Below are 66264 nucleotides of genomic sequence, written 5' to 3'. Positions count from 1 at the left end.
GCACCCTTTAATGCCTTTCATGTTGCACTTAAGAGTGTTTAGCCTTATTTAACCTGTTAAAAAATTTACAAACATGATGTGGGGTCCCCCTATTTTTCATAACCAGCCAAGGTAAAGCACCCTTTCGTGATACATGAAAGGCACTAAAGGGTGCAAGTTTATTACAGTATATGTAGGGGGCTTGTGGCATATATTTACAGGACATGTAGCTATTCTATCTATTTATATATCTATCTATGTATCTATCTACGGTATGTATCTAGCTATATAAGATTTCTTTATTAGTTTTGTAAACTAGCTTTAAATTACATAGAGAATTACAGTTTGTTAAAGATGATGTTAAAAACGCATGTCATACGAATGGTAGGTGAGAAAAAAAAAAAAAAAAAAAAAAAAAAATCGCACACTCGCATGACACTCATCCTAATTTTCTGGATCAACATCGGAGCAATATTTCGGAAAATCACCAAGCTCTAGGTACCAGCATAAAAATATATGTGAAAAAGTTTGTACTCTTAGAATATTCAAATGATAAGTATAAGGATTTTTGAATGGACGCAGACCACTACATTTTGTAGATTATACAATTGAAATGTTTTATCAACCTTTTATTGGTAGTGCGTATTTTTGTACATACAAACTAAACTAATAAACTACAGATTATTATTATGTAATTTGGTGATTTTTCCTAATAGTGGAATATTTTTGAGGCCCTGTAGGATTGCATATTTGTGAAGTTCATCTATATTGCAAGTGTTTAAAGCAGTAACATATGAGTGGTATTAAAGAAACCTTTCCTTTCTATAAATCTGTGTATGTAGTGTGGCGTGTGTGTTAATATATTTATCTACCGACACCTTTTTCGGGATCCAGCGCAGTTCTGCTCCTCTACTCAGTGACATCACCGCTCTGCAGACTGGGTCATGCTGCACTCTGCTTACCCGAAAGTGGCTTTTACAATGTCAGCCTGTTACGGATCCGGGTGGTGGAACCTCTGTGCCTCAGTGCAAGGAGGGACCCAGAGGGGCGTGACTAAGTATCAACTCAGACCGACCCTGGTTGTACGGCGGCTAACGACTCCGTGACCAGGGAGGGACTGAGCAGAGGGACCAGGTGCTACTCTGGGGACGACCTTGTAAGAGAGCAGGTGGCTCCCACGGGTCAGCAGACTAGGACTGACCGCGGATGGACACAACAGGTAGGCAGAAGTCTCTGGATAGTTGACGGGTGGTCACGGCAAGTGACGGCAGAGCAGGTTGAAGTCTCTAGGTAACAGACAGGTGGTCACGGCAAGTGACAGCAGGAGCCTCCAGGTAGGCTACGGCAAGTGACGGCCAAGCAGGCCGAAGTCTCTAGGTTAGCAGGCGGGTGGTCACGGCAAGTGACCGCAGGAGCCTCCAGGTAATAGGCAGGTAACAAGCGAGTGCTCCCAGGTGAGCGGGCTAGCAGGCACAGCAGGTAGCAGGCAGGTAACGGGCAGGAACAGGCAGGTAACAGACGAGTGCTCCCAGGTGAGCGGGCTAGCAGGCACGGCAGGTAGCTGGCAGGTAAACGGCAGGTGCCTCCTGGTAAGCAGACGGACTTGCCCATAGACAGACTGGCGGGTAGAATGGAAGGCACATTGTGGGGCTGGAGAGTAGTCAGGCTGGCAACTGGACCTGAGGGCTGAAGCAGAGGTAAGTATACTGTGCAACAACTTTTGCTCGGGCGCCTCCATTTTGGAGGAGGTGCCTTATATATGGGAGGTCCTCCGGCTATTGGCCGGGGACTCCTTAGGACGGCGCGCGCGGCCCCTTTAAGAGAGAGGGAGCGTGCGCGCTCGCGCCCTAAGCACAGTGCCCGGGAAGCGGCGCGCACCGGCAGCAGCAGGAAGAGAAGCGCAGGAGGACGCCGCGCGGGGAGCAGGGAGGTGAGAGGGACAGCATCTCTGCCCCCTGCCAGGCAGATGCTACAGTACCCCACCCCTTTACGCCCTCTCTTTTTTAAGCCAGAAAGAAATTTTTCAAGGAGAAGCGGGGCATGGATGTTCTCCCTGGGTTCCCAAGTTCTCTCCTCTGGGCCAAACCCCTTCCAATCCACCAGAAAAAAGGTTTTTCCTCTTACCCTTTTGGTGGCCAGAATATTCTCTACCTCAAAAACGTCCTCAGCGGAAACCGGAGCAGGGGAAGAACCTGGATTGTTGGAAAAAGAATTAAGCACAACTGGTTTGAGGAGAGATACGTGGAAGGAGTTGGGAATCCGTAAGGTGGCTGGGAGTTTTAACTTGTAGACCACTGGATTGATTTGTTTAAGAACTTCGAATGGACCGATGAACCGAGGGCCCAACTTGTAGGAGGGTATTTTGAGCCGAACTTGTTTGGAGGAGAGCCAAACCTTGTCTCCCGGACGGAATTGAGGCGGATCCAGACGTCTCTTGTCAGCATATCTCTTCATCCGCTCGGAGGACTGAAGAAGCGCGGACCTAGTGTTCTCCCAAATGGTGGAAAATTCGCTGACCAGAGACTCCGCGGCAGGGTTGTCCACAGAAGCGGAGACCGGAAACGGAATCCGGGGATGTTGACCATAGACTATAAAGAACGGAGACTTGGAAGACGATTCGCTCTCATGGTTGTTGTAGGAGAATTCGGCCCATGGCAGGAGATCCGCCCAATCAGAATGGTGAGCGTTAACAAAGTGCCGGAGGTAGCTGGCAAGGATCTGGTTGATCGGCTCCACTTGACCATTGGACTGTGGATGGTAAGCGGAGGAGAAATCCAGGGTGACATCCAGCAGCTTACACGTAGCTCTCCAGAAACGTGAGGTGAACTAAACCCCTCGATCCGACACAATGTGGAGGGGTAGGCCATGGAGACGGAAGATGTGAAGGAAGAAGTCCTTAGCTAGCTCTGATGCAGACGGGAGACCAGGCAGAGGGATGAAGTGAGCCATTTTAGAGAAGCGGACGGCGACCACCCAAATGACTGTACAACCGGCAGAGACAGGGAGGTCTGTGATAAAGTCCATAGCAATGTGTTGCCACGGGGCATCAGGTACGGGAAGAGGCAGGAGATGACCGGCTGGTAGATGTCTGGGAACTTTGTTGCGGGCACAGGACGAACAGGCTGAGACGAAGTCTACCACATCCTTGCGCAGGGTAGGCCACCAGTAATTCCGGGTGATGAGCAGGAAGGTCTTCTTTTGGCCAGCATGGCCGGCTAGTTTAGATGAATGACCCCAGCGAAGAACCTTCTCATGATCTGGTACTGCTACAAACGTCTTACCGGGTGGAAGACGAGTCAGATCCAAGGGGGCCACCTTCATCACCTTGGAGGGGTCGATGATGTGCATAGGCTCCCCCTCTTGATCGGAGGACAGGAAGGATCGGGACAAGGCGTCGGCTTTGACATTCTTGTCCGAAGGGCGGAAATGTAGGACGAAGTCGAAGCGGGCGAAGAACAAAGACCACCGGGCCTGACGCGGATTGAGTCTTTGGGCATTTTGGAGATATGCCAGATTTTTGTGATCCGTATAGATGATCATCGGGTATAGAGCCCCTTCAAGCAAGTAGCGCCACTCCTCCAGCGCCAATTTAACGGCTAACAATTCTCGGTCTCCAATGGAGTAGTTGCGCTCAGACGAGGAAAAGAGTTTGGAGAAGAAGCCGCAGGTTACCATTCTCTCGGAAGAAGACTTTTGGGTGAGCACCGCTCCGGCTCCGGAGGAGGAAGCATCAACCTCCAGGTAGAATTGTTTGTTGCAGTCCGGACGGTGCAGTACCGGGGCAGAGGAGAAGGCTTGCTTTAAGGAGAGGAAGGCCTCCTCAGCTTCGGGCGGCCATACCTTAGGATTTGCTCCCTTACGGGTGAGCGCAGATATGGGAGAAGTCCGGGAAAAGAAGTGCGGAATGAAGAGACGATAGTAGTTGGCGAAGCCCAGGAATCGCTGAATCGCCTTCAACCCCTCCGGACGGGGCCACTTTAGGACAGCAGAGAGCTTCTCGGGATCCATTCGTAAGCCTGTCTGGGAGATAACGTAGCCCAGGAATGGAAGAGAGGTCTGCTCGAAGAGGCACTTCTTGTATTTTGCATAGAGGTGGTTCCGCCTGAGCCTAAGCAGTACCTGACGAACATCCCTCCGGTGTGTAGGAAGATCCGGTGAGAAGACCAAGATATCGTCCAGGTATACCACCTCGCAGGAGTAAAGAACATCACGGAAGATGTCGTTGACCAATTCTTGGAAGACAATGGGAGCATTGCAGAGACCGAAGGGCATCACACGGTATTCATAGTGACCGTCCCGGGTATTGAATGCAGTCTTCCACTCATCTCCTTGACGGATTCGGACCAGGTTATACGCTCCACGTAGATCCAGCTTGGAGAAGATCCTGGCGCCCTTAAGGCGATCAAACAACTCGGAGGTGAGCGGCAGGGGATATTTTTTTTTTACCGTGATCTGACTGATCCTCTATAATCAATACAGGGGCGTAGCGAGCCATCCTTCTTCTTGACAAAGAACAATCCGGCTCCAGCCGGGGAGGTAGATTTCCGGATGAATCCCCTAGCCAGATTCTCCTCAATGTACTCAGACATGGCCCGGGTTTCGGCCGCCGACAACGGGTAAATAAGGCCACGGGGTGGAGTGGCGCCAGGTACCAGGTCGATCGGGCAATCATATGGCCTATGAGGTGGCAGTGTCTCTGCTTCCTTTTTACCGAAGACATCCGCGTAGGACCAGTAAGGAGCCGGTAGACCGGGTAAATTAGCTGGAGTAGGTGGTGGACGAGTCGGGCGAACAGGAACCAGGCAGGTCCTATGGCAGTTCTGCCCCCACCGGAGTACTTCACCGGATTGCCAGTTCAGCACGGGTTCATGTATCTGGAGCCAGGGTAGACCTAGAAATAGGGAGTGAGAGAATCCGGACAGCACATGGAAGGAGATTTTCTCCGAGTGCAGCATTCCCACCTGCAGAGTTAGGGGCTCAGTGACGAGCAGGATGGTCACCGGAAGGAGTCTTCCATCCACGGAGGCGACGGACAATGGTTCAGCCAGAGGTTTGGTGGGAATTCGGTATCTCTCTACCAGGGACTGGGAGATGAGGTTTCCAGCAGCTCCAGAATCCAGATGAGCAATTTCAAAGAGAAGGTTCTCTCCCCAGGAGATCGAGACAGACAAAGTCAGGGATGGAGAGGGCTTACTTTTGCCTAGGACGACCTCTCCGAGCGGTCGTAGACACTGAAGTTTCCCGGCCTCTCCGGGCAGGAACGGATCAGGTGCTCTTTTCTGCCACAATAGAAACAGCTCCCCTCGGCTCGACGTGACTCTTGGCGAGATTTGACCATCTAGGTCTGGTCGATCTGCATGGGTTCGGGCGAGTGCGCTCGTGGAGTGACTGGTTGAGAGGCAGGTCTCTGGGAAGTATGAGCAAGGCGGAGGAACTTTCTCTCCCGGGTGGTCTCTTTGGTGCGTTCTTGGAATCGGATGTCAATCCAGGTAGCGAGTGACACCAGGTCATCCAGGGTGGTAGGAATGTTCCGGCCGGCTAACTCGTCCTTAATCTGACCGGAAAGACCCTCCCAGAAGGTGGACATGAGGGCCTCGTTGTCCCAAGCAAAGTTCAAAGTACAGGGTGCACTGGTTTATGAAACCTCGAGCTAAGGCGGGGTTGCCAGCAAAACGTGGAGGTGCCGAGAGCCGGGGTCCATAGCCGGACGTCATAATAGGACTCGGTTGTGGTGCCGCGGAAGCAGGTGCTGCCTGACCAGAGATGGACACAGACAGATCGGATAAAGCCCATAGGCAAGAGTTAACATACCGCAGGAAGGACAGGACCGACTCCTGTTGAACCCTCTGATGTAAGACCTCCTGGTTCAGGTCGAAGATTGCGGGGCTCTGGGGGCCACCGGTTTCCTCGGCCCGAGCAAACTGTTACGGATCCGGGTGGTGGAACCTCTGTGCCGGGGTGCAAGGAGGGACCCAGAGGGACATGACTAAGTATAAACTCAGACCGACCCTGGTCGTACGGCGGCAAACGACTCCGTGACCAGGACGCCTACTTTCTGGTAGAGTATATGGCTTCACGCGAGGCACAATTACAGAAGAAACAGAACTATTAAACTTTATAAAAAATATACAAAAGATTTTACAAAGGGGACAAAACAATACAGCATATACAGTCACGGAAAATAAAAGGGATTAACAGAACAACTTACTACACCGACTGCAGAGAGGACTTATTTTAGCTATTTTGTTAATAGGGTTCCTGCTGGTCTCAGCCCTTTATGATTTTATGAAATCCCGAACTAATGAAAAAACCCTCTACGGATGGACTTAGGAAGTTGGAGACTGACGCCATATATTCCATTGCGATTTTATCTTTCCTTAAAGATCAAACATGACCCAGCTGCCATCAGTTATCTTTGCACTATTGATTTACGGCTCATCGGCAGGGCTCACAGATATGAAACAATATGCATGATGTTCATTGTTAAACAATTGAATGTGGTTTTGAGCACCATGAGGGTTGCAGTTTTTAGAATGGTGTCACTTTTGGGTATGTTATGTCTATAGACCCCCTCAAAGTCACTCCAAACGTGATGTTCATTCTGCCTCCTAAAAATCATAATAGAAAGCGATCAAAAAATGTCATGTGATCGAAAATGATACCAATAAAAATGTCAACTAGTCCCGCCATAAGCAAACCCTCATATGACTCCGTCGGCCGAAATATGGAAAAATTATAGCTATCAAAATATGGGTTTACCAAGTTTTTCTAATAAAAAGCATCTTTTAGTGTGTGACAGCAGCCAAACATAAAAAAAGCTATAAATTTGGTGTTGCTGTAATTGCACCGACCCAAAGAATAAAGTAGTCTAATCACTTAAACCTCACGAGGAAAGGAGTAAAAAATAAATAAAACAATTTTTTCACCTGATGTTGATTTGTTCATTCTGCATCCCAAAGATCATAGTATGGTTTGGCTCACATTCATCCTGCGCTCTGCGCTGAGCGCTTACACCAAGGTTTCCGTGTAAATCACTGAAATACGTGATTCAGACAGAACCCCTGGCGGAAGATTCCCTATGAGGCTGATGGAGACACTGTGGACACCATCTGGCAGCCTATTATCCGGCGGTGTCCGTCTTTTTAGGTGTGCATAAAAGTGGGGTCTGCCATAGTTTTGTGCACTCCAAAACATGACTCCTTCCTTTTTGAGCCCTGCCGTGCGCTGAAACAATAGCTTTCCCCCACATATGGGGTATCTGCGTACTCAGGATAAATTTCACCATTTTCTCCTGTTACCCTTGTGAAAATAAAAAAATTAGGGCTAAAGTAACATTTTTGTGGGAAAAATTTGATTTGATTTTTTTTTTATTTTCACGGCTCTACATTATAAACTTCTTTGAAGCACCTTGGGATTCAATGTGCTCACCACACATTTAGATACATTCCTTGAGGGGTCTAGTTTCCAAAATGGGGTCACTTTTGGGGGGATTCCACTGTTTAGGCACATCAGGGGCTCTCCAAATGCGACATGGCATCCACTAATTATTCCAGCCAATTTTGTGGCCCCAAAGTCCATTTGCGCTCCTTCCCTTCAAGTCTTGCCGTGCACCCAAACAGTAGTTTTCCCCCACATATGGGGTACCTGCATACTGAGGAGAAATCGCACAACAAATTTTGGGTTCCATTTTTGCCTGCTATCCTTGTGAAAATGCAAGATTTGGGGTAAAAGAACATTTTTGTGGGAAAAATGATAAAAATAAAAAATTATGGCTCAACGTTATAAACTTCTGTGAAACACCTGGGAGTTCAAAGGTGCTCCCAACACATTTAGATAAGTTCCCTGAGTGGTCTAGTTTCCAAAATGGTATATGTAGATATATCTTCGACACAATGAAAAAAGAAATTTATGATGGGAAAGATAAGTTTATTGAGAGTGACCCAAAGAAACAAAGTTGCCAACTTTCGGCTAATGCCTTTATCAAGGTTATCTGAATATAAGAAACATATAAATGTCAGGGTCGTGATGATACATATAAACAAAATGCATATCAATATATACAAGGCTCATTGAAAAAATGATAAACAAATACATAATTTAGAGGAAGCACATTGAGAAACGTTGAAACTCCTATGAGGCAATAAATGTAAGGTACAGTACAGACCAAAAGTTTGGACACACCTTCTCATTTAAAGATTTTTCTGTATTTTCATGATTTTGAAAATTGTACATTCACACTGAAGGCATCAAAACTATGAATTAACACATGTAGAATTATATACTTAACAAAAAAGTGTGAAACAACTGAAAATATGTCTTATATTCTAGGTTCTTCAAAGTAGCCACCTTTTGCTTTGATGACTGCTTTGCACACCTTTGGCATTCTCTTGATGAGCTTCAAGAGGTAGTCACCGGAAATGGTTTTCACTTCACAGGTGTGCCCTGTCAGGTTTAATAAGTGGGATTTCTTGCCTTATAAATGGGGTTGGGACCATCAGTTGTGTTGTGCAGAAGTCAGGTGGATACACAGCTGATAGTCCTACTGAATAGACTGCTAGAATTTGTATTATTGCAAGAAAAAAGCCGCTAAGTAAAGAAAAACGAGTGGCTTACTTTAAGAAATGAAGGTCAGTCAGTCCAAAAAATTGGGAAAACTTTGAAAGTGTCCCCAAGTGCAGTTGCAAAAACCATCAAGCGCTACAAAGAAACTGGCTCACATGAGGACCGCCCCAGGAAAGGAAGACCAAGAGTCACCTCTGCTTCTGAGGATAAGTTTATCCGAGTCACCAGCCTCAGAAATCGCAGGTTAACAGCAGCTCAGATTAGAGACCAGGTCAATGCCACACAGAGTTCTAGCAGCAGACACATCTCTACAACAACTGTTAAGAGGAGACTTTGTGCAGCAGGCCTTCAAGGTAAAATAGCTGCTAGGAAACCACTGCTAAGGACAGGCAACAAGAAGAAGAGACTTGTTTGGGCTAAAGAACACAAGGAATGGATATTAGACCAGTGGAAATCTGTGCTTTGGTCTGATGAGTCTAAATTTGAGATCTTTGGTTCCAACCACCGTGTCTTTGTGCGACGCAGAAAAGGTGAACGGATGGACTCTACATGCCTGGTTCCCACCGTGAAGCATGGAGGAGGAGGTGTGATGGTGTGGGGGTGCTTTGCTGGTGAGACTGTTGGGGATTTATTCAAAATTGAAGGCATACTGAACCCGCATGGCTACCACAGCATCTTGCAGCGGCAAGCTATTCCATCCGGTTTGCGTGTAGTTGGACCATCATTTATTTTTCAACAGGACAATGACCTCAAACACACCTCCAGGCTGTGTAAGGGCTATTTGACCAAGAAGGAGAGTGATGGGGTGCTACGCCAGATGACCTGGCCTCCACAGTCACAAGACCTGAACCCAATCGAGATGGTTTGGGGTGAGCTGGACCGCAGAGTGAAGGCAAAAGGGCCAACAAGTGCTAAGCATCTCTGGGAACTCCTTCAAGATTGTTGGAAGACCATTTCCGGTGACTACCTCTTGAAGCTCATCAAGAGAATGCCAAGAGTGTGCAAAGCAGTCATCAAAGCAAAAGGTGGCTACTTTGAAGAACCTAGAATATAAGACATATTTTCAGTTGTTTCACACTTTTTTGTTAAGTATATAATTCCACATGTGTTAATTCATAGTTTTGATGTCTTCAGTGTGAATGTACAATTATCATAGTCATGAAAATACAGAAACATCTTTAAATGAGAAGGTGTGTCCAAACTTTTGGTCTGTACTGTACATGGGAAATTATAACCATCAGGCAACCTGAGACCATAGGTAAAGTCTCTACCATCATAAGAAAACAGATATCCCAGGTGAATAGAAAAATGTATAAGGCTTTGTGCACATATAGATTCTACACAAAGAACAAGCTATTTAAGGGAGAAAGAACTGAGTATACAAGTAACTGGAAAATAATTATCTTGTCTGGTGCTCGGTGCTCATGATCCATGTGGTACCGATAATGCATGCGGTGCGTGCCTGCTGTGAGGAAGGAAGTGCTTCTGTCGTCGCTAAATGCACCTGTATAGAGGGGGGCGGGCGTAAGTGTTTGTTGAACCCGGATGCAGAGAGTGCGTTCCATGTAAGGGAAGTGACGGCGCACTGAAGTGAAAAGGAGGCTTGAATCCTAAACGGCAGAGTGCATGAGCGTTTTGAGTTCCAGCTGTACCACGGAGACAGAGGTTGACATAGATGGCCCAGAGAATAAAATAGAAAAAATAGGAAAGGTATATGTGCATGATGTGTGCATTTTGTATATAAAACATATAATGTAAAAGAGGCAGAGAAATGAATCACTGTAAGTGAAGTGAAAAGAGATGACTATGACTATGTGGAGAATCTAAAATGAGTATAACTGTAAAGGCTGGGGAAGACCGGGGAAAGAAAAAAGAAAAGAGAAACAAGGGAAAAAAAAGAGAAATGAATATCCAAAAAAGACCAAAAGGAAGGTAGGGAACAGATACCTCATGGATCCCTCTGGTGTCTGCAATGGGAAAAAAAGAGAAAAAATAAATAATGAAAATACACTAAGTCACTGGTATGAAGTATAGTATGATAATAAGACATTGGTAAAGCAATGTGTCTAACCCATTTTTGATAAATCATGTAATATGTCCCGGATGCAAAAAACATACAGGCGCTCAATATAAAATTTCATATTCACGGTTAAGGCCATTTGGTTCAAGTGTGTTGAGACGAAATATCCAAAAAGGCTTCTCTTTCTTTCAATTTTAATATTCTATTTCCACCCTGTCTGGGATTTGGTATTGTCTCTATTACCTGAAATCGAAGCTGTGAGTAGAGATGAGCGGTGTTCGACTAGAACTGTTCGCCAATCTCAAATTCGAGCTGTTTTGGGCGGTGTTCGAGTTGTTCGACGAACCCGAACGATTTGCAAAAAATTCGGCTGTTCGAGGTTATGTTCGATAACTGTTCGTGCACCAAAAGCGTGTCCTGCATGTCTGGTGCTATTTAGAGCACCAATCATGCAGGGATTGTCTGCCACTCACTGTAATGCCACAGCCATGGTGGTTGTGGCATTACAGTGATTGCCCAAATCGATGGGAACAGTGCCAACAGTGAAACATGAAAAGCCGGCAATTCAGCAGCGGCAAACACCGGTACCCGACAATTTAGAACCGAAAGAATAGAGCTTCACACATAGATTAGATAGATAGAAACATGTCAGCCACATATATATGAAGTACAGTGACAGTGTTGCTTACTGTACTTGTCATTTAGCGTAAAGGATTTATCAAAAAAAATAATAGTGTTTTCATGCACCGTCTCTTTAAGAAAGCCGGCCGGCAATTCAGCATCTGTACCCGACAATTTATAACAGACAGAATAGAGCTTCACACATAGATTAGATAGATAGAAACATGTCAGTCACATATATATTAAGTACAGTGATAGTGTTGGTTACTGTTCTTGTCATTTAGTATTAAAATAAAGGATTTATTATTAAAAAAATTGGCGTGGGGTTCCCCTTAATTTTAGGCTCTAGCGGAGGTTAAGCAGACGGCTGGGGCAGATGTTTGAAGCCTGGGAAGGGGGTAATACCCACGGAGCTTCCCAGGCTACTAATATCAGCCCCCAGCTGAATACATAGCCTTTACTAGCTATTAAAATGGGGGACCCCCCCAAAAAAATGACGTGGGGTCCCCCCTAATTTAATAGCTAGCAAAGGCTAGGCAGACAGCTCGGGGCTGATATTAATAGCCCAGGAAGGGAGCCATGAATATTGGCCCCCTCCCAGGCTAGAAACACCAGCCGTCAGCCGCCCCAGAAATGGCGCATTCATAGGATGCGCCAATTCTGGCACTTAGCCTCGCTCTTCCACGCTGCCCTGGTGCGGTGGCAGGGGTTAATAGGGCTGGGGTTGATGTCAGCTTATAATGCCAGCTGACATCAAGCCCAGGTTAGTAATGGAGAGGCGTCTATAAGACACCCCCATTACTAACCCCATAGTCAAAGTTAAAAAAAACACAACACCCAGAATAAAGTCCTTTAATTGAAATAAAGACACAATTCTTTATTGTTCTAAATTAAACCATACTTACCATCACGCCCATTCCAGCTGAAGCCAACGATCCCCTGCAATAAAAGAAAAATAATAAAGCAACCTCATCCTTACCTTTCCATGGTTCCCACGACAGCTTCAGCTCTGCTACATCGAGATGACAGGCTGGACCGCAGCAGAACGCTGCCATCCAGCCTGTCATGCCGCAGACACTGAGAAGAGCAGGCATGCTTGCGCTCCTCAGTGTCTCGCTGTGACGGCATCCAGATGAGCCGAGGTCATGTCCAATGAACTCGGCTCACCTCATGCACGTCACTGACAGCGTGGGAAAATTCTCACGCTGAAGTGCTGAGTGCAGGAGAATTCTCCCACGCTGTCAGTGACGTGCATGAGGTGAGCTCATGTCCAATGAACTCAGCTCACCTCATGCACCTCACTGACAGCGTGGGAAAATTCTCCTGCACTCAGCGCTTCAGCGTGGGAGAATTCTCACACTGAAGCGCTGAGTGCAGGAGAATTCTCCCACGCTGTCAGTGACGTCCAGGAGGTGAGCTGAGTTCATTGGACATGAGCTCACCTTATGCACGTCACTGACAGCGTGGGAAAATTCTCCTGCACTCAGCGCTTCAGCGTGGGAGAATTCTCACGCTGAAGCGCTGAGTGCAGGAGAATTCTCCCACGCTGTCAGTGACGTGCAGGAGGTGAGCTGAGTTCATTGGACATGAGCTCACCTTATGCACGTCACTGACAGCGTGGGAGAATTCTCCTGCACTCAGCGCTTCAGCGTGAGAATTTTCCCACGCTGTCAGTGACGTGCATGAGGTGCGCCGAGTTCATTGGACGTGAACTCGTCTCATCTTTATGCCGTCACAGCAAGACACTGCAGAGCGCAAGCATGCCTGCGCTTCTCAGTGTCTGCGGGATGACAGGCTGGATGGCAGCGTTCTGCTGCGGTCCAGCCTGTCATCTCGATGTAGCAGAGCTGAAGCTGTCGTTGGAACCATGGAAAGGTAAGGATGATGTTGCTTTATTATTTTTCTTTTATTGCAGGAGATCGTTGGCTTCAGCTGGAATGGGCGTGATGGTAAGTATGGTTTAATTTAGAACAATAAAGGATTGTGTCTTTATTTCAATTAAAGGACTTTATTCTGGGTGTTGTGTTTTCTTTTAACTTTGACTATGGGGTTAGTAATGGGGGTGTCTTATAGACGCCTCTCCATTACTAACCTGGGCTTGATGTCAGCTGGCATTATAAGCTGACATCAACCCCAGCCCTATTACCCCCTGCCACTGCTACAGGGCAGCGTGGAAGAGCGAGGCTAAGTGCCAGAATTGGCGCATCCTATGAATGCGCCATTTCTGGGGCGGCTGACGGCTGGTGTTTCTAGCCTGGGAGGGGGCCAATATTCATGGCTCCCTTCCTGGGCTATTAATATCAGCCCCCAGCTGTCTGCCTAGCCTTTGCTAGCTATTAAATTAGGGGGGACCCCACGTCATTTTTTTGGGGGGGTCCCCCATTTTAATAGCTAGTAAAGGCTATGTATTCAGCTGGGGGCTCATATTAGTAGCCTGGGAAGCTCCGTGGGTATTACCCCCTTCCCAGGCTTCAAACATCTGCCCCAGCTGTCTGCTTAACCTCCGCTAGAGACTAAAATTAAGGGGAACCCCACGCCAATTTTTTTTAATAATAAATCCTTTATTTTAATACTAAATGACAAGTACAGTAACCAACACTATCACTGTACTTCATATATATGTGACTGACATGTTTCTATCTATCTAATCTATGTGTGAAGCTCTATTCTGTCTGTTATAAATTGTTGGGTACAGATGCTGAATTGCCGGCCGGCTTTTTTAAAGAGACGGTGCATGAAAACACTATTATTTTTTTTAATAAATCCTTTACACTAAATGACAAGTACAGTAAGCAACACTGTCACTGTACTTCATATATATGTGACTGACATGTTTCTATCTATCTAATCTATGTGTGAGGCTCTATTCCTTCTTGTCTAAATTGTCGGGTACCGGTGTATGCCGCTGCTGAATTGCCGGCCGGCTTTTTTAAAGAAAGCGTCTTCTGAGCAGTTTGTCAGCTTTTGGACACCTTTGAAGGTGTTTTCTATGTGTTTCTATGTGTTTTTGTTTGCCTGCCATTGGTTTTAACGGTGTTCGACGGTGTTCTAAGGTGTTCGACGAACAGTTCGACGAACAGTTCCTCGAACATCCCGGTGTTCGACGAACCGAACCCGAACACTACGGGGGTGGCTCAACACTAGCTGTGAGACATTATCTAAAATGGTGTCACTTGTGGGAGGGTTTCCAATGTTTAGACCAATTGCGCAACAAATTTTTGGGTCCATTTGCTCCTGTTATCCTTGTGAAAATAAAAAAAATTGTGTCTAAAGTAAAAAAAAATTTTTGAAAAAAAAGTTACATTCATTTTTTCCTTCCACATTCGATTAATTCCTGTGAAGCACCTGAAGGATTAATAAACTTCTTGAATAAGGTTTTGAGTACCATGAGTGCTGCAGTTTTTAGAATGGTGTATTGGGTATTTTAAGTCATACAGACCCCCTCAAAGTTACTCCAAATGTGATGTGGTCCCTAAAGAAAAAGGTTATGTAAATTTTGTTGGAAAAATTAGAAATCGCTGGTCAACTTTTAACCCATATAACTGTCAAACAAAAACATATTATGTTTCAAAAATTGTGCTGATGTAAAGTAGACATGTGGGAAATGTTATTTGTTAACTGTTTTGTGTGACATATCTCTCTGATTTAAGGGAATAAAAATTAAATATTTGAAAATTGCAAAATTTTTGCCAAATTTCCATTTTTTTCACAAATAAACGAGTCACATTGAATAAATTTTACCACTATCATGAAGTACAATATGTCACAAAAAAACAGTCTCAGAATCAGTTGAAGCGTTCGAGTCATTAGGACCAGTTGAAGCGCAGGAGGTGCGAAACGGCCGTTGTCCGACTTTGATCCACTTCACCCCCCAGCCTGCATGTTTTTAGCTGCAAAGCAACAAAGTACTTTTAAAGGGACAGTGAATGCGACCTATTCTTTTTTTTTTTACATGGACTAATTAAGAATAACACCGAGGACATCTAATGGCAACATTAGAATTACAACTTTTGAACAACTTGAGAATATCTAGTGACCACAGAAATTATAACATCCAAAGGAGTAAATTAATAGATGTCATGCTGAGGACCTCTACAGGCAGCCTGAATAGAACTAAAATGTAAAGTGCTGCGGAATATGTTGGCGCTATAGAAATAAAAATTATTATTTTATGCACTTGAAATTGCATTATCAGTCTGCAGTTTTGACCCCTTTTGGCCTCTTTGGCTCAGTTACTGAACCTTTTCTTCTTTCTTTCTAATTTCAGTTGAAATCCACCATAGCCATGTGCTTTTTACCTGATGAAGAGTTTGGTTCAAAGTCAAAAACGCATTCATTATACCACTTTTTATACCTTGTATTTTATTGGATGCTTTTGTTTTACTTTTTGTAATTCATAAATAAGTCAATTTGAGAAAAGAATTAAGCTCTACGCATTCTGGTAATACCAGCGCCTGATACCACCTCATTCTCCTACTATTGCAATTCAACACTTAACCCCTCAGCCTGTTTTCACCTTCGTAACCAGGCCAATTTTTACAATTCTGACTGCTGTCACTTTATGAGGCAATAACTCTGAAACTCTTCAACGGATCCCCCTGATTCTGTTTTTTCGCGACACATTGTACTTAATGATAGTGGTAAAATTTGATCAATATGATTTTTTACGTTTATATGAAAATAACTTCAATTCAAACTTTGAATTTCATGCCCTGAAACCAGATAGTTATACCACACAAAATATTTAATAAACAACATTTACCACACGTCTAGTTCACATCAGCATCATTTTTTAAATATAAGGGTTTTTTTTGTTAGGAAGTTCGAAGGGTTAAAAGTTTATCAGCGATTTCTCATTTTTCGAACAAAATTTACAAAATTTTTAGGGACCACATCACATTTGAAGAGACTTTGAGGGGCCTATAAGACAGAAAATACTCAAAAGTGACCCCATTCTAAAAACTACCCCCTTCAAAGTCCTCAAAACCACATTCAAGAAGTTTATTAACTCTTTAGGAACTTCCTCAGAATTAATGCAATGTGGAAGGAAAAAATTAAAATTTTACTTTTTCGAACACAAATATTTCTTTAACCACAAATTTTGCATTTCAAAAAGAGTAACAGGAGAAAATTAACTATACAATTGGTTTTGCAATGTCTCCTGAGTACGCTGATACGCCATATGTGGTGGAAAACTACTGTTTTGGCGCACGGCAGGTGTCACACATGCAGGTGGGGCATGTGGTTCGTGGACCCACTGTGCCACGGGGCCGGGCTTACCTAGGAAGGGCGTAGATAAGCGGCTACCTGGTGTTCCCTGAAGCTCCTGATGGTGGAGTCAGACTTGAGCTGCAGGTAGCTGCCAGGTACCACTCCTAGGCAGTCCCCAGTACTGCAACTGCTGACCCCAAAGGTCAAATATGCTGACACGGACTGGGCTCGGAGTAACCTGGCAACACAGGATATGAACTCTGTCCAGACTGCACAGGTTCTGGATCCTTGGGTAGAATGGATACTAACATGGAGTCACAGACAAGGCTAGATTCAGATCCTGGAACAGGCTCCGACAGTATTGACTCTGGAACTCTACCAGGACCGACGCAGGTTCAGGTTTTTAGCACTGATGGAACGGTTACAGGTTCGGATACCACCGGTGTGGTTACAGGATTCAGGTACCACCAGATGCTCTTTCAGGTTCAGACCCTGGCCACACAAGGTACAGGTTTAGGCTCTGATCACACAGGGACAAGAGAATTCAGATACAAGAACTGGGACCTGGCAACTCACTAGTTGCGCAAACACTAATAGAAGAACGTTGCTCAGGCACCTCCCTATTGGGGAGTGTGCCCTTTATACAAGATGCCTCCCTATAATAATAATAATAATAATAATAATAATAATAATTTTATTTATATAGCGCCAACATATTCTTCAGCACTTTACAATTCAGACAATTTACAACATTATTGGCACTGTCTCCATTGGGGCTCACAATCTAGATTCCCTATCGGTATGTCTTAGGAGTGTGGGAGGAAACCGGAGAACCTGGAGGAAACCCACGCAAACACAGGGAGAACATACAAACTTCTTGCAGATGTTGTCCTTGGTGGGATTTGAACCCAGGACCTCAGCGCTGTAAGGCTGCAGTGCTAACAACTGAGCCACCGTGCTACCCCTATTGGCTGGGGGCATTTTCAAACCATGTGCACTGCCCCTTTAGGAGTAGCAGAGCGCAATAGGCGCGCTGTCGGGAATTCTGTGCGGTATGCACAGACAACAGAAAAGCAGGGAGACGTGCCGAGAGACAAGGAGGTGACCTCGCAGTTGCAGCAGTGAGTATGTTGGCATCCATACATGGAGGGGTAAAGGGAACCATGCAAGGGAGTCGACATTAGCGCTAAAGCAGGGTTCAGAAGTGAAGGAGCACCATTCAACTTTTGAGTGCAAAAGTGGTTGGAATAGATAGCGAAAGCCATGTCGCATTTGCAGAACCCCTGATGGGCTTAAACAGTGGAAACCACCCACAAGTGACCCCATTAGAGGATTAGTGAGCATTTTGAACCCACAGGTGCTTCAACGAATTTTATAATGTTGAGCAGTGAAAATGAAAAAATACATTAATTTTACTTTTTCCCACAAAAATGTTGCTGCAGCCCCAAGTTTTTCCTTTTCACGAGGGTAATGGTAGAAAATAGACCCCAAAATCTGTTGGGCAATTTCTCCTGAGCAGGGCCGGCGTCAGAACCCGTGCAAGTGCCGTGGCCCTGGACTATCAGGGGGGCCCACTCGCTGTCGGGGCCCGGGCCGCTTCCCCAACATGTGTGCAGCCAGGACTGCCGGCGCTGCTTGATTGCTGGCACTTCACCAGACATGGCCGCGCGCAGTGCACTGTGTGGCTATGTCTGATACTAATGATACAGCAGGGGCGACACTGCACCTTTAATTTTGCTTGTGTCGCCCCTGCCGCGTCATTGCTAGCAGACACAGCTGCACAGCGCGCGGCTATGTCTGAAGTTCCGGCAATCAAACACCGCTAGAGGGCCTGCACAGATAAGGGATAGCGGCTCGGGCCCCGACGGCGAAATGGCCCTTCTGATGGTCCAGGGCCCCAAGTCTGTGACATGCCAGTGGCCCTACACCGCCACATGGCAGAGGAGCTGGACTGGAGACAGGACCGGGGGCAGGTGAGCGAGCTTCCCAATTTCCATATTAAAAATATTTCTAATGTGTGTGTGCCTGTGTGATGTGAATATCTGTGTATGTCAGTGTGTATTACTGTGCATATATATTTATGTCCGTTTTATGTGTTTTTAAGAATTTGTGTTCAAATATGTATGCCTGTATGTGTACGTGTTTGTGTATGTGCATGTCTGCATATTGTATGTGTGCATATCTGTGTAACATGTGCATGTCTGCGTACTGTGTGTGCATGTGCATGTCTGCGTAATGTGTGTGCATGTCTGCGGTAGACAAGCAGAGCAGAGCAAAACCCGCAGGTGCGGTAGACTAGCAGAGCAGATCAAACCCCGCAGGTGCGGTAGACAAGCAGAGCAGAGCAAAACCCGCAGGTGCGGTAGACAAGCAGAGCAGAGCAAAACCCGCAGGTGCGGTAGACAAGCAGAGCAGAGCAAAACCCGCAGGTGCGGTAGACAAGCAGAGCAGAGCAAAACCCGCAGGTGCGGTAGACAAGCAGAGCAGAGCAAAACCCGCAGGTGCGGTAGACAAGCAGAGCAGATCAAAACCCGCAGGTGCGGTAGACAAGCAGAGCAGATCAAAACCCGCAGGTGCGGTAGACAAGCAGAGCAGATCAAAACCCGCAGGTGCGGTAGACAAGCAGAGCAGAGCAAAACCCGCAGGTGCGGTAGACAAGCAGAGCAGAGCAAAACCCGCAGGTGCGGTAGACAAGCAGAGCAGAGCAAAACCCGCAGGTGCAGTAAACAAGCAGAGCAGAGCAAATAAACACAAGGTACTTACAATGAAGTAGCGAGTGGACACTAAACTGACAAACAGAAGTACAGAGACAACGAGTTGGAGTTAGGTGCAGGTTCAGACAGGAGGGTTTAAGTATCCAGTGACTCACAACAATAGGCTGGGGACGCATTAGGAGTGCGCACACAGTAACTATAAGACTCAGGCAGTGATTGCGCCGCCACCCTAAGCAATCAGACAAGACACATGCACACAGCAGGTACTGGAACAAAGTGTGCAGCCTGGACTGATAGGCAAGATGGCGGTCTTGCATGGTGGGAGGTGGTAAGCAATACTAGCACGCTGCATGTCTGCGTACATGTCTGCATACTGTGTGCATGTCTGCGTACCGTGTGTGCGAGCATGTCTGCGTACCGTATGTGCGCGCATGTCTGCGTACCGTGTGTGTGCGCGCATGTCTGCGTACCGTGTGTGTGCGCGCGCGCGCGCATGTCTGCGTACCGTGTGTGTGCGCGCGCGCGCATGTCTGCGTACCGTGTGTGTGCGCGCGCGCGCATGTCTGCGTACCGTGTGTGTGCGCGCGCATGTCTGCGTACCGTGTGTGTGCGCGCGCATGTCTGCGTACCGTGTGTGCGCGCGCGCATGTCTGCGTACCGTGTGTGCGCGCGCGCATGTCTGCGTACCGTGTGTGTGCGCGCGCGCGCATGTCTGCGTACCGTGTGTGTGCGCGCGCATGTCTGCGTACCGTGTGTGTGCGCGCGCGCGCATGTCTGCGTACCGTGTGTGTGCGCGCGCATGTCTGCGTACCGTGTGTGTGCGCGCGCGCATGTCTGCGTACCGTGTGTGTGCGCGCGCGCATGTCTGCGTACCGTGTGTGTGCGCGCGCGCATGTCTGCGTACCGTGTGTGTGCGCGCGCGCATGTCTGCGTACCGTGTGTGTGCGCGCGCGCATGTCTGCGTACCGTGTGTGTGCGCGCGCGCGCATGTCTGCGTACCGTGTGTGTGCGCGCGCGCGCATGTCTGCGTACCGTGTGTGTGCGCGCGCATGTCTGCGTACCGTGTGTGTGCGCGCGCGTGTCTGCGTACCGTGTGTGTGCGCGCGCGCGCATGTCTGCGTACCGTGTGTGCGCGCGCGCATGTCTGCGTACCATGTGTGTGCGCGCGCGCATGTCTGCGTACCGTGTGTGTGCGCGCGCGCGCATGTCTGCGTACCGTGTGTGTGCGCGCGCGCGCATGTCTGCGTACCGTGTGTGTGCGCGCGCATGTCTGCGTACCGTGTGTGTGCGCGCGCATGTCTGCGTACCGTGTGTGTGGGCGCATGTCTGCGTACCGTGTGTGCGCGCGCGCGCATGTCTGCGTACCGTGTGTGTGCGCATGTCTGCGTACAGTGTGTGTGTGCGCATGTCTGCGTACCGTGTGTGTGGGCGCATGTCTGCGTACCGTGTGTGTGCGCGCGCATGTCTGCGTACCGTGTGTGTGCGCATGTCTGCGTACCGTGTGTGCGCGCGCATGTCTGCGTACCGTGTGTGTGCGCGCGCGCATGTCTGCGTACCGTGTGTGCGCGCGCGCGCATGTCTGCGTACCGTGTGTGTGCGCATGTCTGCGTACCGTGTGTGTGTGCGCATGTCTGCGTACCGTGTGTTTGCGCATGTCTGCGTACCGTGTGTGTGCGCATGTCTGCGTACCGTGTGTGTGCACGCATGTCTGCGTACCGTGTGTGTGCACGCATGTCTGCGTACCGTGTGTGTGCGTGCGCATGTCTGCGTACCGTGTGTGTGCTTGCGCATGTCTGCGTACCGTGTGTGTGCGCGCGCATGTCTGAGTACTGTGTTTGCATGTCTGCATACCGTGTGTGGGCATGTCTGCGTACCGTGTGTGTGTGCGCATGTCTGAGTACTGTGTTTGCATGTCTGCATACCGTGTGTGCGCGCGTATGTCTGCGTACCGTGTGTGTACGCGCGTATGTCTGCGTACCGTGTGTGTACGCGCGTATGTCTGCGTACCGTGTGTGTACGCGCGTATGTCTGCGTACCGTGTGTGTACGCGCGTATGTCTGCGTACCGTGTGTGTACGCGCGTATGTCTGCGTACCGTGTGTGTACGCGCGTATGTCTGCGTACCGTGTGTGTACGCGCGTATGTCTGCGTACCGTGTGTGCGCGCGCGTATGTCTGCGTACCGTGTGTGCGCATGTCTGCGTACCGTGTGCGCGCGCGCGCATGTCTGCGTACCATGTGCGCGCGCGCATGTCTGCGTACCGTGTGTGTGCGCGCGCATGTCTGCGTACCGTGTGTGTGCGCGCGCATGTCTGCGTACCGTGTGTGTGCGCGCGCATGTCTGCGTACTGTGTGTGTGTGCGCATGTCTGAGTACTGTGTTTGCATGTCTGCGTACCGTGTGTGGGCATGTCTGCGTACCGTGTGTGTGCGCGCGCGCATGTCTGCGTACCGTGTGTGTGCGCACGCATGTCTGCGTACTGTGTGTGTGTGCGCATGTCTGAGTACTGTGTTTGCATGTCTGCATACCGTGTGTGGGCATGTCTGCGTACCGTGTGTGTGTGTGTATAGGTGCGCATGTCTGCGTACTGTGTGTGTGTGCGCGCATGTCTGCGTACTGTGTGTGTGTGCGCTCATGTCTGAGTACTGTGTTTGCATGTCTGCATACCGTGTGTGGGCATGTCTGCGTACCGTGTGTGGGCATGTCTGCGTACCGTGTGTGTGTGCGCGCATGTCTGAGTACTGTGTTTGCATGTCTGCGTACCGTGTGTGCGCGCGTATGTCTGCGTACCGTGTGTGTGCGCGCGCATGTCTGCGTACCGTGTGTGCGCGCGCATGTCTGCGTACCGTGTGTGCGCGCGCATGTCTGCGTACCGTGTGTGCGCGCGCACGTCTGCGTACCGTGTGTGCGCGCGCACGCATGTCTGCGTACCGTGTGTGCGCGCGCGCATGTCTGCGTACCGTGTGTGCGCGCGCATGTCTGCGTACCGTGTGTGCGCGCGCGCATGTCTGCGTACCGTGTGCGCGCGCATGTCTGCGTACCGTGTGTGCGCGCGCGCGCATGTCTGCGTACCGTGTGTGCGCGCATGTCTGCGTACCGTGTGTGCGCGCGCGCATGTCTGCGTACCGTGTGTGCGCGCGCGCATGTCTGCGTACCGTGTGTGCGCGCGCGCATGTCTGCGTACCGTGTGTGCGCGCGCGCATGTCTGCGTACCGTGTGTGCGCGCGCGCATGTCTGCGTACCGTGTGTGCGCGCATGTCTGCGTACCGTGCGCATGTCTGCGTACCGTGCGCATGTCTGCGTACCGTGCGCATGTCTGCGTACCGTGTGTGAACGCGCGCGCATGTCTGCGTACCGTGTGTGAACACGCGCGCGCATGTCTGCGTACCGTGTGTGAACACGCGCGCGCATGTCTGCGTACCGTGTGTGCGCGCGCGCATGTCTGCGTACCGTGTGTGCGCGCGCGCATGTCTGCGTACCGTGTGTGCGCGCGCGCGCATGTCTGCGTACCGTGTGTGCGCATGTCTGCGTACCGTGTGCGCGCGCGCATGTCTGCGTACCGTGTGCGCGCGCGCATGTCTGCGTACCGTGTGTGTGCGCGCATGTCTGCGTACCGTGTGTGTGCGCGCGCATGTCTGCGTACCGTGTGTGTGCGCGCATGTCTGCGTACCGTGTGTGTGCGCGCGCATGTCTGCGTACCGTGTGTGCGCGCGCGCGCATGTCTGCGTACCGTGTGTGCGCATGTCTGCGTACCGTGTGCGCGCGCGCATGTCTGCGTACCGTGTGCGCGCGCGCATGTCTGCGTACCGTGTGTGTGCGCGCATGTCTGCGTACCGTGTGTGTGCGCGCGCATGTCTGCGTACCGTGTGTGTGCGCGCATGTCTGCGTACCGTGTGTGTGCGCGCGCATGTCTGCGTACCGTGTGTGTGCGCGCGCATGTCTGCGTACCGTGTGTGTGCGCGCATGTCTGCGTACCGTGTGTGTGCGCGCGCATGTCTGCGTACCGTGTGTGTGCGCGCGCATGTCTGCGTACCGTGTGTGTGTGTGCGCATGTCTGCGTACTGTGTGTGTGTGCGCATGTCTGAGTACTGTGTTTGCATGTCTGCGTACCGTGTGTGGGCATGTCTGCGTACCGTGTGTGTGCGCGCGCGCATATGTCTGCGTACCGTGTGTGTGCGCACGCATGTCTGCGTACTGTGTGTGTGTGCGCATGTCTGAGTACTGTGTTTGCATGTCTGCATACCGTGTGTGGGCATGTCTGCGTACCGTGTGTGTGTGTGTGTGTATGTGTGCGCATGTCTGCGTACTGTGTGTGCGCGCATGTCTGCGTACTGTGTGTGTGTGCGCTCATGTCTGAGTACTGTGTTTGCATGTCTGCATACCGTGTGTGGGCATGTCTGCGTACCGTGTGTGTGTGCGCGCATGTCTGAGTACTGTGTTTGCATGTCTGCGTACCGTGTGCGCGCGCATGTCTGCGTACCGTGTGTGCGCGCGTATGTCTGCGTACCGTGTGTGCGCGCGCATGTCTGCGTACCGTGTGTGCGCGCGCATGTCTGCGTACCGTGTGTGCGCGCGCATGTCTGCGTACCGTGTGTGCGCGCGCACGCATGTCTGCGTACCGTGTGTGCGCGCGCACGCATGTCTGCGTACCGTGTGTGCGCGCGCGCATGTCTGCGTACCGTGTGTGTGTGCGCGCGCATGTCTGCGTACCGTGTGCGCGCGCGCATGTCTGCGTACCGTGTGCGCGCGCATGTCTGCGTACCGTGTGTGCGCGCGCGCATGTCTGCGTACCGTGTGTGCGCGCATGTCTGCGTACCGTGTGTGCGCGCGCGCATGTCTGCGTACCGTGTGTGCGCGCGCATGTCTGCGTACCGTGTGTGCGCGCGCATGTCTGCGTACCGTGCGCATGTCTGCGTACCGTGTGTGAACGCGCGCGCATGTCTGCGTACCGTGTGTGAACGCGCGCGCATGTCTGCGTACCGTGTGTGAACGCGCGCGCATGTCTGCGTACCGTGTGTGCGCGCGCGCGCATGTCTCCGTACCGTGTGTGCGCGCGCGCGCATGTCTGCGTACCGTGTGTGCGCGCGCATGTCTGCGTACCGTGTGTGCGCGCGCGCGCATGTCTGCGTACCGTGTGTGAGCGCGCGCATGTCTGCGTACCGTGTGTGAGCGCGCGCATGTCTGCGTACCGTGTGTGAGCGCGCGCATGTCTGCGTACCGTGTGTGAGCGCGCGCATGTCTGCGTACCGTGTGTGAACGCGCGCATGTCTGCGTACCATGTGTGAACGCGCGCATGTCTGCGTACCGTGTGTGAACGCGCGCATGTCTGCGTACCGTGTGTGAACGCGCGCATGTCTGCGTACCGTGTGTGAACGCGCGCATGTCTGCGTACCGTGTGTGTGCGCGCGCATGTCTGCGTACCGTGTGTGTGCGCGCGCACACACACGGTGCGTAGACATGCGCGCGCACACACACGGTACGCAGACATGCGCGCGCACCGTGTGTGTGTGCGCGCATGTCTGAGTACTGTGTTTGCATGTCTGCATACCGTGTGTGGGCATGTCTGCGTACCGTGTGTGGGCATGTCTGCGTACCGTGTGTGGGCATGTCTGCGTACCGTGTGTGTGTGCGCATGTCTGAGTACTGTGTTTGCATGTCTGCGTACCGTGTGCGCGCGCATGTCTGCGTACCGTGTGTGTACGCGCGTATGTCTGCGTACCCTGTGTGTACGCGCGTATGTCTGCGTACCCTGTGTGTGCGCGCGCATGTCTGCGTACCCTGTGTGCGCGCGCATGTCTGCGTACCGTGTGTGCGCGCATGTCTGCGTACCGTGTGTGCGCATGTCTGCGTACCATGTGTGCGCGCGCATGTCTGCGTACCGTGTGTGCGCGCGCATGTCTGCGTACCGTGTGTGTGCGCGCGCACATGTCTGCGTACCGTGTGTGTGTGTGTGCGCGCATGTCTGCGTACTGTGTGTGTGCGCGCATGTCTGCGTACTGTGTGTGTGCGCATGTCTGAGTACTGTGTTTGCATGTCTGCATACCGTGTGTGGGCATGTCTGCGTACCGTGTGTGTGCGCGCGCGCGCATGTCTGCATACCGTGTGTGTGCGCATGTCTGAGTACTGTGTTTGCATGTCTGCATACCGTGTGTGCGCATGTCTGCGTACTGTGTGTGTGCGCGCGCGCGCATGTCTGAGTACTGTGTTTGCATGTCTGCGTACCGTGTGCGCGCGCGCATGTCTGCGTACCGTGTGCGCGCGCGCATGTCTGCGTACCGTGTGCGCGCGCGCATGTCTGCGTACCGTGTGCGCGCGCGCATGTCTGCGTACCGTGTGTGCGCGCGCATGTCTGCGTACCGTGTGTGCGCGCGCATGTCTGCGTACCGTGTGCGCGCATGTCTGCGTACCGTGTGCGCGCGCATGTCTGCGTACCGTGTGTGCGCGCGCGCATGTCTGCGTACCGTGTGTGCGCGCGCGCATGTCTGCGTACCGTGTGTGCGCGCGCGCGCATGTCTGCGTACCGTGTGTGCGCGCGCGCGCATGTCTGCGTACCGTGTGTGCGCGCGCATGTCTGCGTACCGTGTGTGCGCGCGCGCATGTCTGCGTACCGTGTGTGCGCGCGCGCATGTCTGCGTACCGTGTGTGCGCGCGCGCATGTCTGCGTACCGTGTGTGCGCGCGCGCATGTCTGCGTACCGTGTGTGCGCGCGCGCATGTCTGCGTACCGTGTGTGCGCGCGCGCATGTCTGCGTACCGTGTGTGCGCGCGTGCATGTCTGCGTACCGTGTGTGTGCGCGCGCACGTCTGCGTACAGTGTGTGTGCGCGCGCGCACGTCTGCGTACCGTGTGTGTGCGCGCGCGCACGTCTGCGTACCGTGTGTGTGCGCGCGCACGTCTGCGTACCGTGTGTGCGCGCGCGCACGTCTGCGTACCGTGTGTGCGCGCGCACGTCTGCGTACCGTGTGTGCGCGCGCGCACGTCTGCGTACCGTGTCTGCGCGCGCGCACGTCTGCGTACCGTGTCTGCGCGCGCACACGTCTGCGTACCGTGTCTGCGCGCGCGCACGTCTGCGTACCGTGTCTGCGCGCGCGCACGTCTGCGTACCATGTCTGCGCGCGCGCACGTCTGCGTACCGTGTCTGCGCGCGCGCACGTCTGCGTACCGTGTCTGCGCGCGCGCACGTCTGCGTACCGTGTCTGCGCGCGCGCACGTCTGCGTACCGTGTCTGCGCGCGCGCACGTCTGCGTACCGTGTCTGCGCGCACATGTCTGCGTACCGTGTCTGCGCGCACATGTCTGCGTACCGTGTCTGCGCGCATGTCTGCGTACCGTGTGTGCGCGCATGTCTGCGTACCGTGTGTGCGCGCGCGCATGTCTGCGTACCGTGTGTGCGCTCATGGTCTGCGTACCGTGTGTGCGCTCATGTCTGCGTACCGTGTGTGTGCGCTCATGTCTGCGTACCGTGTGTGTGCGCTCATGTCTGCGTACCGTGTGTGTGCGCTCATGTCTGCGTACCGTGTGTGTGCGCTCATGTCTGCGTACCGTGTGTGTGCGCTCATGTCTGCACACCGTGTGTGTGTGCATGTCTGCACACCGTGTGTGTGTGCATGTCTGCACATGTGAAGGATAAGGGGAGCGGCTGAGCCCTGTGTTGTATACCTATATTTCTTTGCCGTATCTGTGCATCATGAATGGTGGTATGTGTTAAAGGGGCCCACTGAGACTCTTTCGCCCGGGGCCCCATGAAAACCTGGAGCCGGCCCTGCTCCTGAGTACACCGATACCCCATATGTGGTGGAAAACTACTGTTTTGGCGCACAGCTCTCCTTGGAAGGGAAGGAGCACCAACTGAATTCTGGAGCACAATTTTAGCTGGAATAGATTGCTAATGCCATGTCACATTTAAATAGACCCTGACATGCCAAAACAGCAGAAAAAAAACAAGGAGTGATCCAGCATCCAAAAGTCTTCTTTAAAATCAATAATCCTTTAACCACTTCGCGCCAGAGCCTGTTTTTGCCTTCGTGACCGGGCCAATTTTTTCAATTCTGACCACTGTTACTTTATGAGGTAATTACTCTGGAACGCTTCAACGGATCCCCCTGATTCTGAGACTGTTTTTTTGTGACATATTGTACTTCATTATAGTGGTAAAATTTCTTCGATATCACTTGCGTTTATTTGTGAAAAAAAATCGGAAATTTGGCGAAAATTTAGAAAATTTTGCAATTTTCAAACTTTGAATTTTCATGCCCTTTAATCAGAGAGATATATCACACAAAATAGTTAATGAATAACATTTCCCACATGTCTACTTCACATCAGCACAATTTTGGAACCAAAATTTTTTTCTGTTAGGAAGCTATAAGGGTTAAAAGTTGACCAGCGATTTCTCATTTTTACAACAAAATTTACAAAAACATTTTTTTAGGGACCACATCTTATTTGAAGTGACTTTGAGGAGCCTTTATGACAGAAAATACCCAAAAGTGATACCATTCTAAAAACTGCACCCCTCAAGGTGCTCAAAACCACATTCAAGAAGTTTATTAACCCTTCAGGTGCTTCACAGGAATTTTTGGAATGTGGAAGAAAACAATGAACATTTAACTTTTTTTCACAAAACTGCTACTTTAGCCTCAAATTTTTAATTTTCACAAGGGCAGCCAGAAAAAATGGACCCCAAAATGTGTTGTGCAATTTCTCCTGAGCACGCTGATACCCCATATGTGGTGCAAAGCCACTGTTTGGGCGCACGGCATGGCTCGAAAGGTAAGAAGCGCCATTTGACTTTTGGAATGGAAATTTGACTGGAATGGATAGCGGACGCCATGTTGCATTTGGAGAGCCCCTGAGGTGCCTAAACAGAGGAAACCCACAACAAGTGACCGAATTTTACAATCTACTCCTCTGTATAAATTAATCTAGTGGTGGGAAAATAAGTAGATAGGTAAATGGTCACTAAACCCATAGATGAATTCCCACAGAGGTGTCATTTCCATAATGGGGTCACTTCAGGGGGGATTATGCTGTTCTGGCACTTTTCAGAGTAACAGAGCTAAAGAATCCCCCCTGAAGTGACCCCATTTTGGAAATGACACCCCTCTGGGAATTCATCTATGGGTTTAGTGACCATTTTAACTCGATGGATGATTTCCAGAAACAAGCACGCAATGGAAGGTTTAGATTCTGGTGAACCCCCCCTGGAAATTAAGTGAGCTCTACTCGAATATGTCATTCACTAAATGAACCAAATGTTTGAATGACAAATTGGGATACATTTTTACAGTTTAAAAACGTGGTTCTGTGTGGTAGATTTTAAAGCAGTCAGTGACGCATAAGGCTGGCAATGATGGGCATTGTGGGCAATAGTAGCGGGTATCACGCCTCATTCCTCTCTTAGTACATACACGACATCTTTTCTGGGGGTTCCTTCTTGTTTCCGTTGCTGGAATAAGTGCAATAAAATGTCGCTCAGTGAGTCTTTTCACATCCTCAGATTCTAATGGATGAGCGGGGCTAACACTTTGAAAGACAAGATTTTCAATTACCTTTTCTTGATAATCAAGAAAAGGATCTGAATTTCCTGCTTTTTTGTACAACACAAAAGAATTGTATGTGGCCACCTGAAACAAATAAATAACCAACTTTTTATACCAGGTATAGGACTTTCTTGATACCTGGTATGGCTGTAGAACCTGGTCTGCAAGGTCCACACCCCCCATGTGTTTGTTGTAGTCAATGACTGACACAGGTTTTTGCTTCGGAGTGGTGGATCCTAGTTCTACAGTGGCCCTTGTGGCATCTGTGTGGATCGAGCCGAGGACAAAAATATCCCTCTTATCCCTATATTTCAGGGCAAGCAGCTCTCCGTTGCGTACAGCCCCTGACTGCCCCTTTTGAAACTTTTGGTTGACCAATGGTTGTGGAAACCCCTGACGGTTTTTACGGATGGTCCCACAAGCCCCGATGTTGTGTTCAACCAGACTTTTAAATAGGGGTATGCTGGTGTAATAATTGTCCACATATAGATTGTAGCCTTTTTGAAAAAATGGACTTATCAGCTCCCAAACAATTTTTCCAGATGTCCCCAGATAAGTAGGGCATCCTGGTGGGTTTAGTTGGCTGTCTTTCCCCTCTTATATGCGAAAAGCGGATGTGTATCCGGTTGAACTTTCGCACATTTTATAGAGCTTTATTCCAAACCTTGCCCTTTTAGATGGGATAAATTGCTTGAGGTGCAGTCTTCCTTTGAATTTTACAAGGGACTCATCTATAGAAATATTTTGTGTTGGGGTGTAGAGGCTTAAGAATTTTTCTGACAAATTTTCAATGATGGGTCTAATTTTATATAACCTGTCATGTTCTGGGGCATTTCTGGGCAGGCATTGACTATTGTCATTAAAATGCCAAAACCGCATGAGCATTTCATAACGGGTCCTAGGCAGAATGACTGAAAACATAGGGGTGGCTTGAACAGGGTGGTTGGACCAGTAGGATCGAATGCTCGGTTTTTTAACAAGCCCCATGGCAAATGTAAGTCCTAAAAATTTTTTTATTTCCGGGACATTAGTTGGTGTCCATAAATTTGCCCTAGCATAGTAAGATGGGGGATTCTGGCTTATGAATTGGGATGCATATAAATTTGTTTGCACGACAATATGCTCTAGCAAGCTGTCTGTAAAAAACAAATTAAAAAAATGAATTGGTCCAAAATCTTCCACCTCCACATTTATACCAGGAGTGACGTTGAAATCAGGGCTGAATGGAGCAGCCGAATCCGAAGCCTCCCATCTGGGAAATGCTAGATCATGTGGCAAAGCCCCTTGTACACTGGGGTGCGCCAATTCACTAGTAGCAGGGACAGCGCTTGTACTGGGCAGTGTTCCCTGATTTGGAGACATTTCTCCAGTAGCGCTATTTGCACCTATTGCTGTACTGGTCCTTGGGCTTGAGGATGGAACAGAGTCACTGCTCATTTCTGAGCTCTCAGTGTCGCCGCTACTAAAGCCCTCAAAATCCATATCTCCATCTGAGATTGCGCTGTCATCAGTGTCAGAACACAGCAGGGCATACACCTCTTCTGCGGTATAAGTCTGACGGGCCATTTTATTTTTAGATTTTTTGACTGGACTGACCGGACCGACCTGACCGGACTGACCTGACAGGACTGACTGATCTGACAGGACTGACTGACTGACCTGACAGGACTGACTGATCTGACAGGACTGACTGATCTGACAGGACTGACAGGACTGACTGATCTGACAGGACTGACTGATAGATCTGACAGGACTGACTGACTGATAGATCTGACAGGACTGACTGACTGATAGATCTGACAGGACTGACTGACTGATAGATCTGACAGGACTGACTGACTGATAGATCTGACAGGACTGACTGATAGATCTGACAGGACTGACTGACTGATAGATCTGACAGGACTGACTGACTGATAGATCTGACAGGACTGACTGACTGATAGATCTGACAGGACTGACTGACTGATAGATCTGACAGGACTGACTGACTGATAGATCTGACAGGACTGACTGACTGATAGATCTGACAGGACTGACTGACTGATAGATCTGACTAACCCTAACTCTTACTTTCTTTTTTATTTATTTTTTTTTACTTTCACAGTGGCAAGGCTGACACAGCTCTTGTCACACTGTTTCTCCTCTGCTCTCTCACTGAGATCGGAGGAGAAACAGTGTATTTATCAGGCAGATCGCCCGGGAAAGTTAGTTGCTAAAACAAACTTCCCTGGTGATCTCTCTGATTGGCTGGTGTGACGCTGACATCATCGAGACCTGAGCCAATCAGGTCTCGATGATGTCAGAGGTCACAGCACCGGGATCCCCGCCGCTCCTGAGGTATGTGGGGGGTCCCGATAGCCGACCACCAGCTGTCACTATCTTTTAAATGCCGCGATCGCTATGGATCGCGGCATCTAGAAGATAGGAACAGGTTAACATCATGGGGACCTGATCCATTCAGGTCCCCATGATGTCACATGTCAGAGCTATCGCTCTGAACCGGTACCGCAGCGCTAGCAGGACCCTGGGGGTCCTGAGCGCTGCGGGACCACCCACCGTTTTTAAACGTCGGCGCTGCACAGAGCCCGGGCTGCGCCGACGTTTATGTACAGTGGGCGGTCCTGAACCGGTTAATATCATATGCAGAAAAGTCACAGCCCCCATGGGAGGAGGTGATGTACAGATGCGTTTCAGACCTTACGGTCCTTAATCATTGTAGAACACAGCAGAAACCCCCACAAGTTACCTCTTGGAAATTACACTTCTTGAGGAATGCATCTAGGGGTGTAGTGAAGTTTTAACCCTCAGGCAATTCACAGAATTGTATAACATTGGGCTGAGTCAATTGATAATTACCATTTTTTCCACTGAAATGTTGCTTTAGCCCTAAGTTTTCACTTACTAAAAGGGATAATAGGAGAAAATGGACTGTACAATTTGTTACGCAATTTTTTCTTCGCCAATACCCCGTATGTGGTCAAAAACTACTACTGAGGCACAGTGCAAAGGTCAGTGTAACATACCTGGCGGCGTCCTTGCATGGTGGTCCATTTTCCACTGTGCAGGAGCGCGCACTTGATCTCCTGTCCAGAATGTCTCTCTGGCTTCCCTCCATGCTGTCTGTTTGTGTCTGTTTCTGCTGCTTAAGGGCGGCGCCCGATCACTTCCTGCCTTTTGTACCTGCTGTGGGTCACTCCCCTTGTGCGTCCTCAGCCTATTGCTGTCTGTCACTTGGTATATAGCTCAGCAGCTCCCTTCTATCCCTGCCTGAGCATAAGTGGTTTCCTTCAGTGTGTGCTTGCACTCTGAAGGTGCCAGGTCCCGTCTTTGTTTCCTTGTCTGCCTTTCCTGGAGGCTGTATTTCCAGGCCTGTCTGAACTTAGTCCTGTATGTCTCCTGCTTTGCGGTATTAGTTCCCGTGTCTGAACTAAGTCCTGTATGTCTCCTGCTTTTCAGTATTAGTTCCCGTGTCTGAACTGAGTCCTGTATGTCTCCTGCTTTTTGTATCAGTTCCCGTGTCTGAACTGAGTCCTGTATGTCTCCTGCTTTTTGTATCAGTTTCCGTGTCTGAACTGAGTCCTGTATTTCTCCTGCTTTGCGGTATTAGTTCCCGTGTCTGAACTAAGTCCTGTATGTCTCCTGCTTTTTGTATCCGTTCCCGTGTCTGAACTGAGTCCTGTATGTCTCCTGCTTTGCGGTATCAGCTCCCGTGTCTGAACTGTGTCCTGTATGTCTCCTGCTTTGCGGTATTAGTTCCCGTGTCTGAACTAAGTCCTGTATGTCTCCTGCTTTGCGGTATTAGTTCCCGTGTCTGAACTGAGTCCTTTCTGTGTTCTCTTGTCTGTCCTGTCTGAACACGCTCCTTGCCTGTTCGTTCCGCCTTCTAGTGGCCGATTTCCTAGACCCGCTCCTGTTTCTGGTCTGTCCTGTCTGAACACGCTCCTTGCCTGTTCGTTCCGCCTCTCTGGGGGCCGTATTCCCAGACCCGCTCCTGTATCCCGCTGCAGTGTCGGTCCCCTCCGTACACTCAGTTCCAGTCTGAACTCTCTCCTGTCCTTTACCTGTTTTGCCTCTATGTCCGTTCCCTTCCTTTTTCTGCAGAGTCTGAACTCGTACCTAACTCCTGCTTGTTGTCTCTGCAAGTACTGTGTGAGTATCTGGCTCTGTCTTTCCCTTCCTGTCTGTTCCGTGTGAACAGAGCCCTGTCCTCCCTGCTCAGCCTTGTCGGCACTCTAGCTGTGCTTGCCTGTAACCCTCTGCCTGTATTGTTCCTGAGTCCCGGTGTGTACTGGGTCCTATCCCGCCTGTGTTCCTACCTGCTAGTGCCTCCCTGTCTGCACTCTAGCTGTGCTTGCCTTTACCCCCCTGCCTGCATACCTGCCTGCCTGCATACCAGTCGTGCCTGCCTATACCCTCCAGTCTGTGTGCCAGCCTACCAGCCTGTTCCTGTATACCCCTGTGTGGGTCAACAGCCGTGTCCGGGGTCTGTCCTGGAGTAGCACCTGGTCCCTCTGCTCGGTTCCTCCTTGGTGCACTGGCGTCGTATGCCGTCGTGCGACCCTGGTCGGATCGGGTGAATACTTAGTCACGCCCCTCCAGGCATTCACTCTCCGGCACGGTCCAGTGGAATCACTACCAATCCCACGCACACGCCGCTTAGCCCGGGCGTGTGCATAACAGTCAGAAGGGAAGGAGCGCCATATTGGAGTTCAGATTTTGCTGTTATGGTTTGCGGGTGCCATTTCACATTGGAAGAGCCCCTGAGGATTCAGGAGAGCAGAAACCCCATAAGTGACCCCATTTTACAAACTACACCTCTTAATTAAATCATCTAGGGGTGAAGTGAGCATATTGACACCACGTGTTTCACAAAATTGTCTACCATTGAGCAGTGAAGAAAAAAAAATTTTTTTTACCACTAGAATGTTTTAGCCCCAGATTTTACATTTTTACAAGGGGAAATAGGTAAAAATGACCACATAATATGTTACACAATTTATTGTGAACGTGACCAGTACCCCATACGCCGTACAGTGCTGTTTGTTCATACAGTGAGACTCTGGAGGGAAGGAGCGCTATTTGACTGTTGGATAACAATTTTTCGTAAGATAATTTGCGGACTCCATATACAGAACCCCTAAGTGCCAGTAGAGGAGAAACCTCCCTCAATTGACCCCAATTTGGAAATTACACCCCTCTGGGAATTCATCTACAGGTGTAGTGAAGACTCCATGGGTATTTTGCACAAATGAGCAAATTAAGTGAGCTCTCCTCACTACAGTAATACCAAACATGTGGATACTAACAGCGGTTTAGGCACACTGTGGGGCTCAGGAGGAGGGGGGCATTTGGAGTTGGGAGTGCAGATTTTGCTGGATTTCTTTTGGTGGGAGCCACATCACTTTTCCGGGGCCTTTGTGCTACCAGTAATGTGGACACCACCTATATTTCTGTTAACAGATGATGAACATGAGTGGGATGAGTAGAAGCTTTTATTGGGCATATTTTACATAACATTTTGGATCAGTACATATTTATTCTTTGCTATACACTGAGCACTTACATTGGGGTTTCCATCTAAATCTACAAAATACTTGATTCGGATGAAATCCCAGAGGGATCCATTCACTAATGAGACAGCAGAGATACTCTGGACTGTGTGGCTTCTGTTTGGCGGTATCCGGCTTTTAAGAAGTGCACAAAACTGTGGCCAACTGCGCTTTTATGCACGCCTAAAAAGAAGGAAACAGCCAGATCATAGTCCAGGCGGCGTCCACAGGGCCTCCATCTGCCTCATTATAGGGAATCTTCCGTCGTGGGTTCTGCCTGACTCACGTATTTCAGAGATTTACACAGAAACCCTGGTGTAAGCGCTCAGCCTAAAGCACAGGATAAGTGTGAGCCGAGCCTTACTGCGATCATTGGGAAGCAGAATGAACAAATCAACAGCAGGTGACAGCGATACAAGATTTATATAGTGTAAGGCAGCGCTAGTCATCATAATGGGGGATATTCGCTGTACCGGGTAAATTAAGCAATGTCCTTCCGGTATTTCACAATGCAGCCGTTTATTATTATCATCATAAACCGCTGTTCACACACATAATGTCCACGAGCCTCAAGTGGCAGACCGGCCCACTTGGCTTCAGTTACAGCCTTCCGCAAGGTAATAAATTAGCAATGTCCATGAAAATGTCCATATAACAAAGAGTATAACCTTTGTCGGGTTTTAGCTGCTGCATTCCATTTGTTCGCCACCACTGTGGCTTTGTGGCTTCCCAGATGGGGGTCTCTAGCCGTCGCTCCCTCTAAGGCTACTGGTATGTCTTTCACACTCACAACATCCAGCCTGCGCCTTTCAGGATTCTTGCCTTCCAAGCCGGCTCTCCCTCAAAGGCCACTGGCATCCAAGCACAGGATCCAGGCTCGACCTTTCAGGCTGCCAGGCTTCACTCTCGGCCTCACTAGACCTCACACGCTAGGCCACACTAGGCCTCTCTCTAGCTCCCCCCGTTTCAAACTACCAGGGTTTATATATCCTGTAGCACACACACATACACAGACAGGACCTTAGCTGATGTCACAGTCATGTGTTCAAACCTGTTGTGTGCAAAAGGACCTGTGTGATGTCACAGTCATGTGACCAGTCAGCTGAGGGGGAGGTACATGTTCAGCCAAAACACCCACACTGAATCATTACAGTAATGCCAGGCACCTGCTGCATTACATATCCCCCCCTCTCTGTTCAAACTTGTGGGGTTGAACACACAGTATACCCAATTACCTCATAACCTACAGCTCACACCGAGACTATGTACCTGACATTTGCGTTGTCCAGCCCCTGGAACATTAGTCATCGACAATAGCCCATTCCTTAGGGACCTACCATCTGTCAATGTCACTGACTTCGTCAGGTCACCTTTCCGGGTCGTAACCTTGTCAGGTCTCCCCCGCTCCCAGCGGTCAGTCGTACAGCAGTGTGACTCACATGTCCTGGTATCTACGGTCCGGTTAGACGCAGTACTGTCCTGTACTCTATTGTGTCGTTTGTATGGGCCTTTCAAACCTGAGTTACTGGAGGTCTCACTACCTCTAAACCCACGCCCACTACTCTCAGGACATCTTGAAAGGTCCCTAACTTCAGCTGTAGCTGTTCTGTTATTTAGGGGGCCCTTTCTCTGTCGGGTCTCACTATTTCTAGCCGGCTGCCACCTTCTGCCGCTCAGGCGATGTTGCCTTTCCATTTGTAGTCTGGCGAGATTCAACTGTTCTACCTCTCGCAGGTAGGTCACTCTGTACTCGATCAGCATGCGTATATATGCCAGGCTTTCTTCCGTTCCTACAGCGGAGAATGACACCATGCCGTCTTCATCTGGTATCCAGTCCTGACGATCACGTGGACTGCTTACTTTCACCACACCAGACTTCTTGATCATCATCTGCATGGCTCGACCCTTTCTCCCAACGAGCTTTCTCACCAGAACATGAGGCACCCGGATGACCTCTTCGCGCAGACTGTGAGCTTTTCTCCTAAGCTCCAGCTGTCTAACAGCTTGTTCCGTCTTCAACCGGAGAAACCGCTTCGTGCGAATACATCGCCAGTGCATGTCACTTAGGATAGCCACCCTCTTCACTGTGACTTCGGTCGTGGACAGGACCACCAGCTGTTTAGCTTCTGAGGTCAAGTACACCTTACAGGCTCCCACGGCCTTCTTAAACTCTGCATGCACGGACTCACTGGTGCATTCTTCCCTCAAATCCTCGGGTACATCTACGAGGCACTTGTACCGAGACGTTTCGGTCTCCCCAGTGGTTTCCAGACGATCAACCAGCTCAGGTTTCAGGGACAACTGACTTCCAGCTTCTTCACCCTGTATGCTTCCCCTGAGCTGACTCACAGCTACAAATTCACGAATTTTCGTCTTGACCACTTCCATCTCATATTTATCTGTGGTTAACACTCTCTTAGCTCTCCTCAGGTCCACCCTCACATGGTATAAGGGAGTGAATGCAACGGGTTTGCCATTTTCCTTCTCCAAGGAGGCCTCGTTCACTGAGTGATACTTTGTCAGGCGACTTTTGAGCCCGGAAACTCCTTCCTCAAGCTCCGCCACTCGCATCTCAGCGGCCCGTCTCTGAAGCTCTTCCTGCTTCCAATGGGTTTGTAGCGACTCCTTGATCTCGGCTCCTACATCCACCGAATCATCCGAGCTCACATCACTCGAGGAGGTATCTGCTTCATACCTCCCATCACCAGCGGCCAACTCCTGGCCCTGGTCTGTGGCTTCTCCGATAGACTCCTCCACCTGTTTCTGCTCAGCCTCCATCTTGCTGAGCCTTTCCTTAAGGCACGTCTCTGCCCTCTGGAGATTATCACAGAACGTCTGCAGCTCCTTCACCTGAGCTTCCAGACCTAAGGTCTTTCTGCAGAGATCACCATTTTCATTACGGGTGTCCTGCAGAGTGGTCTCAACCACTTGGCGTATGTGCTCTGCATCCACCTTATAATCCTCTAATTTTCCTTTAACCCTGAGGAGATCCTCATAGTCTCTCTTGATTTGTTGCAGTTCCCTCATGAGTTCACCATATTCCTTCTTGGAGTCATATAGCTCCCGGTTGAACTGTTCGCGCAGTCGTTTTAGGTTTTGGTCACATCCGGAAACTTCAACCTGCAGCGCCTTTTAAGGCACACAGCTCTCTATCCCTCTGGTGTAGTCCCTCATCCAGCTTTTGCTTCACTTGTATCAGCTCTACGTGTACCAGGGAGAACCTATCTTTCAACTCGCACAGCTCATCTTCAAACTCCGCTTTGTCAAGCTCCAACTGAAAAACCTCCTCTTTATTTCTCTGGAACTTTTCCTTCCAATTGTTGACTTCCTTGCTGTTTGCCTCCAGTTCTCGCTGCAAGTTCCTCACAACCTGGTTTATTTTCGGCCGTTGAAACTCCAGGCTCAGCTGGTCTGAGGACCCGTTCTCCATGTTTTTCCTTAGTTGCTGTACATCACTCTGATACTGCTGCGTGACAGGCTCCAGCTCTTGGTCTTGACTGGCCACCTCCTCTTTCAGGGCTGTCGGTTCCTGATCCTTTTGTCCCAGTAGATCATCCTGCTTGTAACGAATCTGCAGAACTGCCTCCAACTCTTCATAGTTGTCTGATACTTTACTGGAGGTTGCTACTGGCAACCTCACCTCCTCTTCTGCTTCTAAAGGAGGATCCACCCTTGAAACAAAAGCACACAGTACTACATTTTCTTTATTTTCATTTTCAGCAAGGACTACAGGAGCAACCTTTTTGTGGCCCTTGCGCCCTCCTGACTGAACTCTCTTTCTACTTTTGTAGTGTCACCGTCAGCTACGGGGTCTGTGTCACTCCCCATGGTGTTGTGGACTAACAGGTCACCTCCCACTTTGACGTCACTCCCTTCTACTGGAGCTACCCCGTTATCAATGGTCACATTGTCATTTTTAGGAGGTACCAACCCACCACCAGAAAATTTTTTTGATTTTCTACACTCTATGCTGTTTTGAAAATCCACCCCTTTTTTAGACTCCGCCCCCTTTTTAACAACCACACCGGCAGGGGAATTTTTACAAGAAAAATCAACCATAGTCTTAGGACTCAGTTCACAACAGCTCTTACCACCTCCCCGGGCACTCTGGGACAACAAGGGCACCCCCGGAGAGTTCAAGGAATGGTCCGCTTCCGCCTCTCTGTAACGGGCCAACAGCTCCTGCCCTTCCTGCACCACGACCTCTTGTCGTTTCTTCCATATCTGCTGTTGTTTCTCAAATGCCTGCTGAGAGTCCTGTTGTTGTTTCTCAAATGCCTGCTGCTGCGACTCCAACAGGCATTTCAATCGCTCAACAGCTTCAGACTCATCTGCTGCTCCCTTCACAGCCATCATTATCTGCTCCTGCATTTCTTCAGGACACTCCATTATGCCGAAGAGCGATTGCACACGGTCATCTAACTCCTTCTCCATTCCGTCTGGAGATACTGCACCATTCATGGCCATCACGGTACACACTATTCACACCCCGCTCTCCCCGGAAAAATTTTCGTGGGCCCGCGAAGCCACAGCAAAACCGGATTTGAGTGCGACGACAACCTTCGCAACCCCGCCGAGTTGCAGCCAGATGCTTTACCACACTCGTCGACCTGTGCCGTTGCCCCTAGCAACCGGGCTGCAGTTGCCCCTAGCAACCAGACTGCAGTTGCCCACATTCTCGAACCATATGTAAGGCAGCGCTAATCATAATGGGGGATACTCGCTGTACCGGGTAAATTAAGCACACATGCAATGTCCTTCCGGTATTTCACAATGCAGCCGTTTATTATTATCATAAACCGCTGTTCACACACAATGTCCACGAGCCTCAAGTGAGCCTCAAGGCCCACTTGGCTCCAGTTACAGCCTTCCGCAAGGTAATAAATTAGCAATGTCCATGAAAATGTCCATATAACAAAGAGTATTACCTTTGTCGGGTTTTAGCTGCTTCAGTCCATTTGTTTGCCACCACTGTGGCTTTGCGGCTTCCCAGATGGGGGTCTCTAGCCGTCGCTCCTTCTAAGGCTACTGGTATGTCTTTCACACTCACAACATCCAGCCTGCACCTTTCAGGATTTTAGCCTTCCAAGCCGGCTCTCCCTCAAAGGCCACTGGCATCCACGCACAGGATCCAGGCTCGACCTTTCAGGCTGCCAGGCTTCACTCTCAGCCTCACTAGGCCTCTCTCTAGCTCCCCCTGTTTCAAACTACCAGGGTTTATATATCCTGTAGCACACACACATACACAGACAGGACCTTAGCTGATGTCACAGTCATGTGTTCAAACCTGTTGTGTGCAAAAGGACCTGTGTGATGTCACAGTCATGTGACCAGTCAGCTGAGGGGGAGGTACATGTTCAGCCAAAACACCACCCACACTGGATCATTACAGTAATGCCAAGCACCCGCTGCATTACAATAGTTTTTTATGTTTGGCTGCAATCAGACACAAAGTTTTTGCATCGCCATATTTTTAGAGCTATAATTTTTCCATATTTCTGCCAACAGAGTCATGTAAGGGCTTGTTTTTTGTGGGACAAGTTGACGTTTTTATTGGTACCATTTTCGGGCACATGATATTATTTGATCGCTTTCTATTCCGATTTTTTGGAGGCAGAATGAACAAAAACCAGCAACTAAGAGATTGTTTTATAGAGTATTTTTATGTTGTTCAGTGTGTGGTAAAAGTGATAAAGGTAGCTTTATTCTTCGGGTCAGTACGATTAAAGGAATACCACATTTATATCTTTTTTTATGTTTTATCGTTTCTACACAATAAAAACAATTTTATAGAAAAATATTGTTTTTGCATCTCTATATACTGAGAGCTATAACTTTTTGGTTTTTCCACTGATAGGAGCTGTATAGTGGCTTGTTTTTTTGTGGAACAAGATGATGTTTTCAGCAGTACCATTTCTATTTCATATTATTTTTTTTATCTCTTTTCATTCCATTTTTTTTCAGTGGTATGATGAAAAAGCATAGTTTTTTTGCCAATTTTTTTTTACGGCGTTCACAGTAAGGGTTAACTAGTGTGACAGTTTTATAAATCGGGTTGTTCTGGAAGTAGCGATACCAAATATGCGTACTTTTGTGTCTATTTTTGTTTTTACATAAATATGTGTATTTGTGGGTGGAATATTTTTTTATTCTTTATTTTGTGGGATTTTTGGTTGTTTTTTTAATAATTTTTTCAATCTTCACTTTTTTATTTAGTCCCTTTATGGGATTATTTGTCTGATTGCAATGCACGAGATCTGTGATATTACACAGGCAGATCGCCTGTTACACACTGCCTATGGCTGGGTCTAACAAGCCACCGTACCTGGCACACCAGGTCATTTGTTTGACTTCCGGTTGTCATGACAACCATCGGCTTCCCGTGATATAGTCGAGCTCCTGGTGGTGATCGTGCAGGGAAGTGCTGATGTTCCAACACCTCCAACATAATCATGCTGGGATTGGTCAGACAGACAGACTGACAGATTACAGCGACAATAAAGCGGGGACCTATGAAATGGGTCCCTGCATCTCTGGCCGTGCCAATCAGCAGTCAGTGACTGCTGTTTTAATCCAGTACAGACATAGCTAGTCATGATGTGGGCACTGACACCTGCCCATGATGTGCTATGTCTGTCATTCGTTGTTAAGAGGTTAAGCAAACCTTAAGTTTGGTTCCATATGAAAAGTTTCGTTGTTATATCTTCCTCAATTGTAGACTTTTTTTTAATAAATATGAAAGCTGGCTGGACACTTTGTCCAAGTTTTTAATTTTGACCCGTCGAGTTTGACGTCCCTGCGCTAAAGCATTTTAAAGGGTTTGTCCGGGCAAAACCAAAACTTTTCCAGGGGTCTATGACTGTAAAATAAACTAATTTATACTTCCAACTCCCACCTCATCTGGTGCAGGCTGCCCCATGGTCAGCAGGAAGAGAAGTACCACGAGCCGCCAGCAGGGGGTTACCAACCGTCCAGAAACTCCTGGACAGTCCGTAAAAAACATTGAGTCACCAGTGACTTTTTTTTGAGGTTGAAGAAACTTCTACAGATTATTTTTACTGTAGGCTGTGTGCCCACGATGCAGAAATGAAGCAGAAAATTTCTGCAGCATTTCTGCATCTCCCTGGCAGAAAAAACGCATGCAGATTGTGCATGCGTTTTTCCTGCAGAATACATGCGGAATACATGCGGATTCACATGCGTTTCCGCATGCAGATTGACAAGCGCTTTCCAGGCGATATCATCACTTGGAAAGTGCTTGACAACTAGGTCACACTATATAAATCCATGCAAACAGCATGGATTTATATAGTGTGACCGTAAAACAATGCTTAAAATAAATCTATACTCACCCCCGATTCCCCGGCGTGTGCTGCAGCGCTCCTTCCTGTCTGGTTCCCGGCTGCCGGCATATCGCGAGACACAGCGGTGAAGGGCCTGCGGTCACATGACTGTGACGTCACCGAAGGTCCTCATGACTGTGACGTCACCGAAGGTCCTTCAGCGCTGCCGGCATGCAGAGAAGCCGTCGGAAAGGTGAATATAAACTTTATTTATTATTTTATTCTTTTTTTCACAGGTACAATGGTACCCAGGTCTGGATGAGAGTCTTCTCTCCTCCAGAACTGGGTACCATCCGCACATAGAGACGCATAGAATCCGCTTGTACAAATGTACAAACACGGATTCTATGCGTCTCAATGCAAGTCAATGGCGGGAGTTCCGCTGCGCTTCCGCAAAATTAATGAACATGCTGCGGATTTATGAGCGCTGCAGAAACGCTGCGGAGAAATCCACAGCATGTGCATTGACATTGCGGAATGACATTGGGGACCATGGGGTGCGGATTACCATGCGTTTTTGATGCGTTTCCGCAGCGGAAACGCATGAAAAACGCATCGTGGGCACACAGCCTAACTATCTTCATCCTCAACTATATGTAGCTGAGGTCTCGTGTCAGAACTATGGGCTGTTGATAAAAATCACTTATATTTCTAATGATTTATTATGGTTTTCCAATGTGTTCGTAAAAAATAATGATTTTTTGATAAGCTTTTCCAGAAAAAAAAAAAAAAAGTCAAGTTGGCTACCCTGACCACCGGACTGCTGAAACCTGCAATTGGCTGCAGTTCAGACTTAGGCAATGCCACTGACCACTGCAGCCAATCACAAGCTGCGCCGCTTCTCCACTGGTGGCGGTCTCCTCTGTCATCAGGTTATATTGCACTTAGTGCCTGGTCACCCCCTTCAAGTACTAATTTAGCTCCAAATGACTCCTGACAATATTCCTGTCACGTTATACCAGGTTGGACGCTAAGCTATGGACGTCCTACTTGTTGATAAGTCGCACGATGTACATTCACCATGAAAACCGCAGCTTTTTACGACCATTACTTTCCATTCTTTCCTGCATAACTCGTAAAAAAAAAAGTGAGGCCCCCATTAGAGTCCTGCTTTCTTTGAAATCTGCTAATAAAATGACGTCTGCCTGTTCATCATCATCATCATCATCACCAGACTGACTGGCTGCCGCCTGCTTCCTGTCAGGTCAGGAGCCCGCCTCCAGCTATGTACGCACGGCGCCTGCGCGTAACCGTCCTGTCCTCGGTCTCTAGCCTGTGACGTCACGGGTATCATGGCGGCCTTCAGTATGGAAGCAGCATGCCGGGCAGTGTTGGGCCGAAGGTTACGAAGCGTCTGGAGGGTGACAGAAGTTTCAGAGCGGCAGGTCAGGGCTGTGCTACTTGTGAGTGTGGTAGAAGTGCCAGGGCTGACCGCTGCTGAATGATTGCATGTGTGAGGGAGAAGATCCCTGGAGGTCATGGCTCCCCCCATGATGTGTATGGTCCGGACTGGAGCTGAGGCGTCTTCCTGCGCCCTGAGAGAACAGATCCGGAGCCTAGGCACCATGTCATCTTACAGCAGCCTGGCCCTGAGCAGAAGCCGAATTCCCCAATGTGTGAGGCCATTGTGGCTGCTCTGGTGACTAGTGGCGAGCATCCTTCTTATAGGGGGTCGTGTGATGTCTCGCCACCCTGTGCGCTCTCATCTACATCCCCCATTCATTTCATTGGTCTAGCTCTGCACCTGTGCACTCTCTCAGGGGTTGTCCAGGATGAGGAAACCAGCGCCACCCCTGGCCAAGGGCCGTGCCCTGCCTTGTAACTCTGCCCCATTGCTGTAAAAGTAGCCAATCTGCAATACCATGTACAAGCCATAGTCAGGGGGGCGCTGTTTCTCAAAGAAAGCAGCCATGTTTTTCTAATCCTGGACGTCCCGTTAACATTCCCATGAGCTCCATTTACCAGGCGGAGGACATTTATGTCTCTAGATGGCTCCATGTAAATATTCTCATGTATTTATGATGTAGCCACAGGATGTTCTATAAATGTATGGTAGATGCAGGGCCGATATGTGCACAGCTGTCAGTGGAGAGAGTCAAAATCCTCACAGGTGTACCCCTCTCGCCATTCTTTTCTATAGGAATTCAACCATCTCTCCACTGACAGCAGATGGATGCCACTGCATTCAAACGGTGATCTGATATGTGAGCATATGAGCCTGCAGTAGTTCTTCATTTGTTTGGGGAGAACCATTCTAATTTGAGAATATAATAGTTATTTAGTAATTTTGTTCTGAACACCTCAAATGTTTTTTTGGGCTCAACTTAAATTTCTGCAGTTACATTTTCACTCCATATTGCCAAATTTCAACAATGTTTAATATATGCACTGTCTGGATTCCCCTCCATTTCCAGCTCGAGTGGTCATTTTTCTGCTTCTTTCAATGTTTCAATCGACAGAAGTGAATGGGCCCCATGCAGTTGTCGTTGTGGTTCTGGTATCTAAATATCACCCTGCGGGCCAGAGTTTGGCATGTATGCCTTAAAGTAACCAAAATCAACAATAGAAGCTACATGTAAAAGCCATAGATTGTGTTGGAAACGTACTTATGGAAAAATACCTGGATGTGTGAATTCATCCTTAAAGGCGTAAGTCGGCTTGCTCACGTCCATATCAAGTGGTGAGCAGGGCCATTGTCATCATTATCGTTCCACTGTCTTACTTTAATAAGTGGTACAGGTGTACAGTACTTGTCTCGCGGACTTGTGCCGGCAGAAATCTGTAGTCACTGGCCCTGCTCACCACCTGATGCAGAAGTGTTCGATTTAATCTTTTGCTATATACTCTGCATGATATAGTGTAGAGTGCCACTTTGATAAAATCATGCCTGTGAGCAGTGGTCGGTGAGCCTCTGTTTCCATGGAAGTTCACATAAGTAATACTATTATAATAGCTTTTATGCTTTGGAATAATGGAAACTCGATGATGACTCTAACTGTATTTGTGTTTTTCCAGTATCACAGATGCCCATCTACAGCTCATCTGCACAGGGTGCGAGCTGCCGGGACCCATCAACTGCTGTTCTTCACAAATGTTCGCCACCAAAGCACTGTAACCACTGCTACCAGTCAGGTAAATATTCAGTCTTGGTGACAGATATGAAGGAGACTTTAGGGTTAAGATTAACCTTAACCCTTGTTATATCTGTCCAGACAGCAAATATGTCAACCAAACAGAAGAAATCAAAACCTTCTAGATAAAGGTCTCAAATGTGGGGCCCTACACTTGTCAGGTGTCTGTTGGCCCTCATTCATTTGTAAGTGTCATTGCATTCTCCTGACATTTTTGTGGAAACATTGCTCTCCCCATGGAGATATTTGTTTATATTAGATAGTTTTGCCCACTGTGAAAATACTATATGCTTTATTCATTCACCGCAGGTCTAGTGCTGCCCCCCATTCCTGCCCCCGGCCTTTGTTGACACATTTGCAGTGGTGATATCATGAGTACAACATGTGACCAGTGCAGCCAATCTCTGCGCTCAGCGAAGATCTGATGTAGTCAACAGAAGACTGGTGAGCCCAATGATTGGCTGCAGTGGTCAACTGCTATTGTTGTCGTGTCACCACTGGAGCTCTGGAGTCCTAGTGCTGGACCTGCGATGAGTGAATAAAGTATATTGTATTATTTGTACTGTAGGCAGGCCTACACAATGACGGCTATAGCAAAGGAGTAGGTTAAAATATAACCTTTAATCAGAAATCTAAAATCTATTGCCTAGATACAAAGAACATGCAGACATAAATATAAAAAGAGAAAAATCCCATTTAGTGACCCAGAGCCATTATTCCATCAGGACACCTGATTAGCATTGATATAATTAACAGGGTATATTATGAAGAAATATCTCATGACATAATAGTCATATTAATGAAAATAAGAACAGTCTTATTAAAATAACCCCCTTTAAATATTTGCTATGGGTTTTTTTTCACCACGTTTTGTCACAAAAACTGAAGGATTTCCTGATGGCAGCAAATTGAATAAGATGCCTGAAGTCTCACGCACACACTGATTATTTTTTTCATTGCAGATTTGAAGCTGTTTTTGCAGCGTTCCTCCAGCACTTTTCACGTATCCTAAAGACTAGGAAAATACACATTTAAAAAAATCTACCTATTTTATGCTGCGTTTTTCCTGCCAACTCTTCAGTATTTGAAGCAGAAATGTCTACAGTAAATTCTTAGAGGTTGAACACTAATTTATCTTTCATGACCTATCCTTATCATAGGTCATCAATGTCTGATCAGTCAGGGTCCGACATCCAGCACCCCCGCCGATCAGCTGCTAGTGGCATCGGCGGCTGCCGGCCGGATATACTCACTTGCAGAGCTGTCCGTCTTCTGATAGTGGCCACCGCAGGGTACTACACATCCACCTCCTATTCAAATCAATTGGAGGCGGATGTGTAGTAGCCTGTGGCAGCCGCTATCAGAAGACGGAGCTGTGCATCAAGGAAGGACTGACAGCCAGCGGCTTCAGACATCGATAACAGCTGATCTGCGGGGGTGCCGGATGTCGGACCCTGACCGATCAGACATTGATGACCTATCATAGTGGACAGCCTCTTTAACATGTGCACATACCCCAAAAGTCTCATGTACCACTGAAAACTAAGTCTTGTCCCAAAACAAGAAGGTCTCTCACAGCTTTTTTTACTGAAAAATGTTCAATTTATGGCTGTCAGAATACGGCAGCACAAAAACAATTGATTGTTTTTTCAAACAGTCTATTTGTTGTCACAAAACTACACACAAGATTATGTACAATACTCGAGCTTTGGAACATTTCTACGTGCATATTCTACAGTTTTTTGCTTGCTTTTTTTTAACCATTCGCATGAGTGAGTGAAAAGTGCTCCAAAAATGCTGAAAGAATTGACATTCTGCTTTTTGGGGGGAAAAAATGCATGGCTCAAAATACGTGCAGAAAAAAACTGCATGTGCAAGAAATTTCAGAAATCTTATGGATTATCCTGGTACTGTAAAATGCTGCATATTTTATGCACTGTATTTTTTTGTTTGGTAATTTTATATGTACCTCAAAGTGAATTTAGAAACATAGGGAAAAAGGTCACCACATCCTTACTAGTGTGAACAGGAGGCAACTAAAAAAATCCAAACTATAAAAAAAAAAAAAAAAAAAAAAAAGTGAAAATTGCCTCCTAAATTGCTAAGAGTGATTGCTATGTGCTAAGTGCTTTCCTTTATTGTAATTTTTTATATTAATATTACAGAATTTTTTTTTGAAATATTTCATGTGTAAATTTTGTAGCGCTTTCCTATGTTTCTATTGCAGTAATGCAGTTTCAATGTCTTAGAGCAATCACTCTTAGCAATTTAGGAGGCAACTTTGACCTTTTTTTTTATACTGCAAAGTGAAGTCACTAACAAATACAACTCATCCTACAAAACCAAGCAGTCATATAGCCATGTCAATGGATTAAGTATGATAACTCCTGGAAAGCAACAATGAAAAAAAAACTTAAAAAAATAAAAATGCTTTGTCCTCAAGGCCCAAGATGGGTAAGTCTTTAAATGGTTAAGGAAGAACCAATGCAAGCAGAGGTGGGAAATCTAGGATTTGGGAAAGCTGTGTGCGGGGGCTGTACTAGAAGTCATTTTTCACTTTGCTTTTCCATAATATAAGTAAGAGTTAATTTACTAGCTTCTTATGAATCCCTATTCTTGAGTTTGATTTCAGGAACCTCTATTCAGTATACAAGACTTGCTTATATGGGACTTAATATACTTAGATAAAAAATCCGCAGAGCTTCAATGTCAAGCTATTAAATAATGTCAAGGTTTGTTGATGTAAAAAAAAATGCACCATCATTTTGCCATCCGGGGAAAATAAGCAACAAAAAAAACCCAGTCAGATCCTACTGTTCCATCCAGACGCAACTGTAGTCAGAATCTAGATCCAGTTCAATACAGAATATCGATCCATTGATCTAATATTTTCTGCTGCTCCATGGGAGGTTGGAAATCTGTTACCTGTCTAATGAATGGAGTATATCGTGAAGAACCATTAGATACCAAATAATATTTAGTAGTTTATTGATAATACTCACAAAACATGGTTATATTAAAGGGAAGCTCTGGAAGCAGATTTTCGGGGAGATCTATGTCCGGTCCATAAATCTTAACAGTTCGTTTACATACTAAGAAAAATTAGGATTTCTCTGGAATAAGCCATATCATCGCAGATACCAAGGTGTCATTGTATTCAACTTACTATGACCTACATGCCATATAGGCGGCTTAGGAGGGACGATCCTACTGACAGATTCCCTTTAAAAATATTCCCGATTTGTGAGATTACCAATAAACTACTACACATTATTTGATCTCTAATGGTTCTTCATCATATACTCCTATTCATCAGGCAGGATGCAGATTTCCAAACCTACATGTACAGGAGACCATATTCGATATGTGGCAGGAAGGTGAATCTATTTGCTGACTGCAGGTGCCTCTGGATGGAACAAGAGTAGAACCTGACCTTGTTTTCCTGGATGGTGAAATGGTGAGTTTTTGACATCACCAAACTTCGGCATTATTTTAGCAGCTTGGTGTTGAAAAGCTGCCAGCTCTTGAACTTAGTTGCGTCTTGGGATTTGGTAACTTATCGAATTCACTGGCAACAGCTCCTTTAACGCTAATGAATTGATTCGGCACCACACCTATCTGTATCGTTTATATACTTCGTAGTGTGCCCTTCACATGTAAATACTGTAGAGCAGATCTACTGCATTTACTTGTATAGAGGAGGCTGGCCAATAACTGTGCGCATCGAGTGTTCTGCACCCAGATGGTTCAATGTGACAGATCGGCATTACACTGTACAGGAAATCTGTGAGACGTTGGGTTTACTTGGTGGCTTATGTTTCTTGTTTTTGCTGTAGGACTTGTTTATTTCCTTTGGATTAGCGTTGTAGTCTCATTTGTCATGTTTCTTTTTAGATCCCAGTTGTCTCCGAGGCACAGTTACCACCATCCCCTCCTGTTCCCGAAGTTCTCCTTCCACCACCAGCCTCTGAGGTGGCTCCCACAGTGACAGAAACGCTTGGACAGGTGGATCAAAGTTTGACCGAACTGGGGCTTGGGGGATACAGTCCTGTTGGATTAGTTCAGAACTTCCTGGAAATATTACACGTAGATGTGGGCATTCCCTGGTGGGGGGCAATTGTGACAGGTAATTGTATGGTCAGCACTCCTCTCTTCTGATCCCCTGTATTGGACAGCCCCTATCCTTGTACTTACGTTCATATTGTGTTTTCTTTCAGGCACCATCCTTGCACGTATTCTGGTTTTTCCTTTAATAGTCAAAGGACAGAGAGAAGCGGCTAAACTGAATAACCACATGCCGCAAATCACCGCATTGTCCGCTAAAATGAACGACGCCAAGCGATCAGGCAACAGGTTTGAATGTAAGAGCATAATGGGGCAACATAACAAACTAATGTAAAGAATAGGGAAGTCATAGCCTACAGCAGAAAAAAAATTCCAGCTCTTATTGTAACAGTCACCAGATTACTGTGGGCATCTCGCCCACTGGGCTATGACCACTGGTGACCAATAGCTTAGAAATTATATGAAACTACAGGTCAGAAATTGGTAACATTGTATCATGAGTTTTGTGATTTGGTGTTTCTTTTCATTAGTTTCCAAAGCATACTCTGACCTCACGCTGTATCAGAAGAAACATGATGTCAATCCTCTCCGTGGATTTTTGGTGCCTCTGGTCCAGGTATGTTGTGTTGTGAAAAGGTGGTCTTTATCAAAAAATATGATTTTATATTTTTAAAGGCTTTAGATATTACCAGTGAGACAATGTAGTGTTTATTTAGTTGGCTGCTTTACATGCAGCTTTTTGACACGTTAGATTTTGATGGAACAATGGTACATTTTTGGAAATCTATACAGCTTTTGTGTTTTTCCAAACACTGCATGATGGGGTTATATTTTCTCCAAAGACTTTTCTAGGACTTCAAAAACCTAAGGAAATATAAAAAGAATAGCAGAAAAGCACAAAAACATGGGGCCTGACTCACTATTCCATTTGTTTTTGTTCTTTTTGGCTCGTTTTTGAGGTTTTCAGCCTGCATTTGATTTGCCACTAAATTCTTCTTTTAACTTGCATCTTTTATTAAATTTATTTTATCTGTTTACATTTTTTTGTTTGGCAATGTAGGGATGTGATTTTGTTTTTTAGATGTTTATGACCAATTCATCAACTGCAAATTTGTAAAACGTCACAAAATTTTCGCACAAATTTACTCCTGCCCCCAGAGTAATTTTTTTTATTTTATTTTTTTTTTATTTTTTTTTTTTTTTGCGCCATTTTGAAGAATTTGTCTTAAAACCTTAGCAAATACCTGAAACTAAAAGGGAGAAATTACTTAAGAAGATAATACAAAGTGCAAATGATTAACCGGGGCCCTTGGTGTTTTTTTACATTTGTTTGAAAAGAATGTGTGTGATACATGGGCCATCATTTCTGCTTTCCCAGATGAAGCATGATAGGGGGTCTCTGGTGATGTAAGTGTTTTGTTCCTTTTAGTGGTTTGGTATATTCATGCTTTGTACTATAATGGGGGGTACTCATGTAAGGTCTACTACTTTTTTTGTGATATTTCTGAATTTTACTGGCATCAAAATACTTATCTTGACACAATTTGCGCTCTACCCTCCCTATGCAGGTAGCCTCCATTCCCTCTTTTCTCTTCTGGATAAACTATTCTGTATCTGATATAAATGCGCATCTCTAATATTTCTAGATTTCATGCATATATATTTTTTTAATTTACTAACAAAATCATGACTTTATTATCATGACTAGTTTTGCACTCATCCCATTATTTTGGTATTTATAACTTACAGGTGATGTGATAAAATAATAATCATAAGGTATATTCACATGCTCTAACCCCGTCGGTCCAGGGCAGGCTGTTAGTGGTGACCATTTGGACAGGGAGCGATAACATCCCATTTTTCAGTTACTTGGCCGTTAGTAGTGTGATTGGCTGCAGCAGTCAGATCACTGGAACCAGACATTATTTGCTGTAAGTCGGATGAATTCCAGGTCCAGTCACATGACTTGTACAGCCAATCACAGGCCTCACCAGTCAGTGGAGCTTAAAGCACCACTCCAGCGGTGCAATAAAAAAAAACGAAAAAAAAACAAAACGCTGGAGTGGTGCTTTAAAATACCGCCATCGCTTCCTCTCCAAGCCTTTGCTAGATTAACGGGTCAGAAACTGTAAGGATACTTGTCTAATTGTCCGACTTACAAAAAACGTCATCAATCTTCAGAGTGCAGGTAAGAATCTTTGATTTACCAAGGCTATAAATAATTACTAGTATTGTATAAAATAAGTTCTTCTTGTTCTTTATAACTTGATAAATTCCTGCGTAGAATTATGTGGTTACATTTTGCATACATTAACATTGTTATCTCCGTCCTCTAGGCACCCATATTTATTTCCTTTTTTGTGGCCCTAAGACAGATGTCTTATCTTCCTGTTCCAAGCCTGCAAACTGGTGGTCTGTGGTGGTTTTCTGACCTTACTGTAGCTGACCCATATTATATCCTGCCGCTCGTAGTCACAACCAGCATGTGGGCAGTTCTGGAGGTAAAGACAATTATTAACATCTATTAGTGTTACTTCTTGGTATATAGTCTAGTTACCGTTTTTTGTGTGTTTTTTTTTTTTTCCCCTAGCTTGGGGCAGAGTCTGGAGTAAATAATCCTAATCTCAAAATCATGAAGACTGTTTTTCGTGTTATGCCGCTGATCATTTTGCCTCTCACAATCAACTTCCCCACTGTAAGTAACCCGAGTATTGCCAGCAAACTGACTTACTGTCTTTATCTGCTGTGATTTTATGTGAATGAATAGTAGATGGCTCTTTAAAAGTGAACTCTTGTTCCTTAGGCTGTTTTCACATATTGGGTCACTTCGAACTTTTTCTCTATAGCCCAAGTGGCTTTCTTAAGAATTCCTGCTGTCCGAGAGAAGCTGAGAATACCAGAACAAATCAAGCATGATCCATCGGTTCTCCCTAACCAGGATGGCTTTGTAAAGAGCCTGAAAAGTGGTAAGTTTTATCTGACTTACTGTTGTGTGTTGCTTGTTTTTTTGGTTTTGTTTTTTTTGTTCTGGTTATGGCTATTAAAAGTGCAATTTAAGGACCTTAGAGTCCTGAAGTTCAGATTCTGTCTGCGCAAAGGTGTTGGCAACGCCTGCGTCGGAGGCGCCTTCATGTGAATAGAGGGGGGGGGGGTTATAGCCCTGAATGCCGCCGCATTAGGGTTTATACTCGGTGGATACTCTGCAGATTATGGTAGTGGAAAATCTGTAGAATATTGCACCTAATTCAGATGTCCGTACATCATGGGCTGCGGTTTCCGGACTGACCATTGATCTCCTGACCTGAAGCCTAATAGTGCATCTGGTACTGTATTTTGGTTTCCTTTCATAATGGAAATTGCATTGCAGATGTGAACAAAGACTTATAATAAAATACATTTGGTCTCTTACATTCATTATAACTTCTGTCACGGAGTGTTTAAGATATGTCGCTTATCCATGTTATGTAAATGAAAGCTTATAACCTGACGTTAAATTCATCCATTGGTTTTATAAATTATTCTTTTGAAAGCTGAAACCCTCCCAAATTTGGTTTAGGTTAAGAAAATAAATTGGCATCAATGCTGAAATATTGATCATTTAATGAACACAGAATGGTCAGATTTTGGCAAGACAAAAGTTTTGTCGCCCACAGAAAGTAATGTGATATTCAAACAAATAATTATCTTAAAATACAAATATATGTTGCATAACATTGGTGAATGAAGTTGTGGTGCTATTAGAGTCATATTTAATATTTTGTGTGACTTCCATGAGCTTGAAGGACTGCATCCATGCGATTCAACAATGATTCATACAATTTATTAATGAAGTCATCAGGAATAGCAAAGAATGCCGTCTTACATGCCTCCCAGAGTTCATGTAGATTCTTTGGTTTTGTCTTCCAAGCTTCCTCTTTCATCCTACCCCAAACATGCTCAATGATGTCCATGTCTGGTGACTGGGCTGGCCAGTCCTTGAGCACCTTGATCTTTTTTGCCTGGAGGAACTTTGTTGTAGAGATGGATGTATGAGATGGAGCACCATCCTGCTGCAGAATTTGACCCCTTTTATGATTTGGAATGTAAGAGGTAGCTAATACTTCTTGATATTTTAGGCTATTGATATTGCCTTCCACCTTGCAAATGTTTCGCACACCCCCATACTAAATGTAACCCCAGACCATGATCTTTCCACCACCAAATAAAACTGTTTTCTGGGTGTATTTTGGAACCATACGGGCTCCAGTAGGTCTCCTGCAGTATTTGCGGCAGCTGTGGTGTAATTCTTCTGAATATTCATCAGAGAAATCCACCTTCTGCCACTTTTCCAGCGTCCATCTGTTTAGCAGGCTGTGGGACGTTGCAAATGCCACACACTTTTTTATTTGCCTTTTGTTTAGTGCTGGCTTCTGGGCACTGATTTGACCATGGAGGCCATTTCAAGACAGAATCCTACAAACTGTTCTAGTTGACACAGGGACTTGAGGTGACCAGGCCTGTTGGAGCTCTGCTGCAGTGGAAGAGGGGTTTGCTTTGGATTTTCTAACCAACAAACATTCCTCCTGAGCAGTTGTCTTGCGGGGTCTTCCAGACCTGGGCTTGTCAAACACATCTCCAGTCTCTTCAAATCTTTTTTTTTTTTTTAATTCTTTGTACTTGATGCTGAGACATGTTAAAGGTGCCAGCCACCTCTGCAGTGGATCTGGTGTTCAGCCTCTTGATAATCAAGGCTTTGGTCGCAGGGTGGATTTTTGGCATGTTGTCAGAGCTCAAGTTGCAGTTCAAGTGAAGGTCTGGGGTGCTGGGTTTCTTTTTATACACACCCACTAATTAACCGATCATTTACTGAGCACTGGTGAGGATGTAAACTAGGACTGGGTGCATTATATGACCAGGCGACAAAACTTTTGTCTTGCCAAAATCTGACCATTCTGTGTTCATTAAATGATCAATATTTCAGCATTGATGCCAATTTATTTTCTTAACCTAAACCAAATTTGGGAGGGTTTCAGCTTTCAAAAGAGTAATTTATAAAACCAATGGATGAATTTAACGTCAGGTTATAAGCTTTTATTTACATAACATGGTTAAGCGACATAACTTCTGTCAGGGAGTGTACTACACTGCTCAAAAAAATAAAGGGAACACTTAAACACCAGAATATAACTCCAAGTAAATCAAACTTCTGTGAAATCAAACTGTCCACTTAGGAAGCAACACTGATTGACAATAAATTTCACATGCTGTTGTGCAAATGGAATAGACAATAGATGGAACTTATTGGCAATTATTAAGACACACTCAATAAAGGAGTGGTTCTGCAGGTGGGGACCACAGACCACATCTCGGTACCAATGCATTCTGGCTGATGTTTTGGTCACTTTTGAATGTTGGTTGTGCTTTCACACTCGTGGTAGCGTGAGATGGACTCTACAACCCACAGAAGTTGCTCAGGTAGTGCAGCTCATCCAGGATGGCACATCAATGCGAGCTGTGGCAAGAAGGTTTTCTGTGTCTGTCAGCGTAGTGTCCAGAGGCTGGAGGCGCTACCAGGAGACAGGCCAGTACACAGGAGACGTAGAGGGGGCCGTAGGAGGGCAACAACCCAGCAGCAGGACCACTACCTCTGCCTTTGTGCAAGGAGGAACAGAAGGAACACTGCCAGAGTCCTGCAAAATTACCTCCAGCAGGCCACAAATGTGCATGTGTCTGCACAAACGGTTAGAAACCAACTCCATCAGGGTGGTATGAGGGCCCGACGTCCACAGATGGGGGTTGTGCTCGCAGCCCAACACCGTGCAGGACGCTTGGCATTTGCCACAGAACACCAGGATTGGCAAAGTTGCCATTGGCGCCCTGTGCTCTTCACAGATGAAAGCAGGTTCACACTGAGCCCATGTGACAGACGTGACAGAGTCTGGAGATGCCATGGAGAGCGATGTGCTGTCTGCAACATCCTTCAGCATGACCGGTTTGGCAGTGGGTCAGTAATGGTGTGGGGTGGCATTTCTTTGGAGGGCCGCACAGCCCTCCATATGCTCGCAGAGGTAGCCTGACTGTCATTAGGTACCGAGATGAGATCATCAGACCCCTTGTGAGACCATATACTGGTGTGGTTGGCCCTAGGTTCCTCCTAATGCAGGACAATGCCAGACCTCATGTGCTGGAGTGTCAGCAGTTCCTGCAAGATGAAGACATTGAAGCTATGGACTGGTCCGCCCGTTCCCCAGACCTGAATCCGATTGAGCACATCTGGGAGATCATGTCTCGCTCCATCCACCAACGTCACGTTGCACTACAAACTGTCCAGGAGTTGGTGGATTCTTTAGTCCAGGTCTGGGAGGAGATCCCACAGGAGACCATCCGCAACCTCATCAGGAGCATGCCCAGGCATTGTAGGGAGGTCATACAGGCATGTGGAGGCCACACACAATACTGAGCCTCATTTTGACTTGTTTTAAGGACATTACATCAAAGTTGGATCAGCCTGTAGAGTGTTTTTCCACTTTAATTTTGGGGGTGACTCCAAATCCAGGCCTCCATTGGTTAATAAGTTTGATTTCCATTGATGATTTTGTTGTCAGCACATTCAATTTTGTACAGAACAAAGTATTCAATGAGAAGATTTCATTCACTCAGATCTTGGATGTGTTATTTGAGTGATACCTTTTATTTTTTTGAGCAGTGTATATTCACTATTCTACTATATCTCTCAGTCTAATGTTTCATTAATCTTTTGGGTTTCTTAATATTGCTTTATATTGAAGGGTTATTATGTCTATGCACTTCACAACTGATAAATGTTACATAGTTACATAGTTTATAAGGCCGAAAAAAGACAAGCGTCCATCCAGTTCAGCCTATTTCTTGTGCACTGCAGCTATTCCGCAGCGTTAATCCAGGGGAAGGCAACAAAAAACCATGCGGTATAGGCCAATTTACATCATTGAGGAAAAATTCACTTCCCGACACCAATCTGGCAGTCAGATTAAATCCCTGGATTAATTAACTAAGCATAAGATGTAATTTTATTGTTCTCAAGAAAGGCGTCCAGGCCTCTCTTGAACTCATTAAGTGAGTTGGACATCACCACTTCCTCTCCCAGAGAGTTCCAGAGTCTCACGGCTCTGACCGTAAAAAATCCCCTTCTATGCTGGTGCAGGAACCTCCTTTCCTCCAGACGCATAGTGTGCCCCCTCGTCTTTGTCACCATCCTTGGTATAAACAGGTCATGGGAGAGATCTCTGTACTGCCCCCTGATGTATTTATACATGTTTATGAGGTCTCCCCTAAGCCTTCTCTTTTCCAACGTAAATAGGCCTAATTTTGACAACCTCTCTGGGTATTCTAGGCCCTCCATTCCCTTTATTACCTTAGTCGCCCTCCTTTGTACCCCCTCTAGCTCCAATATGTCTTTCCTGAGCACCGGAGCCCAGAACTGTGCACAATATTCTAAGTGCGGCCTTACCAGCGCTTTATACAGAGGAAGAACAATGTTCTCATCATATGCCCCTATTCCTCTTCTGATGCATGCCATGACTCTATTTGCCTTCGCAGCTGCTGCCTGACACTGGGCACTCCAATTTAATTTGCTATTAACCAAGACGCCCAGGTCCTTCTCCATGTCAGATTTCCCCAACGGTTTCCCATTTAATATGTATGGGTGACTGCTGTTTTTCTTTCCCATGTGCATGACCTTACATTTATCGGCATTGAACCCCATTTGCCATTTTTTGGCCAAACTCCCCAATTTATCTAAATCCTCCTGTAGCTGTGCCCTATCCTCATCTGTATTAACTACTTTACAAAGTTTAGTATCATCTGCAAATATTGCTATTTTACTATGCAACCCTTCCACTAGATCATTAATAAATATATTAAATAATATAGGGCCCAAGACAGACCCTTGAGGCACCCCGCTAGTAACCCTGACACCCCCTGAGCTTACTCCATTGATAACCACCCTCTGCTTTCTATCACTCAGCCAGCTATTTACCCACTTGCACACATTATCCCCCAGACCAAGCATTCTCATTTTATAAACCAACCTTTTGTGTGGCACAGTATCAAACGCTTTGGAGAAGTCAAGGTATACAACATCCACTGACTCTCCCCGGTCCAGCTGTGAGCTCACCTCCTCGTAGAAGGCGATCAGGTTTGTTTGGCAGGAGCGATCCCTCATGAATCCATGTTGATATGGAGTTAGACAGTTATTATCATTAAGATATTCTACAATAGCATCTCTAAGAAATCCTTCAAACAATTTACCCACAACAGACGTTAAGCTGACTGGTCTATAGTTCCCAGGGTCACTTTTAGACCCCTTTTTGAATATTGGTACCACATTTGCTTGGCGCCAGTCTAGTGGGACAGTCCCTGTCCATAAAGAGTGCTTGAATATAAGATACAGCGGCCTGTCTATCACATTACTTAATTCTTTTAGTACCCGGGGGTGTATGTCATCTGGGCCTGGTGACTTGTCTATTTTGATATTATTTAGGTGTTTCTGAACTTCCCCCTGGGTTAGGTGGGTGATATTTAGCGGAGGGTTTACTTTATCACTCTGCATTTCCTCCGATAAATTGTTTTCTTTTGTGAAAACAGTGGAGAAGAAGCTATTGAGTAGGTTTGCTTTACCCTCATCGCCCTCTATGATTTTACCCAGGTTATTTTTCAATGGGCCAACTCCATCAGTTTTAATCCTTTTACTGTTTATATAGTTAAAGAACAGTTTGGGATTCGTTTTACTTTCCTTGGCAATTAGTCTCTCTGTCTCCTCTTTTGCTATTCTTATTTGTTTCTTACAGATTTTGTTTTTTTCCCTATAAGATATTAGCGCTTCCTCGCTGCCTTCTTGTTTAAGTTTACCGAAAGCCCTTTTTTTGTTTTTCATTGCCCTCTTGACTTCCTTATTTAGCCACATTGGCTTCCTCCTATTCCTAGCCCTTTTATTCCCATAAGGTATGTACCTTCTACAGTGACTATGTAGGACTGTTTTGAAAATTTCCCATTTTCTATCCGTGCTCCTATTACTAAAGATACTATCCCAGTCTATAAGGTGAAGGGCATCTCTTAGCTGATCAAACTTTGCCCTCCTGAAGTTCAATGTTTTTGTGACTCCCTTGCTGGGCACCCTACTGAAGCACATGTGGAATTGTATAATGTTGTGGTCACTATTTCCCAGGTGCCCCCCGACCTGCACCTCAGTTATTCTGTCTGGCCTGTTAGTTAATATTAAGTCTAAAAGGGCCGTCCCTCTAGTTGGTTCCTGTACAAGTTGTGACAAATAATTGTCTTTGATAATTGACAGAAACCTGTTTCCTTTCTGAGATCTACAGCTTTCAGTTTCCCAGTCTATGTCGGGGTAGTTGAAGTCCCCCATAATAATCACCTCGTCATTTTTTGCTACTTCGTCTATTTGTCTCATTAATAGACTTTCGACCTCAGCGCTGACGATCTGGCTAACTATTTCAAAGAAAAAATTGACCATATCCGACAGGAAATTTTCTCCCAATCCCCAAATGTTATGCATGCTCCCCCCCGCCACATTGTATCTTGCTCATTTTCTGACTTCGAACCAGTCACGGAAGATGAAGTGATCAGGCTCCTTGCATCTTCTTGCCCTACCACCTGCACCAGCGACTCTATTCCCTCACATCTCCTTCAGTCCCTTGCTCCAGCTGTCACCTCTCACCTAACTAAAATTTTCAACCTTTCCCTCTCATCTGGTATCTTTCCCTCTTCTTTTAAACACGCCAGCATACAACCATTACTTAAAAAACCATCCCTCGACCAGAACTGCACGGCCAACTACAGACCTGTTTCCAATCTTCCCTTTATCTCTAAACTCCTGGAACGCCTGGTCCACTCCCGTCTAATCCGCTATCTCTCAGACAACTCTCTTCTTGACCCTTTACAATCTGGTTTCCGCTCTTTACATTCTACTGAAACTGCCCTCACTAAAGTCTCTAATGATCTACTAACAGCTAAATCTAATGGTCACTACTCCCTGCTGATTCTCCTGGATCTCTCTGCAGCATTCGACACTGTGGATCATCAGCTCCTCCTCACTATGCTCCGCACTATTGGCCTCAAGGACACGGTTCTCTCCTGGTTCTCCTCTTATCTCTCTGACCGCTCCTTCTCTGTGTCTTTTGCCGGCTCCTCCTCCTCCCTACTTCCTCTTACTGTCGGGGTTCCTCAAGGATCAGTCCTCGGCCCCCTTCTTTTCTCCTTATACACCGCTCCTATTGGACAAACAATCAGTAGATTCGGTTTTCAGTACCATCTCTATGCTGATGACACCCAATTATACACCTCTGCTCCGGACATCACCCCGGCATTACTACAGAAGACCAGTGATTGTCTGTCTGCTGTGTCTAACATTATGTCCTCCCTCTACCTAAAACTGAATCTGTCAAAAACTGAACTACTCGTCTTTCCTCCCTCCATTAATCTACCTGTGCCCGATATTGCCATCTCCGTTTGTGGCTCAACCATTACTCCCCAGCTACAAGCCCGCTGTCTTGGGGTCATTTTTGATTCAGATCTTTCTTTCACTCCTCACATCAAATCACTCGCTCGTTCATGTCATCTACACCTCAAAAACATCTCAAGAATCAGGACTTTTCTCACCTTTGACTCGGCAAAAACTCTTACTGTCGCTCTTATTCATTCTCGTCTTGACTATTGCAACTCTCTACTTATTGGTCTCCCTCTTACTAAACTCTCCCCTCTCCAATCCGTCCTGAACGCAGCAGCCAGGATCATATTCCTCGCCAACCGCTACTCAGATGCCTCTTCCCTGTGCCAGTCATTGCATTGGTTGCCCATCCAATATAGAGTTCGTTTTAAACTTATCACGCTTACCCACAAAGCGCTCCATGCTTCAGTACCCCCCTACATCTCCTCCCTTGTCTCAGTCTACCACCCTACACGTGCCCTCCGTTCTGCAAATGACTTGAAACTAAAATCCTCCATAATCCGAACTTCCCACTCCCGTCTCCAAGATTTCTCGCGTGCTGCGCCAATTCTCTGGAATGCACTACCCAGGACAGTTCGATTAATTCCCAATACCCACAGTTTCAAGCGAACACTAAAAACACATTTCTTTAGACTGGCGTATCACCTAAACACACTCTGTCCATCCCAGCTTTCCCCCATATTAAAATCTTCTTCAACTTCGGGTTCAACCCAACCATGCACATAAAAGCCTCTGTCAGGACTGCACACATACTGGCTGGCGACCAGTCCATGTATTATTATTTATCCTATTCAGTATATCAAGGCTGCATTATACAATATATGTACTTTTTACCTTTTGTGTCTCCCCCACTTCCTCATAGACTGTAAGCTCGCGAGCAGGGCCCTCACTCCGTTCAATATGAGATATGCTTATTCTGTATTGTCTGTATAAGTCCCCCCTAAAATTTGTAAAGTGCTGCGGAATATGTTGGCGCTATAAAAATAAACTATTATTATTATTATTACTTTCCGTGGCTTCTGCTATATTTGGTGGTTTATAACAGACTCCTATGATAATTTTATTATTGTTTTTTGCCCCATGTATCTCCACCCATAAGGACTCGACCTCCTCATTTCCCTCCCATACATCCTCCCGTATTGTAGGCTTTAGACACGTCTTTACATATAGACAGACTCCACCCCCTTTCCGACTTCTTCGATCCCTTCTAAACAGACTGTAACCATGTAAGTTAACTGCCCAGTCATAGCTTTCATCTAACCATGTCTCGGTTATTCCCACTATGTCATAGTTACCTGTAGATATTTCTGCTTCCAGTTCATCCATCTTGTTTGTCAGGCTCCTGGCATTTGCTAGAATGCAGTTTACACGATTTTGTTTTGTTCCAATCTTCTCCCTGTGGATTGTATTAGAAATTTTCTTACCTCCCTTCCAAGTATCTTGTCTTGGACCTTCTTTGTCGCACTTCATATCTTTCATTAGTATGTTCTCTGGTTGCATGTTCGTGTCCGGCATTTTTCTTCCCATCCCCTCTTCTTCTAGTTTAACGCCCTCCTGATGAGTGTTGCGAGTCTCCTGGCGAATGTGTGTTTCCCGGGTTTGTTGAGGTGTAGTCCGTCTCTGGCAAGGAGTCCGTCATAGAGGTAATTCACACCGTGGTCCAGGAATCCAAATCCTTGTTGTCTGCACCATCGTCTCAGCCAGTTGTTCACATCAAGGATCCTGTTCCATCTCCTGACGCCATGCCCGTCTACTGGAAGGATAGAAGAAAAAACTACCTGCGCATCCAGTTCTTTTACTTTCTTCCCCAATGCTTCAAAGTCCTTGCAGATTGTCATTAGGTCCTTCTTTGCCGTGTCATTGGTGCCAACATGTATCAGAAGAAATGGGTGGACATCCTTGGAACTGATGAGCTTCGGTATTCTATCGGTAACATCCTTGATCTTCGCCCCTGGGAGGCAGCATACTTCTCTTGCGGTTATGTCCGGTCTGCAGATAGCTGCTTCTGTTCCTCTCAGTAGTGAGTCTCCCACCACCACCACTCTTCTTCCCTTCTTGGCTGTCCTTTTTCTTGTCGCTTCTGGGTGTTTCTGGGTGCTCTTTTCTTTTTTGCTTGCTGGTAGTTCCTCATCCTTAGGTGTGCCATCTTCGTCCTCCACAAGTCCTTGGAATCTGTTTCTCAGTTGTGTGGTTGGTGGTGTCTCCATGGTCTTCTTGCTTCTTTTGGTCACTTGCCTCCATTTGTCTGCCTCTGGAGGTTCTCTGACGCTTCCTTCACTTTCCGTGACCAGTAGTGACGCTTCTGTTCTGTCTAGGAAGTCTTCATTTTCCTTGATGAGTTTTAATGTCGCAATTCTTTCTTCCAGTCCCCGCACCTTTTCTTCTAAAAGAGCCAGTAGTCTACACTTCTGGCAGGTGAAGTTGGATTTCAGCTTCTGGTCAATCTGTGAACATGTAGCACATGTTGCAGCTCACCATGTAGGTTGTCACATCTGCCATGCTGCTCCTTGTCCCTGCTGACTGGATGTCTGTCTTCTTTCTTGTGATACCCTAGGATAAACAAATTAAACAAATTCGCGCGCCGTGAGACGCGCGGTTTGGCGATGCTTTCCAAGCAGCTGATCCCGGCTGTACCCAACGATCTTCTAGCTGAAGGAGACTCTTCGCTTTTCCCAGAAGGCACCTGGAATATGCAAATTGTCCTCTTCAAGCTTCAATCCCTGGTTTGGCGATGCTTTCCAAGCAGCTGATCCCGGCTGTACCCAACGATCTTCTAGCTGAAGGAGACTCTTCGCTTTTCCCAGAAGGCACCTGGAATATGCAAATTGTCCTCTTCAAGCTTCAATCCCTGGTTTGGCGATGCTTTCCAAGCAGCTGATCCCGGCTGTACCCAACGATCTTCTAGCTGAAGGAGACTCTTCGCTTTTCCCAGAAGGCACCTGGAATATGCAAATTGTCCTCTTCAAGCTTCAATCCCTGGTTTGGCGATGCTTTCCAAGCAGCTGATCCCGGCTGTACCCAACGATCTTCTAGCTGAAGGAGACTCTTCGCTTTTCCCAGAAGGCACCTGGAATATGCAAATTGTCCTCTTCAAGCTTCAATCCCTGGTTAGATTGCCGTAGGCTGATACCGAGAACCAAACCATTCATCAGAATAGCTGATTAAGTCCCCCATTTTTCGTAGGTCGTGTCTGCTACCTTCTGCTTCTTTCAAGTCCACAGTACTGATGAGATTGATGGACACAACACTGCGTCAACTGTCTTGATACCTTAAGACTATGTGCGCACGATCAAGTTCCGTGCCCTGTGACGTGCAGGGGAGGGGGAAAATATTAGAATACACACAGGATGCGGGGATTTATTGTGGGCCCCGGGCCTCCAAGGTATCAGAAACCTGTAGGAATAAAAAGAAATTTCACAGCAACTAGACCTCTAATATGGGGCATACAGGTATGTATAGATTTACATTTCTGTCACCTGTATGCCCATAGTAGTAGGTCAGATAAGTCCCAGGGAGTGACAGATTCCCTTTAAGCACCAACTTTAAGTGGAGTAGCAGGGCACATACATGACCAACAGATTCCAGTGTTGTACAGAGATATCATCTCTCAGATCATTAAAAAAATTATAGCAATTTTATAAGAAGCCAGTTAACTCGTCAGTGTGTTTTTTGGAGAATTTGCAAGGAAGCCAGCACATACACTTTTCTTTCAATGATCGTCTCCACTTTTTGTTTTACAGGTTGGAAGAACGCACAGCTAGCTCAGCAACTGGATGATAGAGAACACAAAATAAAACATCACCTGGATATTGCAGCGAAAGGTTAGCATGATGCCATTACTACATGTACAGGTATAATGTAGTCAGATTTAGGTGACTGATAGATGGGCATGGTGGAATCAAGCACCTCTAATGTTAGGATGTTTGGAAGGGGGTGGGGGGAGACTCTCATTAACCATAACTTTTACTTCTTACAGGACCACTGCGACAGACCTTTGCCCAAAATCCTTTGCAGCAACGTGAGAAGACCCCGGTATCTCCAAGAAAAACCAAAACTAAACCATGGCAAGACACAATTGGATAAACCACAAATCTATGTACCCAGTCATGAACTGAATAAGCTCTGCCAGTTTCAAATGAACTTTCCCAGGACTTTGAGAGTAAAAATAAATGACCAAGTAGATCCCGGATGAATAAACAGTGGATCCTGTGTAATATTTAAGAGTAACCTTGTATCATTGGATGTCTGGATATGAAAAAAAATAACACAGCGAATAGGATAATGCCTTGTACATAGACATTTTAAAAAGACTCGGACACTTATGACATTGTAGTACTATTATGTCCCTTCCATTCAGTACAACACGCTATCTTGGTGCTGATAAGGAATCTGCAAATATAGGCGATAATACCCCCAATGCAGTAAAGTGGAAGAGTTTTATGTTGTGTTGCGCAGTGGGGTCCAGGAGTATTTGGATAGTGGCAGAATTTTCATAATATCGCCTTTGAACACAAGTTCAATGGATGGGCGACAAAGTCATCAAGATGTGATTGAAGTGTAGACTTTCCTCTTTATACAAAGACAATTATTATATTTACATAGTTTTGAGAATAAAAAATGAAGAAACTAAACAATTGTTAAGCTATTTCATATTCCGGTATAGCCCGATACCTTGTTATTTCATGGCAGATTTTAACAGACTGGATGTAATTCCAAGTGTTAAGGCTACATCCACACGATCCGGAGCCGGCTGCGGACGAGCCGCTTCCGGCTTCCATTCATTATGCAAATGACCGGCAGCTGGGTTTTTTTTTTTTTCTCACGTGCAGAGTTTCCCCATTGAGATTACGTCTATGGAGAAGGCCCGCATGTAGACCCGCAGGAGGAAATAGACATGCTGTGGTCTGGAAAGACGCCCCACATGTCTGTTTCTGCGTGCCGCAGACGCTTAGTGGGCATGGGATTTGTATAAATCCCATCCACTATGCTGTAACATCTGGCCACTGCGGATTGCACGCAGCACACTTGCGCTGCGTCCAATCTGCAGTGAACACTGATCGTGTGCACATACCCTTACATTAACATATGGTAGCTGTGTAGAAGACCTGCCATGGGTCCAAAGCAAACTAATGTGGATGATCACGGTTTACTTTCCATGGTAAAGAAAAACCTCTTCCCAGCATTTAGTCAAGTCAAGAACACCCTGATTGAGGTCAGCATATAACTGTCAGATATCTTCTTAAATATAAGGTCATCGAGTTTATCCACGATCTAAGCCATCGGTAACTCTTTTACAGTAGGCCAAATTAGACTTTACCACAAAACATCTAAAATAGTCTCTAAGTTCTGAAACAGGAATTTATGGACAGATAAAACCATGATTGACTAGTACCAAAACAATGGGAAGGCAGTAGTATGAGCTCAGGATCTGAAGCATCCCACACAACATGGCGAATACCACAGATTATGCCATTGGTATGTATTGCTGCCAAGGGGCCTGTGGCACTTGTGTTTCCTAAGGATGTGGCTGTGCATTGGAGAATGAATTCACAAGTGCTATGCAATTTGCTCAGAATCAGTCAAATGTTTCAGAACTGGTTGAACAACACTGGTGGTTAACGACCAAAACAAAACACAAACGCAACCAAAGAACTTACATAGTCACCTTGCCTCAACTCCTACTGAAGCCAAAACTAAAGGCAGAAATACCCACAAATAAGAAGCAAAAGGAAACAAAATGAGCAAATACCCTGTTTTAATAAAAAGTAATGGTACATATAAATGACATAGGGTACTTAGCAGACACTATTTTTGATTAAAAAAAAAAAAAAAAGTGTAAAAGCCATCCCATCGCGACAAAGTGTACCCAAATCGGGACGGTCCTATACGGTCTCATATTAGAAACACATCATAAGCGCCTTGTAAAATATCTCAAGGAAGAAAACTCAATATTTGTCCGATTATTAAAAATAATCCTTATATATGTGATAGTTTTCTTTTTCAATGCCTTTGGAGAAAAAATGTTAACTAATTTCTATATGTAATGCAATTTAATAAATTAAAGCTGAACTTCTACACTTCAATCAGATCTTGATGACTTTGGTCTCTAAACACCAGCATCATAAATGTGAAACAAAGGCCACCATACACCTTAGATTAAAGTAGGCCTTACCTGCCAATATCGACTGATCGCAAATGTGTATGGGGCCTCCTGAATCTTCCCGGACAGAGAAGGATCCATCCAGTTGAATTTCAATTCACAATCCTTTTTTTTTTTTTTTTTTCTTCTTCTCACCAGAGTTCAGTGACCACGTAAATGCAAGCTTGGTAAACATAAGGAATTATAAGTGTCCTTGTTTTCCTTATCATGTACCGCTCAGCCGCTACAGAGCCATTTTTGAAGAGCAAGGAACAGGGACTGAGGTGTATATTGTGACACAGAGCTGTACAATACGTTCTTGCAGCTACTAAAGAACCGCTTTTATTAAGGCCGGTTTTATGCATCCATGTTTTACAGTCCGTGTACAGAGTGCAATGTTCAGATTGGCCGCAGGTCTCCTGACATGTTGAGACCTGCGACAGATCCGTACACCATGGTCTGCACTCCGTGCCACTTTTCTCCCATTAATAAAGAAAATAAACGTGGTATTTCTGTAATGAGGAAAAAATGCAATAAAAACTGTTCAAAATGTTGAAAGTACCTCAAATTGGTATCAATAAAACAGTCAGGTCTTCACTCAAAAATGTATTTATATATATAATAGTACTGACTGGGAAATCATGCTGCCGGGTCTTTTTTATCATACAATGAACACCATAAAAACAAACTCAAAAAATCAGTAGCAGAATTGCCTTTTTCTTCAAAATGTTACTGCACTTGGAATTTTTCTCCCATTTTCCAGTACATGGACTGGTAAAAGGAATGGCGTCCTTCAACTTGTCCCGCTAAAAACAAACCCTTATGTGGTTCGAAAAATAAAAAGTTATGGCTCTTGGAAGAAGGGGAGGAAAAAAATACAAACCTAAAAATTAAACTTGTATCTTA

At 46.7% G+C, this 66264-nt stretch overlaps 1 protein-coding gene across 1 annotated transcript; it reads left to right on the top strand.

Annotated features, from left to right (window-relative positions):
• Positions 1-42769: 42769 nt before the first annotated feature.
• On the top strand, positions 42770-65916 carry OXA1L (OXA1L mitochondrial inner membrane insertase). The gene is made up of 10 exons (XM_073671118.1): positions 42770-42925; positions 44556-44672; positions 48566-48797; positions 48889-49032; positions 49267-49352; positions 51073-51237; positions 51327-51431; positions 51540-51702; positions 62960-63040; positions 63196-65916. Exons 1-10 carry the CDS (start codon positions 42833-42835, stop codon positions 63300-63302), a joined length of 1293 nt encoding a protein of 430 aa, XP_073527219.1. The 5' UTR covers positions 42770-42832; the 3' UTR covers positions 63303-65916.
• Positions 65917-66264: the final 348 nt, after the last annotated feature.

The sequence above is a fragment of the Phyllobates terribilis genome, unplaced genomic scaffold (assembly GCF_046119375.1).
Source record: "Phyllobates terribilis strain yellow unplaced genomic scaffold, ASM4611937v1 Scaffold_1__5_contigs__length_1240528914, whole genome shotgun sequence".
Taxonomy (NCBI): Eukaryota; Metazoa; Chordata; class Amphibia; order Anura; family Dendrobatidae; genus Phyllobates; species Phyllobates terribilis.
This window is presented reverse-complemented; position numbering and strand designations above follow the sequence as displayed.

Coding starts and splice junctions, on each gene's coding strand:
- OXA1L (XM_073671118.1), top strand. CDS start 42,833: ATGGCGGCCTTCAGTATGGAAGCAGCATGCCGGGCAGTGTTGGGCCGA. Junction 51,432..51,539: donor TCACAATCAACTTCCCCACT/GTAAGTAACCCG, acceptor CTTGTTCCTTAG/GCTGTTTTCACATATTGGGT. Junction 51,703..62,959: donor TGTAAAGAGCCTGAAAAGTG/GTAAGTTTTATC, acceptor TTTGTTTTACAG/GTTGGAAGAACGCACAGCTA.